Consider the following 72089-nt stretch of genomic DNA (forward strand, 5'->3'; position numbering starts at 1 on the left):
TCTGCATTTTTTAAAATATAGATATATAAATGCTCAATATTTTAAAAGTTCTCTAAGCAGTGTTCAATAAACAAAATTATTAAACAAACAGAAAACACAGCATAAAATCAGTAAAATGGTAGTATAAAAGCATATAGCCCCCCTGGGCTCCTACTGGGAGAAATGGCAGTATATGAAGCTAATAAAATAAATAAATAAATAAATATAGACAACTAAATAAAATGGGGTCTGATATTCTAGGCCAGGGAAACCCTGGGGAAATATATATACTGTATCTTTATAAGATATTAAAAGTTCATGGGATGAGTAAGAGCTGCTGAAACAGATAAGATAAAATGGGGAGGAGCAGTGTACAAGCATCATGGTTTCTGTAAGATCAATTCATGATTCACTTTTCCAAATGAATGTTTCAACTAGGGAGACTTGGAGATTGGTAAAATGTATATAAGGCAGGTGCTAAATATTTACAGTATATACAAGCATTCTACTCTACACACAGAGACAAACATGCAAACTCCCCCTATTTATTTATTTATGAAAGTATTTCTATCATAAGATATTTGTGCACTGTACAACATTAAAACATAAATAATCATTAAAAACAATATAAATAATCATTAGACTGGCTGCTAAAAAGCCTTACACATTACTCAAGAGATGCCTGAAAGTTAAAAGCAAAATGCACCTGCTGAATCTCTACTGGAAAGATGTTCCACAGCATGGGAATGCCCAACTTCTAATTGAGGGAGATTGGGCCTCTGTAACATGGGGGGGGGGCTGAACTAACAGTACTTCTCCAGATAATATCAGTGTTTGAACTGGGATATAAGGTCTCAGGTTGTCCCTAAGGTATCCTGGACCTAAGTTGTTCAGGGGTTTGTATATCAATACAAGAACCTTGAACCTGGTTAGCAGAATATGGACACTCAGTGCATGTTATCACAGAGGTGTCATACGTTGTCAGCTGTCCAGCCTCTGCATTATATATCAGCTGGAGCATCCAGACCATGCCCAAGGGCAACCCCAAATAGTGTGTGTTTCATTCTCAAGGTTACCAAACCATGGACTACAGTGGTCAAGTGATCCTGATCCAGATATGGCTACAGCTGTTAAAAGGCACTTCTAACTACAGAGATCACGTATGCCCCTAGTAACAAAGATGTATTGAGGAGCACTCCACAAACTACTTACTGCTCCTTTAGACTGAGTGCAACCTTGCCCAGAACAGGTAACTGGCCTGTCTTTTGGAGATGGGAACCACAGAACCTCCATCCTCCCAGCAGACAAATTCAGCTCATTGGCTCTGATCCAGATCTGCCTCTCCTCATACAGATGTTTTTGAGAAACAGAGCTGCATTTAATTTGTATACTGATGGTACCATGCTCCAAAATGACCTAATGACCAATCCCAACAGCTTAATACAGGTGTTAAATAGCATTTGGGACAAAATGGTGCCCTCTAGTACCCCACAGTATAGGTGCCAGGGGATTAAAGAACACTCCTTCTTGTTACCCTCTGGACTAGACTGTGTAGGTAGGAATGGAAACACTGTAGTACTAGGGTTGCCAGGTTCAGGGCCTGAGACTGTTCCTGTATCTTTAGGAGAAGAGAAAGTCAGCCAAGTGCAGGTGTTCTTGTAACACTGTAATTGGAAAAACCACAAGGTGAACTTCTCCCTTCCCCCTGCACAACCTTTAAAGATGCAGAAGACCTCTTAGTTGCCAAGAGAAGGGAGAATTTCACCTTGTGGTTTTTCCGATTACAGTATTTCAGGAAAACCTCCACTTGGCTGCATTTTCTCTTTTCTTAAAGATACAGAACCATTCTCAGGTCCTGAGCATGGCAACCCTATGTAGTACAGGGTCTCCAATATCTATCCTACTCAGTTGATCTAGGAGGATACCATGCTTAATGATATCAAACGCTGCTTAGAAATTAAGTAAGATCAATATGGCCACACTCCTCCTATCCCTCTCCCAATAAAGGTTATTCATTAGGGTGACCAAGGCTGAGTCAGTTGAGAAATGGGGCCTAAACCCAGTTTGAAGTGGATCCAGACAATCAGTGTCATCCAGGAACAATTGAAATTCCTCCACCTCCACACTCTCCACTACCTTCCTCAAAAAAACCTGGATTAGAAACTATGGCAAAGGTGTGGGTTTTTTAAAAAGAAATCTTAAGGTCTCTTTATTAGCTGTTCCTTGCTGTTTAGCTCAGGCCTCAGCAAAATAATATAACATCTGGGGGAAAAGATGCAAACCAGCAACCCAGCACCAGAAACTAGGATAGAGAAGATCTCTACAGCAACCATGTATTTCCCTTTAGTGCTCAGGTAGGATGGAATAAAGGATAACCAAACACTGCAAAAGACCAACATGCTGAAAGTGATGAACTTGGCTTCATTGAAACTGTCGGGTAATTTCCTGGCAAGGAAAGCCACAGCAAAACTAATAATTGCCAGAAAGCCCATATAGCTCAGGACAGAGCAAAACATCATTACAGACCCCTCATTACATTCTAGTATAATTTCTTTTGCCACTGAGTAACTGTCTACATCTGGGAATGGGGGAGAGGTTGCCAGCCACAGACTACAAATGCCTGCTTGAATGAGGGAGCAGGAAATGACAATGGAGTTGGCCAGCCTCTTCCTCACCCATTTCCTTATCCTGGATCCTGGTTTGGTGGCCATGAAAGCCAGAACCACTGTAATGGTTTTTGCCAGCACACAAGAAACAGCCACTGAAAAGATGATGGCAAAAGTTGTTTGTCGGAGGAGACATGTCATCTTCTGAGGTTGGCCAATGAACAGGAAAGCACAAAGAAAATAAAGTAGGAGGGAGATGAGGAGAGTGTAGGTGAGGTTCCGGTTGTTGGCTATGACTATGGGAGTGTTGTGGTTCTTCCTAAATGTTCCCAGGACCAGAGCTGTGATCAAAGAAAAGGAAAGAGCAAAACAGACTAAACTGATGCTCAAGGGGTCTTCATAAGACAAGAAACTTCTATCCTTTGGAATACATACATCCTGGTTCTTGCTTGGATAGTTTTCATCTGAGCATTTATTACAGTCATTCATATCTGAAAAAAAGAAAGATGTGGTCCTGATTTCACAATCATGCAATAACTGTCAATAATCATAGCATAACTGTTCACTGAGAACCCACTTTCAATTCAAAGCAGAGGTCAGTGCTGCTACTATGAAATGTGTCAGGGGGTGGTTTAACTGGTTAAGAACTAACTCATGCCACATGGCTAAGGATATGGTAGGCTGAGATCAGAAAGGCATGCTAAAGGCATCAAAAGCTTGTGAAGAAGCAGTGGTGGTTAGTGAGTGGTTCCCTAGGAAAAACTGGCAGTGTCCTGAATGCATAAATAAGGATGCTGGTAGTGATTCCTCCCTCACCTCTCAGAACAAGGAAGCAGCAGTTTAGGCTGCAGCCAGGGCCATTCACATTTGCTGAATGTAGGTGCTAGCTCTGGATGCCAGAAGTAGTGATAATTCCCTCTCTAGGTACAATTAGAATCACACACCATCAGGCTACTCAGAATGCATAGATATTCTTGCTTTCTTAATTTATTTAGAATACCCAAGGGCCTATGATCACAAAGACGCACAGACACACACATGACCAGGGCCGGTCCCAAAGGGTGGCTAGGTTGGGCCCTGGTCGAGGGCCCCTGGAGCTACAGAGGCCCCTGAGAGGCCTCTCAATAGGGTGGGGGAGGAGTAGCACTCCTTTTCCACGATCTGCGGCAGAGTACCTGCCACAGATTGCAGTGAGGGAGCTTCTTCCACTCGCCTGTTCACTGGCTCCACCTACCCGTCTCTCCTATCTTTGGAGGCTGCAAGCGCAAGACTGCCATTAACCTAGGTTTCCCTAAGGGGCTGAAGCCTCCGGTGCCATCTTGTTTGATGGCAATGATGAGCACACGTAGCAGCCCGTGCATCCGCAAAAGACAGGAAAGACGGAGCAGAGAATGGGCAGGCGGAAGAAACTCCGTCCCTGAGAAAGACAGGTAGGCACATGTGCACATGCGTGTGTGTGAGTGACTGTGCATGCATGTACACCAGGGCCTGGGGCAAGCTGGTGCCCAAGGGCCCTGTCATGTCTGGTGCCAGCCCTGCACATGGCAGAATATTCTTAGTTCTGAACCTTCCTCCCAGCCCCTCCATTCAAAACCATTTGATCACATTTCAGGTATTAGAGAAAAACACTTATGATGCATGCATAACTAGATACGTCTGTCTGTCTCAATTACAGCCATTCTGTTTTATAAGTTTATACACCATGGGTTGGATCCAGCCCAAGTTAGTTATATTAGGTCACTTTGAAAGCAAGTGGACAAGTTAGTCACAACTTCATTTCAGTTCCTTTAATTTCAATGGATACTAAGTGCAAGTACTAAGTCTGGATCCAACCTTCTATGTATAACTCTTACCCTCCTGGTCTGAAAACTTCCCTTCTGGACATGGGATGCAATCGTAGCAGCAAGATGGCTCCCCCTCCTTCACTTTCTTGCTTGATCCTGGATGGCAACTCTCAGTGCAGACAGAAAGAGGCTGAGTCTAAACCACAAGTGAAAGAGCTAGATGATAATCATGAGAATAATGAGTTTGGAATCCTCATTGGAATCCACAGAAATAAGTCACGTGGACCAGTAGTAATTGATAGCTAAATCTGTTCTTAGTCTCAATTTGCCTTGTCTTCTGCTCCAGCAGCTTCACTCCATTGCTCTGAGCCCCTTCCTCCACTCTCTTCTGGACTCCTACTGGGAGGAAGGGTGGGTTATAAATAAATAAATAAATCTCTGCTCCTTCTGCCACCTCTACTGGTCCCCTTTGAAATTTAGTTTTCTCTTCCATCTGCTCTCAGTTGCTCCTTCTGGTCTTCTTATGTCTACTGTTGCTTCCTGTATCCACCTCTCTTCCCTCCCCCATTCTGGCTCAGCTATTAGGGCAGAAACTCATCAGTCCTCTTCATTTTATCAATTCACACATATATTTCAATCAAAAATCAGTATTTCATAAGCCTTTATATTTATTCAATGAACTTAATTTTAGATATCAGGTCAGATATTCAGTGCTCATTCAAAACTGAATCTCTTTCCAAATAGCTAACACTTGGTCCCTACCTTGTTAAACCAGCTGTGCCATGTTATAGTATCTTCATCAATGGTGAACACTTCACCTGGAGGAGCCTGGGGATCTATCCTTCCAACTCTTACTCGATGGAAGGACTGATTGGAGGAAATAATCCAGTTGATAACATCCAAGCCAAATACAACCTCCCCATTCTGGTTGAAGGAAACTTTGTCCCCTGCACTGTTGTTAAATGAGACACCTCTCAGAAAGTGATGGAGCTAGATTGAAAAAAGAAAACAAGAATTTATAAAAGGGTGCATATGGAGCTTTCAAAATATAATCTAGTGCTGGGACAGGGAGGCCCCAGCCTGCAGGCCAGATGTAGCCCATCAGAGCTCCCCATTCGTGCCACAGTGCCTGCTATTCACAAGTCCACCTCAGCACCACATTTAGGCTTGGGGTGGGGAGACTTACAGAGCTAACTAGTGTTTTTTCCCGCCTAAATGTGAATGGGTTACAGTTGGGAAGAGTTAAATCTTCTCACACTCCCTCCCCAACTGCAACCTCACCAAAAAGGCCCAATGTTTTATTTGGGTTTGTAAAGAACTGTGCATTCTAGTCAATAGCATGCTTTTTGCAAGTCTTATTGTATTGGGAAAGGGGAGGAGAGGTTACCCTGAATGACTGTGCCATCAACAATGAATAGGGCCAGTGGCTGTGGCTGTGACATCATTTTCTGCAGAATGAATAATATGTAATGGAGTGTCATGTATTCTTCCATTCAATCCAGTCAGCAAAAGATTATAAATGCATATATGTTCCAAATGGCATTTGGGTACAAGATCTGCCAGGTCTCACATCCAAACCTATGGTAACTTTTCAAAGAACTCAAAATTCTTAAAGAGTGGGTGCCTGGCTGGTTCTGTGGGGCTCTAGATATAGGTTGCATTAATATTGAAGACAAATGGCTTTACAGAATTCAGAATTATTGAGGTTTCAAGGATACTTTAAAAGAAATGGGGGTGCCACAGCATCTGATTGTCCTGATGCGCAACCTATACTCTGGACAAGAGGCTACTGTAAGGACAGAATATGGAGAAACCGATTGGTTCCCCATCGGAAAGGTTGTGAGACAGGGGTGTATTTTATCACCCTATTTATTTAACCTGTATGCAGAACATATCATACGGAAAGCGGGATTGGACCAAGATGAAGGAGGTGTGAAAACTGGAGGGAAAAACATCAATAATTTAAGATATGCCAACGATACCATACTACTAGCAGAAACCAGTAATGATTTGAAACGAATGCTGATGAAAGTTAAAGAGGAAAGCACAAAAGCAGGACTAGAGCTGAATGTCAAAAAGACTAAAGTAATGACAACAGAAGATTTATGTAACTTTAAAGCTGACAATGAGGACATTGAACTTGTCAAGGATTATTAATACCTTGGCACAGTCATTAACCAAAATGGAGACAATAGTCAAGAAAGCAGAAGAAGGCTAGGACTGGGTAGGGCAGCTGTGAGAGAACTAGAAAAGCTCCTCAAATGCAAAGATATATCACTGAACACCGAAGTCAGGATCATTCAGGCCATGGTATTCCCCATCTCTATGTATGGATATGAAAGTTGGATAGTGAAAAAGGAGGATAAGAGAAAAATCAACTCATTTGAAATTTGCTGGAGGAGAGCTTTGTGCATACCATGGACTGCAAAAAAGACAAATAATTGGGTGTTAGAACAAATTAAACCAGAACTGTCACTAGAAGCTAAAATGACGAAACTGAGGTTATCATACTTTGGACAAATCGTGAGAAGACACGATTCACTAGAAAAGACCATAATGCTGGGAAAAACAGAAGGGAATAGAAGAAGAAGAAGACCAAAAAAGAGATGGATTGATTCCATAAAGGAAGCCACAGACCTGAACTTACAAGATCTGAACAGGGTGGTTCATGACAGATGCTCTTGGAGGTCACTGATTCATAGGGTCGCCATAAGTCATAATCGACTTGAAGGCACATAACAACAACAACAACAACAACAAGGATATTATGTTTAAAGTGTCAGTTCTGAGTAAGTTTGGTTTGTCTGCTGTTGAGTATTCCATGGAGTGTTAAAAGTTTAATACAAACTATGACAAGTCTGATACACTCTATGACAACCTAAGTCTTTAGGGTGTTTTTTTCTAATTTCATGCATGTTGAATTTTTTTATGGGATGATTGAATACTGTCCTAGGTTTTTAAGAATAATTAATTTAAAGTTGCTTATTATCTCCTTCTGGGAGGAAAGGGTGGGATGGATGGATGGATGGATGGATGGATGGATGGATGGATGGATGGATAAATAAATAAATAAATAAATAAATAAATAAATAAATAAATGTGGTTATAGCTCCTGAAGAAAGAATATTGTATGCCCAAATGAGCATTACTAAAATAGAAGTCTTGTTTCAGTAATCACCAGAGTCTGCCCTCCTTCTTCTTTTGTTCCTACCAGCTCTGACTACATTTATTTTCATTTTTTGCCCCACCTCCTAGTGGAATGAAGCTCCCACAAGTCTGGTCACAATGGAATGCAGACTTAAATTCCCCATCCCTGATCTAATGGTACCAGTAGAATGATGTGGTGACCATTTTTTAAAAAAAGTTTGAGGGACAATGTACTCATCCTTGATGATGCTGTGATTGCATAAGGGGATACTACAGGAATGAGCAAAATCAATCAATCAATCAAAATTACAAGCGTATATGTTGTTTATACAGAACAAAGAGTCATGTGGCACAAAGCCCTTACCTGCCAAAATTGTTGTTTCTGAAGCTTCAGTCTCCCTCCATCCACCATTCCTATTTGTTTCACTCTAGATAAAAACATGGCATGTAAAGCATGGGCCACAGCATAGACAGCATTGTATATGCTGTAGCTTTGACCATGCACTGTCATTTCAAAGAAAGATCCATGAAGTCTCTCTACTTTCTCTGTCCCAGTACAAATATCCCCTTCCACATGATCCACAAATTTATTTGGGAATACACATCCAAATGCTTGTTGCCAGAAATCCCAGATAAAATCGTCACCTTCTATATTGGAAGGGTTTCTGCTGTCAACATATTGATGAAACCCTGGTATATCCTTGGAGTGAATTCTGAAGGATATGCCACCATGGAATATTCCTGCATCCCAGTTCCTTTGATAGACCAATGAAACAAATTCCAGTTGGGCTGTTATCCATACTTTACCTTTTGCATTCGTTGTCATGTGCTCTAGTTCTGATAGATATGGAAGCCATCTCAACAATACCATGGAATATGATTCTCCATAGACCACCACCACATTGGCTTTGCTGCTCATCACTTTATCATGCATTTTTGCTCCCTGTTTCATCATGGCATAAATTTCAGTAACAAAACTAAAACAGGGCATTCTTTCTAGAAAGGCAAAACAGATGCCACTCTTGTAAAACAGTGGGAGCACAATTTGCAGAAATCTTTCTCCATTGTCATTATCCATTACAATGACCCCAATCCATGTCCACCTGAAATGCAGAAGCAAAGAGAGAATCCCTGCAAACTGGTGGCCTTCCTGGGGTGCCATCTGGTAGAAAAGAAGTCCTGGGGTTTTCTCATTCATCACTGGAGCAGGGCCATAAATGAGCTAAAGACAGATGGATGGAGAAGGTGATAAAAAGAGCATTTATATAGCAGTGTCAACTGTTTCCTGTATTTGATGTATGTAATCCAAATGAGAAAGGTGGGTCCATGTTCCCAATTTAGGGGCAAAATATTCTGTAGGGCCTGTAGAAAGATGAGAGAGTCCTGAGACAGTGGGTGAAGCAGACTGTTGTCCTGATATTTATTAATAAGGGTTCTGTTTGTGCACTGTTCTTTCACCCAGTAGTTTCAAACACCTGAATCTTCCTTTTCTGTTATCTTTAACACTTGGTGGTGGAGGAAAAGACCACAGGCAGCCGTTACCCATCAGAAAGTTACAGCTAGTAAGGGCTTTGGGAAACATATTAACCTTACATATAAACTATGCTTGCAATTCCTAGAACATTGTTTTATTATTGCAATAATATATTTTGGAGCTTCAGATAATAGGGGCTGTTGGTGGGAGAATGGTATACTCTTTCAAATATATGTACCATAGGATCTTGGAGAAAGGACGGATTATTATAAACAGGACTGAGATAGGGGAATAGCAGTCAGTTTGGTGTCATCCAGATGTTGAACTACAACTCTCATCCCTTGGCCATTTTGTTTGGGGCTGATAGGAGTTTGAGTCCAACAACATCTGAAGGGCATCAGATTGGATACCGCTGGGATAGAGATCTAGACATCTGCTTTCTGAGGGAGTATGGTTGGTATACTGTATATTGTGGGAATAGTTCACTGTCTTCTTTAAAAACTGGAGAGCAAATGTTGTTAGCCAGAACAAGCTGAAACTGGTCAGCAGATCTTAGTTACTGGGCAGAAAGAAACAAGTCTACCATTGGTAATCTTCTGTCTTGCAGTTATAAAAAGTAACAAAATGTCTTGTTTGGAATCAGAGTTCCAGCACTCTTAAATAAAACAAAACAGCACTTATATCATGACATTGTGTATTTTTCTATCTTCTTTAACCTCCAAAAGGCTCAATGCGAGTTCATTTTTAAATGGTACATGATCCCACCCTGTCAGACTGAATAAAATAACTTGCCCTTAGATGTTGGAAATGCGATACAGAATATACAGATTTTAACTAGCCATGCTCAACTGTCTGGGCTTGTCTCAGCTACTATGCATAAAATCATGAATGTGGTGTTTCCAGCTACCCCACTACCTCTGGCCTTTGGAGGGCTTGCAAGAAGTGGCTGCAGGAGTGAGACTGCAAGTAACATCATGGGTGGGGTGTTTCTAGGAGCAAAGCTGAAACTGTCTTAATTTCCTTTTATTTTTGCCATGTTGCCAAGAGGTGTAATGTGGCCTGCTAAAGAATGTAATGTTATACTTATAGTATTCAAAAGGGTTTTGTGTTTGCTGTGACATTTTTTATTGTTTTATTACTGCTGTTCTATTATTTTATTTTGAGATTGTTTTTGTAATTGTTTGCTTTTGTTGTAAGCCACTTTGAGCACAAACTTTTTTTGTAAGTCGCTTTGAGTTCCATTTTGGGGGGAACAGTGAATAATACATATCATTATTAATATTAATATTAATATAACAACAACAACAACAATAATAATAAACTGTAACTTGATTTGGTAGCATCTCCTGGATGTCAGAAATAAAATAAAATAAAATAAAATGAGGGAGCAATCCTATTATGGGTCTTATGATTTTTTCTTCATATCTATGTAAGACATCTGATTTTACATTTATTAATGGCTGCTAAGGTTCTCTTGAATATTCACACCAACAATGTGATTTATTTCAGAAACAAATAGATGAATAATGTTTTCACTTTTAATAAAGAGTATTATAATTTTGTTTATTTGAATTTAAATCTATTTTTGTTAGAGATTATGTTGGATTTAAGGATCAGTAAAATATGTTGGTAAAATAATTATATAGAAATCATAGTCTTTATGCAAATAAATTATCTATCATCCTATTACATTATATATATATAGCTAGATAAGCTAGATAAGACACCAAAAATGCAATTAACAATTGCGTGAATGTTTTTAAAAAAACTTAATTGCAGATGTGGGTCCTAATCCAGATCAAAACTGAATGAATGAAAGTGGAAAGGGACTGAAAAGGTTAAAGCCCTTCTTTCCCTTCACACAAGGATTACAATCTGGATCAGCACTTCCACTCCCCCATCTTCAATTTATTTTTTAAAAAGCCATCACACTATTATTTATTTAGTTATTTATTTACTGCCACATAGCCGAAGCTCTCTGGGTGGTGATACTCATTGTGAGCAATGTACAAAGGAAAAAGAATTGACAACTTTAAGCATTGGAAACAATGAATGGGATGTCCATGTGAACATTTATTGTGATACTGCAGAGGTGTTATCTGCTTTTCAGATCTGTGGGCTTCAAATCCGTACACCTAAAAGTAGTACTAAATCTCAATTATATTTTATGAATGTTATGTTCCAATTACACTTTTTCTCATTAATTGGGTTTTCTTAGTCAAAATATGACATTCAAAATAAATAAATAAATGAGAAACAATCGACAATATGATTGTCCCAAACACACCGATTTCTCCTTCCAACCCACAAAATAAAATCTGGAAGAAGCAAGGAAATATGGAAGCGGTATTAAGTTTCCATAATCCATACAGAAACAGGCACAGGTGTTTTACCTGTGGAACCTTATAGGTATCCAATATAGTTGCCACATAAAGGGAGATTTGAGAATCAAGACCACCAATGACAGCTGTTAAATTATTCTGGATATCACATATGTAGTTGGGGACAAATTTCTCCAGTGTGGATAAAAGTAGCATAGTGGCATGATACGTCTTCCTTGCATCAACATAGCTGTCATAGATATAGAAGCCCAGGGTGTGATTGGGTAACAGTTGAGGGTTTTCATTGATCTTCTTCACTGCAAATGCCAAGGCCAGGATGTTCTGGTAACTTTTAGGCACCACACTAGAACAAGAGTTGCATGTGTTAGAATATACCACACATACAGCACAATCCAAAAGATATCATAATTACAGCAGTAACCACACAGAGTTCATTTACTCCCTGGTAAATGGGTATGGAATTGTACGTCTGTCATTCCATACACGTTTGCCAGGGAATTAACTCCAATGGAATTGGAATTAACTCCAATGAACACAATGAAATTTGCATTCCCTTGTGCTTAATTGCATTAACTTTTCCCCACAATCTGTATTAGTAACAGCACATCCCTATACATGTCTACTCAGAGATGTCCCATTTCATTCAATTGGATGTACCCCTCCCAAGAAATTGTGTTTAGGATCACAGCCTCAGCCGCTGTTTTGGACCTGCAGTTCTAGGAATGATCATTCCAGTGGAATAATAAATGGAACTTTAAAAACAAAACAAAAAAACAAAAAATTAAGTGCTTACACAAGCTCCTCAGGCAATGCAGATGGAGGTTCTTCAGTGAATGTTGCTGAATTGGAGAGGATGCCACCATGAGAAACAATGCCACCAATGATGAAATCTCCTGACTGATGAAATGTGTGAAGTGGATGGTGTGGATGCTGGACCCTGCATTTCACATTATGGGCCTGGAATGTCATGTGAGGAAACAGTGCCAACAGAAACAATCCTAGCACCAGCATCAATACAAGGACAAATCTTCCCCAAACACACAAATTTCCCTAGTTTATTCTACACTACTATCATTAGAGTCTCTATGAGTAAAACTATTGGCATTAATGGTAGCTTACTCTACTCATAGCATATGTTTTAGGGTATATCAGGCAAGCTCTCAGAAATCATATTTGACATTCGCGGTCACTCTCCCTCGCTCTAAATGATGCTGGGTTTATTTACGACATCCTTCACAGACTTTGCAATTAGTTTTGCTTGTGGCCACTGAAATTCCATAAGGGGCTGGGGAGCAGCATTAATTATATCATTTTCATAATTACAGCTGAAATTAATCACCTGTTCAAATCTTCTTTATGTGTGTGTGAGTGAGTGAGTGTGACGATTTTATGTATAAAGTTCACATGAAATGCAACTTAAACTGTTTCTTAAAATAAAGTTGTTTTTAATGTTGTATTTTAAATTATTGTGACCTGTCCTAGGACCTTAGGTTGAAGGACAGGTTAAAATAATAATAATAACAACAACAACAACAACAACAACAACAACAACAACAATAATAATAATAATAATAATATAGGGCTCTTCTTGAGAAAATGCCATTGGCAGTGGCAATCTGTAGAATAAAAATAGGCTTGGATTCCATAAAGCCTCAGTGAGGGACCCTATAGGAAAAAAGTTCCCTCAGTCCAACTTTTTATAAATGGAAGTTTAGATATTTTTGCTTCTTCAGTTTCTATATTTGAAGTTGCATGGAACTCCTTGCACACAATAACTCATATCTTCTCAGTGTGATCCTTTTCCGCTGCCACCCATTCCCTTAGAATACTGTAAAAAAAACCCCAAACATCTCTGAGTCCTGGTAAGTTTGGTATGATAGGCCTAGCCATGAAACTGACACAAATACAGGATGGACTATGCAAGGAGCAGATAATTTAAGTCTAGTAGCACATTTGGTTGCTTTAAATAATAATAGAAATGACACAGCTGTAATTATTAATCTTAAGGACAGCCTGCTGGATCAGGCCAATGGTCCATCTAGTCCAGCATCCTGATCTCAGAGGGGTCAGCCAGATGGCTATGGGAAGCCTGCAAGCAGGTCCTGAATGCAAGAGCACTCCCCTTTGCAACTGGCATTCAAACCATACTGCTTCTGACAGTGAAGTAGAACATAGTAGCCACTGATAGCCTTATCTTCCATGAGTGGGCACTGTAAAGTTGTCTCATTTATACACTACATTGTAATTTCTTTGGGACCCAGAAGTATAGCATAATAAGTAGGGCTGTGCACAGCTCCCCCTATCCTAACCAAGCTCCCTGATCTGATCCAGGCCAACCCAGGAACAGCCAGCCCAGCCCAGATCCAGCCCTGAATCAGTTCTGGGTTAGGATAACGTTTAATTAGAGTTTTTAAGCCCCATTTAACATACTGTTGGGAGGGGGTGGGGAAATAAGAAGATGCTATGTCTCCTTCCCTCCCCATCTGACTGAGAGCAGGAGGGTTCACTCCAGTTGCATAGGAGAACCCTCCCTGAAGTCAGCAGGATGGAATGTTCTGCTCATCTGCAGGGAATACATTTGTGAAGAGTACCCTTCCTGCAGCCTGAAAGACTGAATCCTCATCTCACCAGTGGGGAGGTGCTTGTGAAGGAGCACCTGCAGCCCACAGGACTGAATCCTCCACTCATCAGCTGGGGTCTAAGCATCTTAACAGTGTTTAAAGATTGGCTTAGTAAAGTACATTTCAAGAGTATCTGTTATGAATGATGGCTACTAGGTCTGGAAGAAAATAGAACTTCCTCCCTATTAATGATTTCCCCATCAATTAAAGGTTTATGAATAAGTCATGGTTTACAGTCCCAGTGAGCAAGAGAAGCTGACCTCAATTGTTGAAAGATGTCTTCTCTCTTTAGATATCACTAAAGCCAGTCCCCATCTGGATACTCAGAATGTGTAGTTATTGTCTTTATTTACAATACCCAGGGGCAAAGGCTCATACAGAGACATAGGCACACACACACACACACACACACACACACACAAGCCCTTCTTGATTAGACCAAACTATCTTGTAGTTAAGCATCCTCTTTCCATTGTGACCAGTGGGAAGCCAGGAAGCAACACATTAGTTCAGCAGGACTGTCCCGCTCACGTTCCTCCACTCATGTTCCCCAACTGGTATTCAGAGCCATATTGCCTCTGATTACTGGAGAAAACCACTGATAATATTAATATTATTATTAGTTTAATTTAATGTATTAATTGCTGCCCATGAGGCATCCTGAAGCAATTTACAAGATGAGGTGGTGTAGGCAATGCTTATCCAAATTGCAGATGACACAGTTTTGTGTCATCTGCAATTTTGATAAGGATTCCCTACACCACCTCATCCAAGTCATGAATAAAATCGTTGAAGAGCACTGGGCCCAGGATTGAGCCGCGCGGTACCCCACTGATTACCTCCCCCCAATTTGAGAAGGAATAATTGATAAGCACTCTTTGAGTACAATTTTTAGCCAATTGTGGTTAGTATTTCAAGTAGTTGAACAGTGATACTTTTTCCATTCAGCCCACATCTAGCTTGCTTGCTAACCAGAATATCATAGTGTATGAGGTAATACCTCACTGCGTAAGTGCCAGGGGGTTAAAGAGCATTCCCTTATGTTACTATCTGGACTTGACCGTATAGGTAGGAATGGAACCACTGTAGTGTATAGCCACCAATATGCATCCTATTCAATTGATCCTGGAGGATACTATGGTCAAGCCTATCAAAAGCTGCTTAGAGACTGAGTAAGAGAAGCTGGATTTCACTCCCCCTCTCCTCTCCCAAAAAGGGTTGTCCATTAGTATGACCAAGACTGATTCAATCTCAAAACAGGACCTAAACCCAGACTGAAGTGGATGCAAATAGTGTCATCAAGAAATATTTGAAGTTGCTCCACTGCCAGCCTCTCCATCACCTACCCCCAAAACTCCTTATTAGAAACAATAGTGCAGTTTTTTTAAAAAAATAAACACACATAAAAATTCTTCAGTTTTCACCTTTTTATTAACTCTTCCTTGTTTTTCAAATCAAGTATGAACACAATAATATAACATTTGGGGGAAAATATACAGCACAGCAGTTCAGTGCTGGAGGCTAACATAAAGAAATTCTCCACCGTAGGGTTGCCAGGTTCATGGCCCGAGACTGATCCTGTATCTTTAGGAGAAGAGAAAGTCAGCCAAGTGCAGGTGTTCTTGCAACACGGTAATGAGAAAAACCACTAGGTGGAATTCTCCCTTCCCCCTGCACAACTTTTAAAGATACAGAAGACCTCTTGGTTGTCAGGCCCAGCCTCCAAGAGGTCTTCTGTATCTTTAAAAGTTGTGCAAGGGGAAGGAAGAATTTCACCCTGTGGTTTTTCTCATTACACTGTTGCAAGAACACCTGCACTTGGCTGACTGTCTCTTCTCCTAGAGATACAGGATCAGTCTCAGGCCATGAACCTGGCAACCCTACTCCACTGCAACCATGTATTTTCCTTTGGTGTTCAGGTACTATGGAATAAAGGATAGCCAAATAAGGGAGAGATATGTTTATGGCATTAGCAAGAGCTGCTGAAACAGAAGATAAGGAAAAAGGGGGAGGGAGGTTGTTAGGAATGTTGGGATTAAGTAATTTCTGGACTAGGGATTTTATGCTTTGGCAAAGGTCTGGCAAATCATCCACATGTCTGATTGTTATAGGACTGCTTTAGGTGCTTATACCTTTAAGTGCTTGCAAAGGAAAAGCCAACGCCCCTCAAAATAATCCTGGTTATATTTATAATATTCTTCACAAGCTTTGCTGTTTGTTTTGCCTGTGGCCAGGGAATTTTGAGAAGCAGCAGATTTAATTATATTCGTTCCAATAATCAAACAGGAATGTAGTTATTGAGTCAAAGATGGGCATTGCATGTGGAATTGCTAAAAAAAACTTGTCACATATTCAGAACTGTCATATTTTCATTTGGTTAGATACCGTAATAAGGGGCCAGTGGTGTTGTGGTATATTCTGAAGTTAGGAACCCATGATAACAGCCTCCGTAGTCATGCTCCAAGGAGGCTGTGAATACAGGGTGGTTTTCTTAGCATCTTTGCACTGGGATGGGGAGAGCTGAGTTCACGTCCCTGATCAACTGCAAATATCTTAGAGAATTCATTGGTCAGGACTCACAACAGACATTGCCCTTTATTTAACACAAGAAACAATTTCTCAAAAGATTCAGTACAAGCAGAGTAATTTCCCCGAAAAAACCATCCCAGCAAAGTCTGTGGAAGAAAAATGCACAGCACCTGTCAATTGCTAAATTACATTTGAATTCTTCAAAAAAAGCTTTTTCTGATCTTTTTTGATCCCATATTTGGAATGGATGGTCATCCAACTGACCACTGATTCACTACAGTTTCAAGTCTGTATGCTTAACAGTTTTCTAGCCATAATGTGTAGAACCTACTATCCTTCTACTGATACCTCATTATAATGTCAAAATGTGATTCAGCCAACTCAACCTTCATGTTAAATAACTGTGGCCCTACATTAAAAATGAAATTTATTTACCCTCACTTAGAATGTTAATAATTATTTTTCTGATAGATGAAATGATCCTGATGCATAACAAGCATTAGTGATGGTTTGATACATGTTTTATTGTTCAGAATTATGCTCAAAGTAATTTGGATGTAATGTAGTTCACAAGAACTGATGAGAGCATCAGCAGATGCTGCAAGACAAAAAAAAATAAAACTACAGTGTATTGTTTCTGGAAGAGCTTCTGACATGGAAAATGAAATAATATGAGGTGGGTACAACATGTATGCAGGATAATGTAGGCATTTTTTTCCAAATTAATTTTTCAACTAGGGAGAATTTGGAGATCTTTTGATAATATCAACATATTCCAGCAAAGGAGAAGGTGATTAGAAACACTGTATTGGACACACAAACACACACTGCCTTATCTCTTGATTACAACATATAGAAAAGCATAGTTATTTAATTATTCAGGTTTTTTCTTTATTAGCTGTTCCCTATTATTCAGTTCAGGTCTCAACACAATAATATAACATTTTGGGGAAAAGATGCAAACCAATAACCCAGCACTGGAAGCTAAGATAGAGAAGATCTCCACAGCTACCATGTATTTTCCTTTTGTGCTCAGGTAGGTTGGAACAAAGGACAACCAAACACTGCAAAAGACCAACATGCTGAAAGTGATGAACTTGGCTTCATTGAAACTGTCAGGTAACTTCCTTGCGAGGAAAGCCACAGTGAAACTCACAATTGCCAGGAAGCCCATGTAGCCACGGACAGAGTAAAACATAATGACAGAACCCTCGTTACATCTCAGAATCATTTCTCCAATGACTGAGTGCATGTCCACATCTGGGAATGGGGGAGAGATTGCCAGCCACAGAGTACAGATGCCTGCTTGCATAAGGGAGCAGGAAAGGACAATGGAGTTGGCCAGCTTTTTCCCCACCCATTTCCTCATCCTGGATCCTGGTTTTGTGGCCATGAAAGCCAGAACCACCATGACAGTTTTTGCCAACACACAAGAAACAGCCACAGTGAAGATAATGCCAAAAGCAGATTGTTGGAGGAGACAGATCACCTTCTGAGGTTGTCCAATGAAAAATAAAGCACAAAGGAAACAGAGCAGGAGGGAGATGAGGAGGCTGTACGTGAGATTTCGGTTGTTGGCTTTGACAATGGGAGTGCTGTGGTTCTTCAGAAATGTTCTCAGTACCAGAACTGTGATGAAAGCAAAGGAAAGAGCAAAGAAGGCTAAACTGATACCCAAAGGTTCTTCATAAGACAAGAAGTTTCTGTCCTTGGGAATACATACATCCTGGTTCTTGCTTGGATATTTTTCATCTGAGCATTTATTACAATCATTCATATCTAGAAAAGAAAGATACAATCATGACATACATGCCATTGATCACAGCAACATCCTTTGACTTTTCCTCTCACTCAGAAAGAAAAAAAGCTGTCTCTATTAATACTGCAAGATATAGTCTCTGCTGTCTGATAGCAGGAAATGTGGGAGAGGTTAGTTTAATTGGTTTAGAAATATGCAGTGTTAGAGCAGCATCTTGGGCTATAATGATAAGGATGTGGTAAGCCAAGTGAGATCAGAAAGGCATGCTAAATGCGCCCCATGATTTTGAAAAAAACATTAGTGCCATGTGAGGTCATTACCGAGGAAAAAATTGACTGTGTTCTCAGTTTTGTAGTAAAGGAGGAGGGGAATCCAGCCCTTATCCTCCAGAGCCAGGAAGAAGCAGGGGAAGATGGGATGGTTATGCAACCAGGGCCATATATACTATATACATTATTGCTATATGCAGAGTCACTCCAAGATTGGTGAAGACTGCTGATGTCATCAGTGGTGAATAGCTGCTGGGCAACCATGGCTTTGCCCTCACTGGCTGCTGAATCCTCCACCTCCACGACTTCTTCCCAGCACTATATTATAGTTTTTTCCTTCTCTCTTCTATTATGGGTTTGCGTATCTGACTGCCTCATTGGCCATCTCTCATTCGTAGTGACTGCCTTGTTCTGCATTGGCTGAAGCATCTCAACAGTGCTGAAGGACAGAGCCAGGAAAATACATTGCAAGAGTCACCTGTCAATTTGAGAAAGGCATTGATGATGACTACTAGGTCTTGGAAAAAAAGAGGCATCCTCCTTACTAGTAATTTTTCCTTCAGAAAACAACAATCAGCAAGTCATATCTGACAGTCCAAGTGAACAAGAGAAGTTCATCCCCACTGCTGATATTGATAAAACTTCTCACTGTCTGGCTACAGCTGAAAATGTGTAGTGATGGATTTAAAAGGGAATTAGACAAATTCATTAAGAATAAGCAGAGCTTGGAAGATTACTTTTAAAAAGTAATAAATTACAGTTACAATTACTTGGCCCAAAAAGTAGTAATTACCGTTACAATTACAATTGCTCTGAAAGTAACTGATTACTTTGCTTTTTCTCAAAAGTAATCACTACAATTACATTTCAGTTACTTTTTTAAAAAAAACTCCTACAAGGTGCTTGCCTTGGCTGCTGCACATCTAAGAAGCCTAAAACAATATTAAAAATAAACACACACACACAGGGGGTAGTAGAATAAAAAATTTTATCCATAAGATTAACATAATGGCGAGACTTCCCAGGAGGATCCCTCCGCCTGTGCTGCCTCTGAGACGGGCTCCCGTCTTGGATGAAACTTATCCAGTTTTAAATTCAGTCAGAAGGGTTTTTTCTGACCGGGGATGATTTCTTCCAGATAAGGAAGAAGTGTGAGATCTGCCACATAGTTTTGTTTCGATTGTTGGAGCCTGGAATTCGTCAGAATTGTCTGTCTTCCAGCAGTTCAGACAGAGCGAGGATTTTATGCTAGCTCAGCTGGATAAGTGACCCTTTTTTTTTAACGGACTAGCAGGCAAACCTCCTGTCTACATTTATCATTTTCTTATCTATATAGCTAAAGAGATTTGTCAAAGTAACAGCAATTAAGATAACCTAGATGAGGTAAGACTATCCTTCTTTATTTACGGAACTAAGGAGGAAGAAAATATAAATAGCTTATCTTTTTTTTTATTGCAAAAAGCTGACATGGAAAATTGCGTTTTAAAGATTACAACGGATGAGAGCTTTCTGATTGGGAGAGATAAGAAATCTTTTTGATTTACAAGACTTTTGTGTAATATATATAAGGGACTATTTTTTCTGATCTACTTTTTTTGTTGTTGTTGACGAATCTGCTCATTCTCTCTGCTACTAGTTATTTGAACGCTGTGAACTAAAAGCTGTTTTTGCACTTCTGGACATTTAAGAGATAAGGACTGTCTAGCGTGTGACGTTAGTTGGTTGGAAAGATTAACTCCTTTGTAACTGGATAAAGAAATAAACTGCTCTTTGCTTGGGACATTGAAAATTGAAGGAGTTTTGTTCTTTTGGTTTTAAGAATGGCAATTAAGAAGATCATGGATGTACAAGAAGGGACTTTATTTCTAGACATGTTTCAGAAAATAATGGATGGGATTAACTCAATAAAACAAGAACTGAGAAATAATAGACAAGCGTGGAGAACTGAATTTCATGAAATGAGACAGGAGCTGAAAGAAACTCAGGATTCTATGAGAAAGGAGAATAAAGATAGATCTGGAAAACAAAAAAAGGATGAAAGAGAAATTAAAGGCAAGGTTCAATCTATGGAGATTGGCTTAAATATGGACATGAAAAAAGATTTGGATTTCCTGGTTGTGACGGATCCTGGAGATAAATATTACAGTTTGGAATACAGCGCTGTCTCTGAAGGAATTGAAGAGATTGGAGATAAAGATATTATCGGTTCAAAAAAATTCCTGGACTGGAAGGATTTGATGGAACTTGAAATGGAGAAAGTTAATAGAATTAATCCCTGTTTTGTGTCAATGGAAAAACCTTCAAGAAATGTACTAGTGTATCATGTGGAAAAGAGGAGCAGAGATGCGGCTTTGAAACAATACTTCAGTGTTACATTTGGATTTGATGGTAAGAAAGTATCTGTGATGGAGGAAATTCCTATCAGACTTTTATTATATGACTATGACAGCAAGATTTTTGGGTGCGTAAAGATGGAAGATGGACCCAATATGGATAATGACAGAAGAGCGATTTGAAACTACTGGACTCAGTAGATTTGATGAGTTGGATTAATTGACATGTTTATTTAGAAAAAAATTGATTGACATATATCTCAAGGATTGGAAACTTCTCTTTGACTTTTTGTGGAAGATTAAAATGGTATGTTGTTAATGAGATTTGAAACCAACTAAGATAACTGCTGGAGGAAGGTGATTTTATAATCTATTAAGAGATAGGTCTGTTATATATTATAGATTTATAGTTGAATTATAGTGTTTTGAAATTACTGGATTAAGTAGATTTGATGAGCTGGATTAATTGGCATGTTTATTTAGAAAAAAAAAAGATTGATATATATCTCAAGGATTGGAAATTTCTCTTTGACTTTTTGTGGAATATTAAAATGATATGATGTTAATGAGATTTGAAACCAACTAAGATAACCGCTGGAGGAAGGTGATTTTATAATCTATTAAGAGATAGGTTTGTTATATATTATAGATTTATAGCTGAACTATGACAAATCGGAAGTCAATATTTTTATATATATGTATTTTTTTTGTATTGTATTAGTTATTGATTTGTGTTGTTTTCTTTTTGTATTATTTTGGTTTTGAAAATGAGAATAAAAATTAATTGAAAAAAGAAAAGATTAACATAATGGCATAACAGAATCTCACATCCCCCCAAGCAATGAAGTTACCCCAACTCTTGAAATCAAGAAGAGAGAGAGAGAGTGAGAGACAGAGAGTGAGAGTGAGAGACAGAGAGTGAGAGTGAGAGACAGAGAGAGTGAGAGACAGAGAGAGAGACAGAGAGAGAGACAGAGAGAGAGACAGAGAGAGAGAGATCTTACCATCCTGGTTTGAAATCTTCCCTTCTGGACATGGGATACAATCATAGCAGCAAGATGGCTCCCCTTCCTTCACTTTTTTGCTTGATCCTGGATGGCAGCTCTCAGTACAGAGAGAATGAGGCTGAGTCTAATCCATAAGTGAACAAGCAGCACGAAGTATGAATTTGCAATCCTAATTGGAATTCTCAGAAATAAGCAACATGGAGCAGTAGGAATCGATAGCCGCATCCATTCCTAGTCTCATTTTGCCCTTTCTCTTCCTGCAGCTTCTTCACCCCGTTCTTCTCAGCCCCTTCTCAGCTTTACCATCTCTTCTCCTTTCTCCACTTCTACTCATCCTCTTTGAACCTTAGCACTCCTTCAGCTGTCTGCTCCTGTTTACTCTCAGCTTCTACCTCTGGTCTCTTTTTGTCTCCTGTTGCCTCCTATATCCACCTCTATCCACCTCGCTTCCCTCACCCTTTCTGGTACAGCAACTAGTTCAGAAACCTGTGGTCCTCTTTGTTTTAGCAATTCACACAATAACTTTGAATCTAAAATCAGTTTTTCATTATATTAATTTAATAAACTTAATTTTAGACATCATTATATTTATTCAGTAAAATATTTTTAGACATTGCCATCATTTGGACCATACCTGGTTAAACCAGCTGTGCCATGTTATAGTATCTTCATCAATGGTGAACACTTGGTCTGGAGCAGCCTGGGGATCTATCCTTCCTACTCTTACTCGATGGAAGGACTGATTGGAGGAAATAATCCAGTTGATAACATCCAAGCCAGATACAACTTCCCCTTTCTGGTTGAAGGAAACTTTGTCCCCTGCACTGTTGTTAAATGAGACACCTCTCAGAAAGTGGTGGAGCTAGATTGAAAAGAGAAAAAGCAAGAATTTGGAAGAGGGTGCATCTGGATATTTCAGACTAAGGACTAATGCAGGGATGAGGGATCTCTGCTCTGTGGGCCAGATGTCGTTCATCAGGGCTCCCATGTGGCTTGCAGTGCCCCTTATTCTCCATTCCTCCTGAGTACTGCTTTAGGCTTACGGGGAAAATCCTATTAGGATAAATGGAAGGGGGTCAGCCAAAATTCAGTGGGGGGTGGCATTTTCAGTGTGGGTAGTTCTTAGCCAAGAAGACAAGATTTAAACTCTCAGTCATCCTTCTCTCCCCAACTGCAACCTCACCAAAATAAGATCCATGTGAAAGTTAGACTTTAAAATAACTTTGTATTGGAGCCAATACAATTTTCTTCGCAAGTCTAATTTTACTGGGGGGGATGAGAGATTGCAGTGAATTATTTCATATGTGTGGCTGGGTGTGTGTCTCTGTGTGAGAGTGAATGAGAAAGAGAATGAATGGGTGTTTGGGAGAGAATGAATAAATATCAGTGCACACACATGTGTATGATGAGTGTATACGTGTGCTGTGAGCAAGTGTGGAGTGTTCTGGCCCATTACCAGGACTGACCACACCCACTGTCATTTTTGCCCTGCCCACTGTATTGCCAATCACAGGAAGAATCTAGGTGTAATGAGAAGGTTTAGAAATAGCATGTGAATGGCCTCTGTCCCCTGATTATTGCCCCAAGCCCGATTTATGGGGGTGCTAATTGCTTCTGCACACTGTAACTGCAATGTATTGGAATCTGGAGAGTTCAAAATGCAAGCTCTCTATTCAGAAATGCTTAATCCTGTCTGTGAAACAGCCTTTGGGAAAAGTTATTCAGTTAAACTAAAACAATGCAGCTTGTCCCACACTTCTGCTCTGTCAGGTGGGATTGTTTATGGCTTTCTCAAGCTTTGAAGGGATGGTGCGCTAATGATGAGCTAAGTGGCTTATGGATGTTCTCAATTGGCTAATGTAAACAAGTAAAACAAGCAATCGACCTTGAGAAGGCAGATGCATTCACAGTCCACGCTGTCACGAGGACAGGGTCAGGAGAGATCGCCTGATAGTTAAGCCAGCAATCAGAATGATGTGAAGTTAATGATCTAATAGGTGTAAGGTGCCCCTCCTGGGTGGGGGGTTGGGATAAAAGTATGGGACCCATAGATCAGGGAGATTAAGCCTCCAGGGGACTGACACAGCCTTGAAGCATTATCAAAAAGCAACATCAAGAAGAAGACTGAAGATTCAACCCCTGCCAGGCAAGAATCTTTAGTGTACTGTTGGGAGATTTCCAGCCAGTGAACAGCATAAGACAGGGGAGCGAGGCAGAGACTGCTAGCTATTTAGTTTCATTTTAGCTGTATGCAAATGCTGCTCTAAGAAACCTTTAATTTCTTCACCACCAGCAGTATTGATTGTCTTTTGAAATTCTGAACTTAATTTGTCTTGTGCTTGGCAAGGGGCTAGGCATTTGATGTTACACCCACTGCTGGAATGACTCTCCCAGAAGGATTGCCATGAGGGGACCCAGCTTTCAGGCTGAAACTGATGCCCCATCCATGGCACAAGTAGAATATTTCTGTGAACAGTTTTAAAGTGCAAGACTGAAGGAAGATGTGTTCATCCTTTATGATCCAGAGATTGCATGAGGGCATAATTATATCAATCAGCATAATTGAAAACATATAACCGGTACATACAAAACAAAGAGTTGTAGCACATTAAACACTAACAAATTTAGTCCCTGCGGTTTATGCTCTAATAGAGTAACAAAGTTATCCATCTGGAAACTATTCATAAAATAAGTTCATAGAAAGCAAAGAAGAGGGCAAAATTGCTGATTGAAACGGGTTATTCTGGCCTTTCTAGAGGCCTAGGAAGGAAGGAAGGAAATGTTAGCATAGGAGGAATTTGGAAGGGTTTAGCACCCAGCATGTGGTGCTCTGTCACTTGAGGATGTTTAACCCTTTACCTGCCAAAACTGTTGTTTCTGAAGCTTCAGACTCCTTCCATCCACCATTCCTGCATGCTTGCATCTAGATAAAAACATGGCATGTAAAGCATGGGCCACAGCATAGACAGCATTGCAGATGATATAGCTTTGACCAGCCATCGTCCTTTCAAAGAAAGATCCATGAAGGCTCTCTACCTTCTCTGTCCCAGTGCAAATGTCCCCCTTCAGATCACCCAGAACTCGATTTGGGAATACACAGAAAAAGGCCTGCTGCCAGAAATCCCAGATGAAATCATCTCCAGCTGTGCTAGAAGGGTTTCTACCCTTAACAAATTGATGAAATCCTGGCAGATTGTTGGAGTGAATTCTGAATGATATAGCACCATGGAATATCCTTGCATCCCAATTTCTTTGATAGTTCAAGGAAATGAACTCCACCTGGCCTGTTATTACCCATACTTTACTTTTTATATTATTTGTCATGTGCTCTACTTCTGACAGATATGGAAGCCATCTGAAAAATACCATAAAATAAAATTCTCCATAGACCACCACTACATTGGCTTTGCTGCCCATGATGATATCATGTATTTTTGCCCCCTTTTGCATCATGGCTAAACCTTCAGTAACAAAACTATATTTGGGGATTCTTTCTAGAAATGCAAGACAGATGCCATTGTTCAAAAACAGTGGGATCACATTTTGTACAAAGATTTCTCCATTGTCATTATCCATCACGGTGATCCCAATCCATATCCACCTGAAATGCAAAAGCAGAGAGAGAATCCCTGCAAACTGGAGGTCCTCTTGGGGAGCCATCTGATAGAAGGGAAGGCCTGGAGTTTTGCCATTCATCACTGGAGCAGGACCATATATCAGCTAAAGAGAGATAGAAGAGAAAGACAATTAAAAGAGCATTTGTAGAGCAGTGTCAAGGATTTACATTCACATATACAATCCAATGCAGAAACATACTGTGGGATTTGAAGGAGGATGAGAGGGAATTCAGACAGTGGGTGAAGGAGCCTGTTGTCTTGATGTTTATGGATCAATAAGGATTATGTTTGTGGACTGTTCCTTTTCTCAATAATTATTTATGCTTTTAAAACACCTGACTGCATTTTCTGACACCTTTGGATTAAGACTTACAGGCCAAAAGACAACTGTTTCTGATTCTGTTTCCTAACTCCTAACTGAGCAGAGCAAAGGAAGCTGCCCCAGCTGATCTAGGGGGTATACAAGTGAGCCAGCTCTCAGAGAGCGAGACAACGGAGCAAGTGAACAGGGAGAGATAACAGGAATTTGGCAGTGGAGATCAGTGGGGGAGGTCAAGGAGGAGGTTCCTAACAAAACGTTTTCTTGTAGCACACAGTATAAACCAGTGGGACTCTCCTGTTAACCTTCAAGGAGGATAGGACAAAGCATAGGCTATTCCAATACAATTAGAAAGACAAACACAAAGATAGTAGAGACTAGGAAAGAAAGGACACTCCAGTGGTGGTGACCTGCGAGATGTGTGCAATGTTTGTTTTCTTGCCTGAGAACAACATGGTGTACATGTGCAACATGTGCAAGCTGGTTGTACTGTTAGAAGAAAAAGAGAGAGGCCTGGAGTGGCGAGTGGCCACATTCAAGGGTATAAGAAAAGAAGAAGAGTTCTTAGAAAGAATGCTACAACAACAACAGCAAGAGAAGTCCAGAAGGTAGAAGAACAGAAAACTGAAGCAACAGAGGAGAGTGTTGGCGAGGAAGACTGAAGTGGAAGAAACTCTGTGGAAAAGGTTGGCAGGAACAGAAGAAATAGAAGACAGTTTGCATTGATGGAACTATGGAACAGCTTTCAGGTGCTTGAGGATGAGACTGGAGGACACTCTGCAGAGGAAGAGTTACGGAAGACCCCATGGGACAGTGAGCGAGAATCTGAAGCTCAGTCAAGCAGAACAAACCACACCTACAAAAAGAAGAGAATAATAGTAGTAGTGGGAGACTCCCTACTTCAAGGGATTGAAACCGAGAAGACCCATGGACTCTCCAAGTATTATTTATTTATTTATGTGTTACATTTATACCCCGCCTTTCTTTCATCATGGAACCCAAGGCGGCATACATGTGGTTCCCAGGCAGTTTCCAATCCAGGCACTGACCAGACCCAGACCTGCTTAGCTTCAGCAAGGTGGTGGCCTCATGTGCCTTCAGCCCATAGCCTGGTCTCCCAATCATCTAATCAAGGAGAAGACGAGGATGAAACTTTTTAAAAGCAAATTGCCAATGTTTCAAGGAGGCATGATGTAACAATGTCTGTTGTGAGACAAATGGCAAGCAATCCTAGTAAGAAAAGGAGTCAGAGGTCAATCCATGGCTGGCAGGTATGTACCTAAGGCTCAAATGACACCTCATTAGGAAACAATGTTGCTGTAGGATACTCACTATGAGCAATATAAAAAGTAAAAAGAATTAACAAATAGAAACATTAAAAATAATGAATGGGATGTCCATGTGAATATGGCCTGCAATTCTAGAGAGATGCTATATATTTTCAGACACATGGCCTACCTATGTAAATGTACTACTGAATCTCAGTTATACTTTATAGATGTAATATTCCAGTTAATTTTTTTTTCATTTACAAATGAACTGTAAAGTTGTTGTTTTATTACATTTGGAATGGCATGCAAAAGAAAGATAGCTAGCAATCCAAAAGAAAGAGAGAAAGAAAATCTGATTATTCCCAGGGCATCCATTTCTGCTCCTGAACAACAAAATAAAATCTGGAAGAAGGTATGAAAGCAGTACTAAATTTCCATAATCAACACTTAGAGGCCCAGCTTCCTACCTGTGGAATCTTATAAATATCTAAAATAGTTCCCACATAAAGGGAGATTTGGGAATCCAATCCACCGATGACTGCTGTCAGATTATTTTTAATACCACAAACGTAGTTGGGGGAAAAATTCTCCAGTGTGGATAAAAGTAGCATTGTGGCATGATATGTCTTCCTTGCATCAACATAGCTGTCATAGATGTGGAAGCCCAAAGTGTGATTGGGTAAGAGCTGAGGGTTTTCATTGATCTCCATGACTGCAAATGCCAAGGCCAGGATGTGCTGGTAACCCTTAGGCACCACCCTAGAATGAGAGTTGCTTTACAACATTCCAAGCATACAGTACTCAAACAATTCCAGCACTGATGCAGACAATCCAAAATATATTCACTGATATGCAAAACCCCCTTGCGGTTTAAGAACCTACCTATAGCCAACAGAGATTAAAAAGCAGGGAAATTGGGTAGCGATAGTGAATACACCAGGGGAGCAGGAGACCTGACCTCCTCTCCAAAATATTGTGCTGCCCTATAAATTTGTAAAAATGCAAACACAATTTAGGTTGTTCTTTCACAGCTCAATCTACTTCCTGCATGGCTTGGAAGAATTTGGTAACATGTACCTCTGAGCATATCGTGAGTGGTGCCGCAATCAGCCCAAATAACAGAAACAAGACGTGCTGTGCTGATCTTGTTTTAGCAGGGAGGAAGCAACTATATTAAAACAATTGATATTCATATGGTCACTTTATATATGTTTGATTTACTTTGCAATTTTATTGAAGTTTCCTAGAGTAAATTATTTTCTTTTGCTTCTGTTTCTGTGAATATGTGAAGTACAGCGACACTCTGCATAATTTACACTGGAAAAAAACTCCAAAACAGTTGTGGAATAATGACATTGACTACTTTGCAGAATAGGCTCCAGGAACATGAAGAGTGTCTCAGTTTGCAGAAGATAAAACAGTGGGAGGTGAAATATATTCTAGCAAATTTCTAGGTGTGCTTTATGTTTTTAATTGACTATGTTTACCCTTCCTTAAGTGGAGTGGTTTAAGCATAGCAGGCTGAAAAAATGCATGTTTGTTTTTTTCAACAGCTAGATTCATTAACTGTGGAAAAAAAGCATAATTGTAGGGAAATAAATCCCACTGAACTCAATAATCATGTAAAGGATCAATTCATTCTCAGCAGATTTGCACAGGATCACATTTCTTATCTCCCAAAATAAAAAGCAGAGAGATTCACTAATAGGCAAAAAAAATGCTTGTGGTTTAAGAATGTACATATAACCAGCAGATATTTCTATCAAACTTTAAAAAGGAAGTAAATTGGGCAGCTACAGTGAATGCATCAGGGGAGCAGGAGACCTGACCTCCTCCCCCTCCCCCTCCCCTTCCACCTGCTCCCCTCCCCCACTTCACCCCTTCCTCCTTCTCTCCCCCTCCCCTTTCTCCTCCCCTCCTCCCTTCCCCCTCCCCCATGATCAGTTTCACCTATCCTAAGCATAATTGCAGGGGAGTAAATCCCATTGAACTCAATAAGCATGTAAAGGATCAATCCATTCTCAGCAAATTTGCACAGGATCCCATTTCTTACCTCCTGGATTAAAAAGTAGAGAAATTCACTAACAAGCAAATGTGTTTACATTTTTACAAATTTGTACGGCAGTACAATATCTCAGAGAGGAGTTCAGGTCTCCTGCTCCCCTGGTGCATTCACTATAGCTGCCCAATTTCCCTGCTTTGTAAAGTTTGATAGAAATATCTGTTGGCTGTAGGTACGTTCTTAAACTGCTTTTTTTGCCTATTAGTGAATCTGAGTAACTAATCACAGAGCAATGTTCTGTAACAGAGAAAGTGGTGGGAGGAAGAACTGAAAGTAGAAGGGAAAAGAAAATCTAATTAAAACTAGTTGTCAAAACTCCCAAATTCAGATCAGATGCAATCAAGCAGGTAATCTTACTAAACCTATCCCCACTCTTAAGGGAGTCAAACAGGGCTGCATCTTGGCTCCAACTCTTTTCAACCTTTACATAAATTCCCCAATCAAAAGCCTGATGCAAAGCCCTACGCATCACCCCACCTTAGCAAATAGACCCCTTTCGATATTACTGTATGCTGATGATGCGGTCCTTCTATCGCTGTCAAGCACTGGCCTCCGCCACTTACTGAGAGCTCTTTCTATTTATTCCACCAAGGATCTGCTGGTGATAAATCACAGCAAATCCAAGGTTGTAGTCTTCACTTGGAAGAGACTGCAACATCGATGGCATGTAAATGGCACTCCCATCGAACAAGTTTCATCATACAGGTATTTGGGAATTACCCTTCACTCTTCTGGACTTTGGCACCGGCAGGCAGCGAATGCTAGTGTGATTGCTAAGAGGACTACCAAGGCTCTTCTTCTTCTATATGAATGGTGGCCAATATGTGCCATCTGTGCTACAACTGTTCTCCGCTAAAGTGATTTCACAATTGCTATATGGTGCCCAGACAAGTACCTATGGTATCTATACTCCCTTAGAAACTGTACGATCTAAGTTTCTTAGGAGCATCTTTGGCACCCCTTCCTGTGTTTCCAATGTGAAACTACGCCTCGAGGCTGGCCTTCCAACTATCGAGGCTCGCATATGGATACTCAAATTTAAGTATTGGCTCAAATTGATCTTTGCCCCAGTTGGATTGGTCCCACTTGTGTTGCTGGATTTTTACCTATCAAAATGGAAGAAATCTCTATTTCTTAAACTTGCTCTTCTAGGCTTCTCTCCCCCAAATATTTTAGCCTCCGGACCATCTAAGGCTCTGGCGGATATTACGCAAAGAATCTTTGATGTGGAATTCCAACACCTTTTATCTCTTATTGACTATAATTTTGTTTTTAATCCACTTTTAAAGCCTTTCTCCCCGGCGCAGTATTTAATCTCTCTCCATACTCCTAGGCTCAGAAAGGCATTCGCACTGGCCAAATATAATGTTCTTCCATCTGCTCTCTTAGAGGGAAGGTACCGTAAAACTTCCGTTGCTGAACATTATTGCCCATGTGATACAGGGGCTATTGAGACCGCAAACCATGTTTTACTAGAATGTATATTTTATAATGATCTCTGCAGATGATTTATTACCCCTTTTCTTCAGAATTTGCCCGGTAGGCACCTAACTTCCTATGTGCATTAGTTTTTTGCAGACACAGATTCTCGTATTACATATAAGGTCGCATTTTTTTTTGCTGCAGCGATAGACTTACGCAAAGTATAAGCCAGAGACTGCCGCACCTTGCAGCATCTGCCTAAATATCTTGTATATGCATACTTTTAGTGGCTACTGTATAGTTAACCCTGTTTTGTAATATCTATGTCTGTCTATGTCTGTATGATATATCTTTCTGGTCATTGACCGTAATAAACTTACTTACTTACTAATTAAAACTAGTAAAAATACCATTTAAATACCATTTCCTGTGAGGAAAAGAAACTTCTTTTCTTCAGAATTTCCTTACTTGAATTAGCCTTTTCTAAAGTCTAAGTGAATAACAACATGATCCTATGCAAGTCTACTCATAGATTAATCTCTTTCATTCAGTGGGACTTACTCCTCCCAAGGAAGTGTGTACAGGATCATTGGATCAGCCTTTGTTCTGAGGCTACAGATCTAGGATTTATCATTCCAGTGACAGAATAAATGGAAAATAAAACCCACAAAAAATTAAGTCCTTACACAACCTCTTCAGGCGATGCAGGTGGGGGGGTTTCGGTGAATGTTGTTGAACTGGAGATGAAGCCACCATGAGAAAGAATGCCACCAATGATAAAATCTCCTGACTGTTGATACTTGTGAAGTGGACGGTATGGATACTGAATCCTGCATTTCACTATGTTCGCATTCCATGCCTTGTGAGGAAACAGTGCCAGCAGCATGAATATGAAAACCACCATCCTCAGTACAAGGGCAAATCTATGCACAGATTCTCCTATTCTCTTCTACAACACTGTCATTGGAGTTGCTATGATTAAAACAGTCTAATGGTAGTTTACTCTGCTCACACCCCTGAGCCTGTAGACAAATAATGCAAACAATCAAGAACCACAGGGAATGGTTTCTGTCTATTTCAGTCCCTTTCCCTAGCACTAAACAATGCTGGGTATATTTATAAGATCCTTCAAATTCTTAGCTATTAGAAATGCTTCCAGCCACTGAAACTCCACAGGAGGCTGGAACAGCTGTGGAATGATTAAGTGTTTTTGACCTCTTCAAATCTTGTAGGAATTGCTGAAGAAAATTTGTTTGTCACATCTGAGAGGAACTTTTACCTTCTCCATTGTTAGATGAAAAGGGTCAAATATGATTGGAATGATCTGACCTCCATCAAGAAAAGAAATAGTAGACTGTGTATTACTACTGGAAATAGAGAAGAAATTAACATGTTTGATGATACAGCTGCCTTCTTGACAAAATACCATTGATAGTAGTAATCTGTAGAATGAAAAATATATAGATACTGTATATAGATAGATGTGGCCAAAGGTTAAGATAACATCTAGTTTAGTTGAATGCACTGAGTTTGACTAAATGTTAAAGAACATCAGTTGTTATATATATTAAAATAATAGAGATACAATCACATACTATTTTAAATCTTTCAAACATTTCATAGTAAATAAAGTTAAGAGCACGGGACCACAACAGAAATCTGTGGTCCTTTATTTTCTTCATAAATTTGTAAATTGTGCTCATTTCGATCAAATACCAGGATTTTAACAGGGGCTCTTACTGTCAAATGAAATTAATTCTACACATCATTATGAATAACGTTTACACAAAATGCGAAGACTTTCATAACTGCCTGCAGTTGGATCCTCCCTAGTTAAACCAGCTGCACCATCCTCATTGATAGTGAATACTTGGTCTGGAGGACCCTGGGGTCTGATGGACTGGGGGTCCTTGAGGAATTGAACACACAGGCATGCAGCAAATATAGGCCTTTATTGGTAACGAGTGTATGTATGGCCAGTCTCCCTTGATGTTTGGTGGTGCTCTGCAACACGGCACTGCTTGCCTGGTTTTTTTATACATTCCAGGACAAAGACATTAGCATATCCCAATCAGGGAGTTACACATAAGCATTAAGTAGAGACAACAATGTCTACATTATTTTCTAGCCAGTTAGGTAATGTTAAACAATTCTCATACCAGCACATTTCTACTATGAGCTAATACATTCCAGTACAAATCCTTCTCAGGCCTTGGAGAGCACAGAGATGTCCTGTACCAGTGTTCTGTTCCGTTTATCTTATCTTCTTGAGCCAAGCTGTACCATGCATACCAGTTACCATGACTACATGTAACAGGCAGAGATGTCAGTACCAAGGAGAGGATTACTTTTCTGGCCTGCTGCTCCTTTATAAAATTATTATCCTTATAATTTCTAAAAGAATATATTTTACTTACTATTTGTATCTAAAAATTCCGCATTACACATCCCCTCAACATTCATTCTGTGAATTGACTAGTACTGGTTGAAAGAAACAATCAAGTTGATAATATCAAATCTAGTTATAAATTCCCCATTTTGGTTGAAGGAAATGTCTCTGGCACAATTGTCAAATGAGACATTTTCCAAAAAATGATGGAGCTCAATTGAAAAGGAAAAGGCAATATTTTAAGAAAAGTTGCAATATATCTTTTCAACTAAGATCTTTTTTTTTTTTTCAATAATTTTTATTCAAATTTTCATAAAACATACAAGACAAAATCATAAAACATTCAAAGACAAAAAACAAAATCAAAAATAGTTAAACAAAAAGAAAAAAAGAAAAAAAAAACAAAAATAAAAAATAAAGAGTAAAATATTGACTTCCCATTTGTCAAAGATCAAATCAGTTATAAGTCTATAATATATAGCAATCCTGTCTCTTAAGTCATATTATAAAATCACTTTCCTCCAGTAGTTATCTTACTTAATCATCAAATCTCATAAACATTACTTTATTCTTTCCACAAAAAGTCAAAGAGAGATTTCAATTCTTTAAGAAATATATCTATCAATTTTTTTTTCCAGATAAGCATATCGATTAATCCATCTCATTACTAATTATGATAATCTTATTGTCATAACCATAGTCAAAATAAACATTTCAATTAATCCATCACATCAGAATCTGTTAGGTTCAGTAATTTCAGTAGCCATTGTTCTATTATCTCTATTAGTTCCATTTTCCATCTTCCATCTTCAGTAGTCTTGTTAAGTCCAGTAATTTCAATATCCAATCTTCCATTATCAGTATTCCATAATAATCTTGCTGTCAAAGCCATAGTCATATAGTAAGAGTCTGATGGGAATTACCTCTATCCCAAATATTTTCTTGCCATCCATTCTGAATAGGTTGCTGAAATACTGCTGTAAAATCATATCTCTGTTCTTTTTTTCAAAATACACTGGGTCATCTCTTAAAAGTTTTTCCATTGTCACATGGCTGCAGTTAATTCCATAGATTTTCTCTATATTGGGCTCCATCACATCATTCCAGTCCAGAAGATAATCCATGCCATTGATAACTTTATCTCTAGAATCTTCATTAATTTCTTCAGAGATAACATTGAGTTCCAAACAATAGATTTTATTTCTAAAGTCCATAGACTCCAAATCTTGTTCCTGTTCCACGTTTGTTCCAATCTCCGGGATCTCCTCTCTCACAGGGACCCCTATTCCAGTCTCCAGGGTCTCCTCTCTCACAGGGACCCCTGTTCCAATCTCCGGGGTCTCCTCTCTCACAGGGACCCCTTCCAGGGTCACCTCTCTCACAGGGACCCTTATATCTTTAATCTCCTGCTTCATTTTACTCAATTCAATTTTCGTTATCTCAATCTCATCCATTATTTTCTGAAACATAGTTATTTCCAGATTCTCAGCCACTTTCTTAATTGCCATTTTAAAAGAAAAATATAGGAAAACCACTTCTTATTTCAGCAACAATTGGGTTAATACTCCAAACTTGGTGACATCACAGTATAAACAGAGCAGACAGCCTTATCTCTCCAATAGTTAAGTAAACAAAATGCAGTTCCCAGGATCGAAACAATTAATGGCAATCGTCAAGAAACAGATTCGTCAAAATAAAATAGACCAAAAAGAGAGTAGTCTCAAAACAGTATAATATTTTTCAAAATAAAAATCTGGAATAGAAATCCCTCTTCTGTGTGTATCTTTAGAATGCAAATCCAGGACAGCTTTTTGCAACAAAAACAGAGATAAGCTATTAATTAGTGCGTAGCAGAGAGAAGTTACGGCTCCCCAGTGAGATGTCAAAAACCGATCAATCTGGCAAATCTCTTTTAAACAGCAACAATTTAAGTCAAGTAAAAGAAAAATATAGAAAGAAGGGTGCTTGCCTGTTAATGCGTTCTCTCTTAGAAGATAAGATGAACGTTCGCTTTAACAGATAGAGCTTGCTGTTGAAAATCCGTCCCACCTTCGTCGGCTGGACCTCGTCCCATAAATTAATGAGATCTGGTCGTCCCAACAAAAATAGGCTTTGAGGTTAATCTCTTCGTTTCTCCCTACCCGGGAGAAGTTTAATCAGTCAAAAAAAAAGAAAAAACTGACTGATATATCTGAATAAGCTTCTTTTGAGGCAGGAGCCCGTCTCAAAAGCAGGCACAGGCTAAGTCACCCTTCCCGGAAGTCATCTTTTCAACTAAGATCTAATGGTGGCAGAAGCAGCAGGATTATACCATGGAAGATTTAGAGGGTGAGAGAAGATAGATGGAAGAAGTTCTCCCTAGGAATGGCATCTATCTGCTGCTGCTAATTCACTGCTGATCCATCCTGTGCTCACCCATCCCCACAACATGGAGGAGGAGGATGCAAGAGAGGAGGTCCCCCCCAGGCAGAATGATAGAGCGGAGGCTGTGGCAACAGCTTATCCTGCACATACAGTGGCACGCACATTAAAAGGATTAGGAGATGGAGTGGCATCCCATGCCATGCATCACTGGATATCCTCTGTGCCCAGGTATCATAGGCCTAGTAGGATTTATGTGGGGATTAGGTGAAATTAGCAGAGTTGCTTTGGATGCTGGGGGCATATGTTTGTGTTTTATATTGGGCACAGGCCTCCCAAGTGCCACTGAATGGAGTTAGGATATAGTTTTTTCTTACCAAATCCCACCCAAGGGGCAGCAATTGTATAATGTATCTCAACAATAAGTGCTACAAAGCACACTGCAGTTAAAGTAATATCACACAGGGGAAATACACTGCTACAAATAGCTGAATAGCAATGTGCTGATTTCAAAAATAACTAAAAATACATATAGGTGTACTGAATATGAGGATTATAAATAGCAGCGTACTAAATACAGATTTTTTGTTGTTAAACACAAAATATTAAATATAAAATATTACAAAATGTTGACAGGTATCTGGCATTTTCCTATTTCAAAAATATTCTACAGAACTAAAACAACTTAACTGAATTCCCAAAACTGCAAAAACATTAAAACAATCCCCATAATAGATTAAACACCATATGTATTGACATACATGCTATACATAAATTAGAAATAGGACATAACACTACATCCAAATCCAATTAGATTGCTAAAAAGAGAACATTGTTTTAGCTGTAAGCATTCACCACCTCTGTTAACTCACAAACCTGGATATAATAGCTAAGAGTAGAGGCATTCTTGGAAAGTTTATAGTATCTCTCCAAACAAAAGGATCATTAAATTCATCCAAATCCATTTAAAGACCCCTATGGCATGGCTGCATATCACCATCATGCTATGGTGTTCTTCAGGCTATGACACTGCTCCACCTGGTGAACCCCTGGTGATCTCTTACTGATGCCTACTGCTGAACCTCCCTTGCTGTGCACCTGTCTAAAATATCTGCATGGTCCCTGTAGTCCTCATCTGAGACACCCTTGTTCCCTCCTACTGCACCTCCCAACCATCTTCTGCTCCAATGACCATGTTTGCCATGATCTAAGCCCCCCCACTCCTTGTTGTCCCTTCTCGTTGTTCTCAGGCTCCCATTCAGTTTCCTGCTTCCCTTCATTAATACTTCCATATATCTTTTCTCCCCCCTCCTTTTTGCCCCTCACACAGCCACTCACAAACTTTTATTGTCATTTTCCACCAACCCCCTCTCTCCCTGACACTCAACAATCCAACCAACTCAACATTTCATACTTGTAAATTTTCATATGAATTGCTCAAGGCATCTCTTTGTCAGCAGATACTACAAGAGAAAAACATCTTGGTTCAGTAGGAACCATTGCTGAAAGGGAAGATAAAATAAAATGAAGAGGATGGTGTCCACATGTGTGATACTTTCCATGTAAGCAATTCTTGATTCATTTCACCAAATGAATTTCCCAGTTAGTGAGACCTGTGGATAAGATTTATTTATTTTATTTATTTATAATGAGATTTGTTAGTTGCCCATCTGGCTAGTGAGCCAGCCACTCTGGGCGACGTACACGATAAAACAGTATATAAAACAGTTAAAAATTTAAAAACACAGTAAAACTAGCCTGTTCCAAAAGCCAAAAGATTAAGATAAGTGAGTTGCTGAGAAACTCTTTGCTGTACTACACTATACAAATACACCTCAACCACTTGATTACAATCTATAGCAAAGGGGACATATTTAATTCATATTATTAGCCTTATTAGCAGTTTGCTGTTACTCAGCTCAAGCCTCAACAAAACTGTACATTTCAGGAAAAATAAGCAACCCAGTAACCCAGCACTATAGTCTATGATGAAAGAGATCTCCACAGCTGCCAGGTATTTTCCCTTGCTGCTCATGTAGGTTGCAAAAAAAAAAACAAACCCACAGACAACCAAAGACTGAAAAAGACAACCATGCTGAAAGTAATAAACGTGGCTTCATGGAAATGTATTTATTTAGTTATTACATTTATATCCCACCTTTCCTCCAAGGAGCTCATGGCGTCATACATGGGTCTACCCTCCCCATTTGATCCTCACAACAACCCTATGAGGTAGGTTAGGCTAAGGGGGCTTGCACAGCCTCACCCGATTCAGATGTTACAGAGAAATAGAGCTGGGTATCGTCAGCATACAGCTGACACCTCACCCCAAATCTCCTGATGACTTTTCCCAAGGGCTTCATATAGATGAAGCCCTTAACTGCTTCATCTATATGAAGCAGGGGAATCAGCATTCATCCAGCAAGCCCCATGCTACAACCACAGTAAGCTTTTGGCCACTCTGGGCATTCTTCATCTCTTCCCCTATGACATTTCTCCCATGTCTCCCTGGACTCATCTGGCCTGATTTTCACCTGAGAAATACCACCTGGGCTTGTTCTGTCAGCCTCTGCCCTGCCTAGCCATCTCCAAATGAGTTTTCGATTCAGTGGTTTTTATGCCAGCCTATCTCCAGTGAGTGTAAATCATGGTCCTTTCACATAGCTTGGATTGCTCTGTTAGACAACGAGAGAGCAGTGATGTAATGATAAATAAAGTGCAGGAACTAATACTGTATATCTTTCTTTCTTTCTTTCTTTCTTTCTTTCTTTCTTTCTTTCTTTCTTTCTTTCTTTCTTTCTTTCTTTCTTTCTTTCTTTTATATCCCACTTTTCCTCCAAGGGGCTCAAGGTGGCATACAAACATCCCAATTTAATCATCACAACAACCCTGTGAGGTAGGTTAGGCTGACAGACAGTGAGTGGCCCAAGGTCACCCAGTGAACTTCATGGCTGAGCAGGGATTTGAACCCTGGTATCCCAGGTCCCAGTTTGTCACTCTAACCACTACACCACACTGACTATTTCTATTTATATATATTTACACACACACACACATACACACGCACACATGTATTGGGAATCAGTTCCAAAAGTTGATGCTGGCAGACTCCTGTTCAACATTATGGTCATTGGCTCATGGTATCCTACAAATACTGATCTTAAACCCAATATTATCTCAAATCTACATAGAACCACTGGGAGAGATCATCCTTGGATTTGTGAAGTTTTGTTATCAACTTTTTTCATCCCATACAAAGGAAGCTATTGATGTTCTGAATTGTGCCTGGAGGTGATAATTGCTGGAAGAGGGCTAACAGATTGAGGCTTACTCCAGAGAACACAGAGGTGCTCCTGATGTGGAAGGTAGCAGTCTCGGGCATAGGAACAGACTGACTTAGGAGTAGGCACAGCTGGCACACCAGCCTCAGCTGACCAAACACACTGCTAGTCATAACCTCCACCTAATAAGCCAGGTGTAAAGCCAAATTATAAAGCACAGTTTAATCTCTGCATAATACTGAAAAAAGGAGGAACTAATCTTTGTTTTTTTTTTCTGAATCAGGATTTAGATTTGGCAACTCCTGACTCTTGAGAGGGAATGCTACTTCATCTATATATCGAGATATCCCTAGGAAAGTTTCAACTTCCCAGAATTCAGAAGGATGGAGTCAAGGACTAGGGCAGGGACCTTTTTGCCTCCAAGGGCCAGATGCTTATCTGGACCAGGGCCACCCACGTGTCAATCACATGATGTCATTATTTTGTCATATGACTGACAGGCGGGATTTGCAAGTCTCCCCCTGCTTCCCCATTAAGCCCCCAATGACAGTGTGATGTTCCTGTAAGTTAGCATCTGTAAATATGGTAAGTGCGGGTCTATTGGGTGATGTATGGTAAATGACTGAGAGAGAAAGGGGGAGTACATGGGTGAGAAGCTGAAGTGTGCTGGATGATGATTGGCTGAGTGGCTGGCTGGCTGAAGGTATAAATATTGTAGATGAGCACTCTGATGGACCTTTAATGTGATATGGGAATTCCCAAGACTTACTTCTGAGGCCTATGGGACCCAAAAATGAGATCAATGGAGTGGAATAACGCAGTGATGATGTAATTTACATAATTCATGCAATTAATTACATAAATTAGCCATAGAACAGGCAGCAGCCGAGGAGCGAGCCCGGAGCAAAGAGATATGCTATCAAGGTCGCGTTTCATATCCAGCCATACCAGGGGGGTGATGACAACACAGTGCACAACAACGTGGAATACATCCTGGGCAAGTGGGTGCTCCATGGCCAAGAAGTCCAAATGCCAAGTCAACTTCACCCACTTTGGAATGTGGCAACAAACTCTTGCTGGAGGATCAAAAGGATAGGACAGACCCTTGTGAGGCTTGCATAGAACAAAAAGGACATTTTTTCTTAATAATGTTATTTGTTATTTAGTTAATTTTTGTAAATTGTATTGCTTTTATTGATGTATTTTTTTACCTATGTTTATTTTTCTTTGTAAGCCGCCTTGAGGGCCTTTGGCCAAAAGGCGGGGTATAAATAATAATAATAATAATAATAATAAATGGAGGTTTGTGAGTGATGAAGGGGGGTCAGTTGGAAGGTGGGAGAGAGAGTCGGTTAGAGAGAGATTGTGGAGTTGGTTGGCAGAGTTCTGAGGGAAGTTTGGATTGGATTTGGCTGATATTTAAAGAGGATATATTTGAACAGAAACATAAAGAGTGACCATATATGAAACCATATGCTTGTGAAACATTCCTAAAGTAATTTTGTTATTTCCTGTTATTAGTAAATAAATACTTATTTGGTTTACCAAAGGCCTGATCCTTGGCTGGGGAATATACAGACCAGAAGGGAGGGCAAGGTAATTACCAAGGCTGAACAGAATCTGTATCTAATGGTGGCAGAGGTGAAGGGAGGAATTGTAACAAGTCAAGTATCCAGAGCAACCCAGAGTTGTATGCTTTTTATATAAAGATACAAGGGGGTTGGGAACAGCATAAGCACTCAGTCGCAAAAGTAATCAGCTAGAGAGAGACTCAAGCAAAGTCTCTGGGAGTATTGGTTACAGGCCGTGACTGGTGGTGTTGCCTAGCAGTGGGATCTAGTGAGATCTGTGCTAGAGCGGAGTGAGAAACCATATAAAGGACGGTCCGGACTGGTGGTGTCCCTGGTGGTGCCTAGTGAAAGGCAGTAGCCACAAGCAGGTGGGAACCTGACAGGGAGAACCAGGGAAGGACGTCAAAGAAAGAAGTTTAAAAGGAGGTGGGGGAGACTTGCAAAGGCCTTATTATGGTCCCCTACCCCTGTGACTGCTAGCTCTCTCCAGTGTTTCAAGAGAAGGGGGCAGCTGTCACAAACAGCTTTTTTACAAAGGGATTTGAGAGAGCTCCCTTTCTTCTACCTGAGGCTCAAACAGGAGCATGGGGGCTGTCTGAAAGCCCTTTGCAAGAACTCTCTTTGAAGCAGTCTTATACTTCTCCTTTACATGAGCAGACAGTCTGCAGCAGGGTGGGTAGAGGAGAAAGGTACCTGCTCCTTTCTTCTCTCCCCCTGCTCCCACTTGCTACACTCTTGAAGGGTAAGCATGGACCTGTTTCAAGGAGCACTTTTTGGAAAGTGCTTTAACCCCAGTCTTCAGCTGATGCAAAGGGATTAAAAACTGCTGCCTTGGCTGCAGGATCTGTGCCCTTGAACTCATCAGGTGAAGTCATCTGTGATGTCATCTGATGAGCAGCTGAGCACTGTTTTGGAAAAATGGCCGCACATGTCAAATTGGACTCCTTGATTGGCCAATATTGGCCTCTGGGCCAGCGGTGTCCCACTCCTGGGCTAGGGAATTGTGTTACACATGCCTTTGATTCAATATCTCATCATCATTTAAGGTCTAAACTTAATAGCTTGGGAATGGATAGATGCTTACTTATTTTAATTCAAGGTTTGTACCAAAATACCTCACTCCAAATTAGATGTAGCTCTAAGGGCCACCTTACTAATAATATTCCAACATCAAGAGGGGTCAAACAAGGTTGTGTACTAGCTCCAACACTTTTTAACTTATATATAAATGATATGGTTTCAAAGTTAGCTACAGTTTCTTCCCATCCTCCAATTTTAGCAAAAAAACCAAGAAACATACTACTGTATGCTGACGACGTGGCATTATTATCAAGATCCCCTGTAGATCTAAAACAACTGCTACTAAATCTGGTAAAATATTGTTCATCTGAATTCCTTGTAATTAACTATCAGAAAACAAAAATTATAGCATTTACCAAGAAGAGAGTTAAACATCGATGGCTAATCGATGGCCAACAAATTGAGCAAGTCCAATCCTATAAGTACCTCGGCCAAGTCTTTCAATCTTCTGGTTTACATCATCTTCATACCAAAGCAATGACTCTTAATGCCCGTCGTACTATGAAAGCGCTCTTAGCATTTTATCACACCAAAGGTGGTCAATCTATTTCCCCTGCTCTTAAAATTTTTAATATGAAAATAATCCCTCAAATGACATATGGTGCTCAAGCAAATGTAAATACGAAGTTTATTGATTATGAAACAGTCCAAACTAAATTTTTAAGATCAATCATGGCTGTCCCTAGATGTATACCTAATCATATCCTTCGTTTAGAGGCAGGCGTTCAAACAATAGAGTCCAAGATTTGGTTTCAGAGAATCAAGACATGGCTGAAACTTATTTATAATCCAATAGGTTTATCGCCTGATATCTTAACAGATAATTTTCGTTCGCTTTGGGTAAAATTAATAATTGACAAACTCTCAAAACTAGGTTTTTCACTTCATATTATCAAACGATTGGGTTTTGAAAATACCTTAATAAAAGTACGTCAATGCCTAAAAGACATTGACTTCCAACACCAATTAATGCTTGTTAAAAAGCAAATGCATAACCCTAGATGTTTTACCCCAATGCCATATTTGATGAATCTAAATATCCCTAAATTTCGTAAGGCTTTTACCCTGATTAGACTAAATGTCCTCCCCTCAGCTGTTCTCGAGGGTCGCTATGCGGGGGTTCCTTATGAAGATCGACACTGTCCCTGTGGTGAAGGAGCAGTTGAAAATAACACTCATGTTCTATTTTATTGCTCTCTCTATAATACGCTCAGACAACAATTTATTTTACCTCTTTTATCAAATATAGCACATAAACCGTGGATACCATTGCAAGAATACTTTCTGGAAGATTGCTCTCCAAGTATATCACTAGCAGTAGCAAAATTTTCTGCAGCGGCTATAGCTGTCAGATCTAATATTTTAAAAAACTCTACGTAACATATACAAAGTTGATATAGTTTTAATTGAATCTTTTATATATATGTCTAGATACATCTTTTAATATGGAGCCGGAAGAGTAATAACTCAATATGTTAATACATTTTTTCTAGCCAATTTGTACCTGATTATTATACACCTTTACTTATGTAATGATGATCTATTGTTATATTTGTTTGTATTGTTTTTATGTTTGTTCTTATTCTGGCCAATGGGCTGTAATAAATTAAATCAAAAACACATTGTTATAAGTCTAGTAAAATGTATTGTGTGATGTACACTCTCTAAAGTTGTACAAGATTATATCTCAGTCAGAGCTTGGAAGTAACTCATTATTTTTAATGTTACTTGTAATTAGTTACAATTTTAAATAACGAGTGGGTAATTCCATTACATTTGGCAAGTAACGGAATGACTAGTAATTTCCCTACTTTTCAGCTGCAACTTTAACGTTTCCACGTTAGGTTGGACGTTACTTGGGGGCGGGAACAAGGGGAAGTCAGCTCCTGGCTGTGATTGGTTAACACAAGACATGTGCCTCACACTGATTGGACCTCTGCGCAGACTCTCTCTTCCCTCGTGATCTGTGTTAGGAGGCACGAGGGAAGAGGTGAATAGGCAGGGCCTGCTAGCATCTGAGAGGAAAAAATGGACGCCGGAGGAAAAAGCCAGGGCACGGACAATGGAGGAGAAGGCAGCAGCAGAATGGCGAAGAGCTGTGGAGGTGAGTGACGATGATTTGTGTGTGTGTGTGTGCCCCCCCGCAGACCCTTTTGCCCCCCCTGTGGCATTTTTGCCTCCCTGCCCCCCGTGGCCCCTTCTGCCCCTCCCACTGCCTCTCCTTGCCTTGCTGCCACCCCCCCATCAATCACAAGGCACTTCTGAAACTTCAGTCTACTCAGAGCTTGGAAAAGTTACTTTTTTGAACTACAACTCCCATCAGCCCTAGGCAACATGGCCACTGGATTAGGCTGATGGGAGCTGTAGTTCAAAATAGTAACTTTTCCAAGCTCTGGCCTACTTCTCTTCCTTCCCCCCCTTTTTGAACTCTCCCCCTTGTTCCTATGCATACCTGTGTGCTGTATTTATCCAGAGAGAGCACTCCTGCCTTTTAAAATGCCGGCTAGCTTTTTATTGTATATTTATTTGAACTCCATCTTTCTTTTTATTTGTATTTTTGTCCTGTTTAATCACAAGACTGAATTGTATGTGGGACAAAAACTGTCTCAGTAATAATAATAATAATAAAAAATCATTAGGCGTATAATAAATGGCTTAAGGCTGATTTTTTTGTTCTTGGCAGAGATGAGGTGAGAAGTAGGGTCCTTGCAGCTCCTCCTCTCAGTCCCCCAGCTCTCAAACTCATGTTCTGTGAGAAAGAGAGAGATTCCCAGTCCCAGAGAGAGATAAACTGTTGACAATCTCTGCTAATATCTATACAAATGTACATAACATGCATCACCTGAACTCACATGATCTAGAGTTACCTTAGATCTTGCAAGATTTGCAAATGAGAAGCAATAGGGTTTTATATTAGTTCTGATCGTCTATTGGGCTATCATAGGTTATATGTTTTTTTCATTTTCTATGGCAAAAACTCCAACTTCAGTGGAATTTATGTGATGTGTTCTAATCATTTGAATTTGGCTAATGAATGCTTTATTCTTTCATCAGAACTTTAGCAGTAGTACTAAAATATTAATAAAAAAGAAAAGGGAAAGAAAAAATACTTTACATACATCATTCAGCTGTATTGCTAATTATAGATATAGATATAAAAGATAAATGGCATTTTGTCAAAAGTATTCTTGTCTACATTTTATACCTCATCCTTGGTTTTCCAAGCTTGGCATGGAATGCTTCTCATACAGAATTAATTTGAAATGCTGCATATTTATTATCATAATCATCATATTCAAAATAAAAAATATATGTACCACCTTCAAGTTGATTCCAACTTATGGTGACCCTATGAATAGGGTTTTCATGAGGCTGAGAGGCAGTGACTGGCCCAAGGTCACCCAGTGAGCTTCATGGCTATGTGGAGATTTGAACCCTAGTCTCATTTTGTTCTCACAACAACCCTGTGAGATAGTAGGTTAGACTGGCCCAGGCAGGGTTATTCAGTGAGCAAAAATGATGCAAATAGGATCTCTTTTAATTGTGCTATCGACCTGCTTACTTCCACTCTGACTGGGGGATCTTGCAGCATGGGGAAGAGATGGGGGCACATCACAGCTGAAGTTCACCCATATAGGAGCATTATCTCTTGTTTATTACAGAGACGCCTGTTGCAGGTTTTGCTGCTGACAGCAGCAGTCAGTTAGTGCGGCCACTTGAGTCACAGCTTGTTGATCCTGAGGAGGCAAAACTAGAAAGTGAGGTTCAGAAAGGAGGCCCTGTGCATGAGGAGGAGGAGGAGGGCATGAAGCAGTGCCAGTTGCCCACAGCCATATCTGCAGAACAGCAAGTACCATGGTTTGGCTTTGAGAAAGCTTGTACATTTGTGAGCCAGAGTGGGAAAAATGTTGTTGTACGATGCAATTACTGCCTTCCAAGGATCAAAAATCTGAGATCAGCTGTTTCCTCCTCATCCAATGTGAAGAAACATTTTGAGGTAAGCCTTTGTCATGCTGGTCCTCAAAGAGTGTCCATTGTCTATTTATGTTTAAATTGTGAAGTTCCTCTTCCATTTTTTCTTCGATTCATGCTTTGTTCTTCTTCCTCAGAGGGCACACTCTGAGAAGCTGAGAGCAATTGAAGAAGCAATAAAGGCAAGGAGACGTGGCCTTCCTGAACCAATGCATGACACCCCTCCTCCCAAAATGCTAAAGCAGCAGCAGACAACCCTTGAGAGGTGGGGATCTGGCAGGGAGCCTGTCACCCAGAGCAATCTTGACAGGAGAATCATTGATTTCATTGTAGAGGAGACATTACCACTTCAGACTGTGGACAAACCATCATTCATTAATCTGGTTCGCATTGGACTCCCCAAAGATCTCACCATCATATGTGCCAAGACTCTGAGAGACAGAATTGAGAAGAGAGCATGCCACATGAGAGAAACTCTTGCAAACCGAATAGGTGCTGTGGCATATATAGCAACCACTGCAGATTGTTGGACCAATGGCAAGAAGAGTTACTTTGGGGTAACAGCCCACTGGATCAACCCAACTACCCTGAAACGTGAGGTCGGGCCTTGGCTTGTAAGCATCTGAAGGGGCGCCATACATACGATGTACTTTCAAAAGCACTGCATGATGTACATGTGCAGTACAGGATCCACAACAAAGTTATGTGCACTACTACAGACAATGGCTCCAACTTTGTGAAAGCGTTCAGAGTTTTCATGGCCAAAGAACCAGTGGAAGCTGCAGGCACCAGTGACAACGATGGTGATAACCAGGAGGAGGAGGAGGCTGAGGTGGAGTTTGTGCCTATCTGTGAGATCCTGGACACAGGACCTGAGGCAGAGGAAGAAGCTGCAGACTCAGGAGAGGATTTTGTTTTACCACCACACCAGAGATGTGCTAGCCACACCCTCAACCTTGTGGCAACACAAGACATAGAGGCCATGCTTTCTGACTCCTCCAAAAGTAGTCTTCTTGGTCCTTTCAAGAAACAGTTTCGTTCCTTGATGGGAAAGTGCAGCAAGTTGTGGTCCAAGCAGAACCAGTCAGCACAGATTGCTGAGTATATCTGTGCGCAATGTGATGTGTATCTGAAGGTACCGAATAAGACCAGGTGGAATTCCACCTTTGATGCGTTGAAGCAACTACATGAGCTCCTGTCAACTGTGCCACTAAAAATGCATGCCATAATGGACCGCTGCTCCTTGTCCAGGATCACAGCTGCTGAGATTGAAGCGGTACAGGAGTACACAGAGATTATGGAGCCACTAGCCCAGTCCCTAGATATCCTGCAACGGGAGAACGGCATGTTCATGGGGTATTTGCTACCAACGCTCTGCAATCTGGACCGCAAGTTAGAAGGACTGGAAAACAAACCTGAGAGGTACACATACTGTTTTCAGCTGCTGAGAGGTGTGCGCGAAGCCCTAAGAAAGCGGTTTGCAGCTATCTGGGAGGACAAGAGGCTTCTTCTGGCAGCCTGCCTACACCCTCGCTTCAAACTAGATCGGCTGGAATCGTGTCAGGCCACCACCCATACCAACAAGTAAGAACATTAGGGAAGCCCTTTGGGTGGATTACTCCAAGGGAAATGTTGTCTCAAGGGAGGCATCAGAGGGCTTAAGGTGGTAGGCAGGGGCTGGGCCTTTTCTTCCTGGGGCTCCTCATCACAACCTTGGGTTGCTGCAGGTAATCCTTAAGGGTCTGCTGTGCTGCCCCATGAGTGTGGTGACTTGGTCACCTTCCTACCTTCCATGTCATCAACCACAGGCTCAGGCTGGACCCTGAACCAGGGGACATGACAAGCATCAGGAAATGAAGAGCAGATGATGGTTTCCTAACATATATGTGTTAACATATCCTCTCTCTTTCTTAGATACACAATGGAAGCCTTGTTGAAAGCTGAAATAAAGATGGGTGTACTTAATGAGGACAGTGATCAGTCTTCAGATAAAGACCAGGAAGGAGATGACTTAGAAGATGACTTCTTTAACTTTCTGCCCCAGGGCAAGAAGTCAGCAGTGGACATTGCTGAGGAGGAACTGGTGAGGTACCTGAGGTCTCCCAGCAGGGAAGTGTCATCACTCCATGGCTTTCCACGTGTGCTGCGGTGTTTTTTGCAGCACAACACAGGCATGCCTTCAAGCGCCGCAGTAGAACGCCTGTTCAGTACTGGTGGCAACGTAATGACTGTAAAAAGACTTTCCTTGTCTGACATGCTCTTTGAGCATCTTGTTCTTTTGAGACATAACAGAAACATATTATAAAAGCATTTCAAGTGTAAAATTTGATTTCAAGAGTTGGGGTATCTTTATTGCTTGGGGGGATGTGAGATACTGTTATGCCATTATGTTAATCTTTTCTTTTTTTCAATTAATTTTTATTCTCATTTTCAAAACCAAAATAATACAAAAAGAAAACAACACAAATCAATAACTAATATAATACAAAAAAAATACATATATATAAAAATATTGATTTCCGATTTGTCATAGTTCAGCTATAAATCTATAATATATAACAAACCTATCTCTTAATAGATTATAAAATCACCTTCCTCCAGCGGTTATCTTAGTTGGTTTCAAATCTCATTAACATCATATCATTTTAATATTCCACAAAAAGTCAAAGAGAAGTTTCCAATCCTTGAGATATATATCAATCAATTTTTTTTCTAAATAAACATGCCAATTAATCCAGCTCATCAAATCTACTAAATCCAGTAATTTCAAAACACTATAATTCAACTATAAATCTATAATATATAACAGACCTATCTCTTAATAGATTATAAAATCACCTTCCTCCAGCAGTTATCTTAGTTGGTTTCAAATCTCATTAACAACATACCATTTAATCTTCCACAAAAAGTCAAAGAGAAGTTTCCAATCCTTGAGATATATGTCAATCAATTTTTTTTCTAAATAAACATGTCAATTAATCCAACTCATCAAATCTTTCTTTCAGCTCCTGTCTCATTTCATGAAATTCAGTTCTCCACGCTTGTCTATTATTTCTCAGTTCTTGTTTTATTGAGTTAATCCCATCCATTATTTTCTGAAGCATGTCTAGAAATAAAGTCCCTTCTTGTACATCCATGATCTTTTTAATTGCCATTCTTAAAACCAAAAGAACAAAACTCCTTCAATTTTCAATGTCCCAAGCAAAGAGCAGTTTATTTCTTTATCCAGTTACAAAGGAGTTAATCTTTCCAACCAACTAACGTCACATGCTAGACAGTCCTTATCTCTTAAATGTCCAGAAGTGCAAAAACAGCTTTTAGTTCACAGCGTTCAAATAACTAGTAGCAGAGAGAATGAGCAGATTCGTCAACAACAACAACAAAAAAGTAGATCAGAAAAAATAGTCCCTTATATATATTACACAAAAGTCTTGTAAATCAAAAAGATTTCTTATCTCTCCCAATCAGAAAGCTCTCATCCATTGTAATCTTTAAAACGCAATTTTCCATGTCAGCTTTTTGCAATAAAAAAAAAGATAAGCTATTTATATTTTCTTCCTCCTTAGTTCCGTAAATAAAGAAGGATAGTCTTACCTCATCTAGGTTATCTTAATTGCTGTTACTTTGACAAATCTCTTTAGCTATATAGATAAGAAAATGATAAATGTAGACAGGAGGTTTGCCTGCTAGTCCGTTAAAAAAAAACGGGTCACTTATCCAGCTGAGCTAGCATAAAATCCTCGCTCTGTCTGAACTGCTGGAAGACAGACAATTCTGACGAATTCCAGGCTCCAACAATCGAAACAAAACTATGTGGCAGATCTCACGCTTCTTCCTTATCCGGAAGAAATCTGGAAGAAATCCGGATGTCATGAACCTGTAATGGTCATGAGTTATTAAAAATCTAATAACAATACTTTGGCTCCAGTAAGGGACTCTGGGAGGTGGTTACAGTTAGAAAAGACAAGCCTTTGCCAATTTGCAAATTTGAGTTTCACTTCCCAGCTGAAGACGGTTAGAAGAAGCCTTAACAAGCTGCACCTGTTTATCTGTGCTGATTAGCAAGTGCCTGGTACGCAAGGTCATCCTTGGCCTGTACAGTTGGAAAACACAGTTGGGAGGGGGGCCTGAAGGCGCGAAAATGTGAGAAACATCGAGAAGAAAGTTACATCAGCCAATTCCTGATTGGTCAATTAATCTTGGACCGTTAGGATCTTTTTCCTTTAAGTATAGGGCTAGAGACCCATAGCCTTTGTTCTCTGTTCTCTGCCTATGCTGACTGGCACCAGAGTTCCAAACCTTTCTGCCTTATGGTTCCAGGGGTTGCTTATGGGAAGGCAGCCTATGTCTGGTTCCATTGTTTTATGTTGAACATCCATCTCTCTTAGGAGAGGTGCCACGCAACCAACTACCTCGTGAGTAAGTAGTTAGGTGAGTTAGTTTGTTATTTTCTTGTTGTGTGTATGAATTCTCTTGTAAGAACCTAAACCCCTGTTGGGTGAATGGTCTTAAAGGATTACTTGCTGCTATATGATATGTGCACTTATATTTCTTAATAAAGCTACTTCTATTTAACCTGGTGTGTTCATTTGAGAGAAGGGGTGGTTCTGAATTCAGTACTTTGACCTATCTCAGTCACTCACTACCAAAGAGGGTTAAGAAGTTAAAAGCTTGGATTTTTAAGTGTTAAACCAGAGGTGCCTGGCAAGGAGTGTAACTGTGACTCTTGCCTTTTAGGACCTTGGTTTTATATATCTTCTGGGCTCAGAGATCCCCTGGCTCTGAGTGGACCAGTATACAGGGGTGGTGGCAGCCTACCTTCTACCTTGCAGGGTTGTTGTGAGCGTACACAGCCTTGGCAAGGGTGAAGTAATAGCTTTTTGGTTCCAGTCTCATTTCCCTAAGGGTGGGGGTCTGAGCCTGATGCATGAACCCAGTACCTTGAGGGTCTGGGGGGCATGACAATCCCCAGTCAGAAAAAACCCTTCTGACTGAATTTAAAACTGGATAAGTTTCATCCAAGATGGGAGCCCGTCTCAGAGGCAGCACAGGTGGAGGGATCCTCCTGGGAAGTCTCGCCATTATGTTAATCTTATGGATAATTTTTTTTATTCTACTACCCCGTGTGTGTGTGTTTATTTTTAATATTGTTTTAGGCTTCTTAGATGTGCAGCAGCCAAGGCCAGCACCTTGCAGGAGTTTTTTAAAAAAAGTAACTGAAATGTAAGTGTAGTGATTACTTTTGAGAAAAAGGAAAGTAATCAGTTACTTTCAGAGCAATTGTAATTGTAACGGTAATTACTACTTTTTTGGGCCAAGTAATTGTAACTGTAATTTATTACTTTTTAAAAGTAATCTTCCAAGCTCTGATCTCAGTATATCTGCCATCTTTCCTTGTCCTACTGCTGTCTTTAATTTCCCAATTATGTATTGTAACCCTATGAATGAATGGTTTGAATGGATGATGACTCTGCTCAAAAATTACTCAAGAAAACAAAGCAGGGGGGAAGCTGAGCTGAACTGCTGATGACTATCACAAATCAACAGGACATTAGAACTCTGCCTCTACAGCACCATCATAAAGCTTTAGAGTTAAGAACCATCAATAAGGGCCTTGGGCTGCATTCAGACATGGAGTTTGTTGTGTTATCTTTTCTTATTATAATGCTAATGCTTCTGTCCCAATTTCTAATGTTCCTTTCATGCTGCAGAACATGTTGTGTTGGGAACTGTGGGTTTTTAAAAATCAATATACTGCCATGTCACACTAAAGTTACACACCGGGTGTGGTGTAACACAACAGAGGACATGATTGGACTGTATCACCACTACCCGTTTATGTGCATGTGTGCTTCTGTATGCTGGAATACCACCCCAAAAGTTGTTACAGGCAGGGTGGTGGCATGATCCCAAGAAAACCACTGAAAAAATAAAATGCCAAACATTATTTTCCAGGTTAATGGGATTGTAATTTTTTCTGGAAGCAATTAACACGGAAATGAGTGCCACACTTCCACTTGATTCCACTAGATTTCCAGAAGTGGCTTCTACATTATGTGAAAGATCACATAAAACACAAGGAAAGGAAATGTTGGGGAAAGAGAATAAAGTACAGTCTGAATGCAACCATGGTCCTCAGACATCACAGGTTGATCCATGATTAAGAGAAACCTCAGAAGCATGATGAAGGAAAATAGCATTCCAAGGGATGGCTGGTACCTAATCTTCCCCTGAAAAAAACAATGCTGGTAATGCTGACGTTCCCTGCAATTATGATAGTAAGCAGCCTATCATGCACTGAAGAACCTTGGGAAGTACAAATGAACAGAGGAAGAGGCTCAGATCATCAATTTCTTAACAACTTGAGGCAGAGAACATGTAGGAACCCCAGAGGGATACAGCCCTTTTTGTGCAAGACCTCTGTATCCCAGGAGCAGTGTGAAAGTTCCACCACACCTTGACTCCATCTATCGCTGTGCCTGCTAGACTGACCACTTAGTAGTCACAACACCCATCCTGGTAAATAGTCCTGCAGTGTGTTTGTGATATGTGTGTTTGAAAGAGATATGTTACTTTGATTTCTGAATTGTAATGAATAAATGTGGCATTTTGCCTTTCCCCCCATAAAAGACTCTCACTAGATTATTTTGGGTTGTTGATTGATTGACTATATGCCCAGCAGTTACGATGAATGAAGAAAAAACAGTTTCAGGATTGTATTCTGTTCTATTGGCACCAGAAGTCACAGAAATGTAGTGCAAAACTGATTTCACTGGAATGGATGTGTGCACATGTGGCACGGAGGTGGAATAACACTGTCCACAAGCTGTGGTATGGCATTTTTTATCATTTAGAATTAGGACCACAATGCATTTGCTTATAGATAACTGAGAGGAGCTGATGTCAGCAAACACCACCAGAAAGGAATCAAATGTTTTTGGGAATCAGGAACAGCTGCTGAAAAAGAAGATAAGGTAAAATAGGAGGAGATGAGGAGAGATCCATCGTTCAATCCTTCTGATCACCAGTTTAAAATAACTCTCAGGCGTTAGGCTGTGCCTCCAGATCCCGGAGACGAGGCACTCCGTAGCAGCTGGGCCGCTCCCTGCCTGCGCCCATCCGGAGGCCAGTGGTGTCAGCAGGAAATATGGCTGAAGTCAGGGAGAATGACAGCACGGGCCTTGATGGTGCTGCAGCATTCGGCGCCCTGCAATCCCGCACTGCCACTGGCCTCCGGCTTGGGCCCACTGCTGCTGCTGCAGTTGGTGTTGGTGCCTGTGGCCTCCTCCTGCTCCCTGTGGGGCCTGGCGCCGGCGCCGCCACGCCTGCAGGAGCACAACCTGGAGTTCATGATGTGGCAGGCATTGGTGACGATAGGCCGCAACTCCTCACATGGCTCAGTGGATGTGAACATGGGCCACTCCAGCTTCATCTCGAGCCACCACCTGGAGCTCACCTTCCGCACCCCGCACTTCTACCTGCGCTGCTTCAGCAAAAATGGTGTCTTCGTTGCCGGCACCTTCCAGCGCAGGGGCGGCCCAGCCTTCCAACTGCCCCCGCAGATTAAACAAACATTGAGGAAGAAACCATCGGAAAGAACTCAAGAGGAATTACATACTATCTACTACTACCTTCATGGAATGGACATACTGTCTCATTTCAGGGAGCATCAGTTCAGAATTATGACCTCCAGTGCACGTTACAAAAGGTACGACGGAAATCAAGTTCTGTTTTGCTCAGAAACTATTGCAAGATGCTGGTATATTCTGCTTTCTGGATCTGTGCTTATGAAGCACTCCATGTTTTTGCCACCCTGCAGAAACTGAAATTCTGTGCTCTGTTCTAAGGAGATAAGGCCAGCTGGGCCTGCCCTCAACTTCAGCTCCAGGAGTACTTAAAAAAACGCCACTATGGGTTTATTTTAATTTTTTAATTCATTTAATTTAATTTTTTTTGTACAACATGTTGCATTATTGATGTATTGCTTTATTGATGTATTGCTTTATTGATGAATTGCCTTGTTGATGTATTTCTATATTTGTGTTTTCTTTTTCTGTAAGCCGCCTTGAGGGCCATTTGTCCGAAAGGCAGGGTATAAATAAACATTAGATAACATAACATAAAATAGAGAGGAAGTATTTCTATAAAGGTAAAATTCAAGTAGAGAGAATTTGATATTGATAAGATTTATCTAAGACAATTATTGAAAAGGCTTTTACAAATATTCTACTGTAAACAACAAACATCCCCATCCTGATTGCAAACTATAGCAAAGACAGACATTTAATATTTCAGATTTTCCTTCTTATTAGCTGATCCTTCTGGTTCAGCCCAGGCCTCAATACAATAATATAACATTTAGAGGAAAAGATGCAACCCAGCAGCCCAGCACTAGAAGCTAAGATAGAGAAGATCTCCACAGCAACCATGTATTTCCCCTTGGTGCTCAGATAGGATGGAATGAAGGATAGCCAAACACTGAAAAAGGCCAACATGCTGAAAGTGATAAACTTGGCTTCATTGAAACTGTCAGGTAACTTCCTAGCAAAGAAAGCCACCATGAAACTGATAATAGCCAGAAAGCCCATATACCCTAAGACACAATAAAACATAAACACAGACCCCTCATTACATTCCAGTATCATTTCTTCAATCACTGAGTGCATGTCAGCATCTGGGAATGGGGGAGAGGTTGCTAGCCACAAAGTACAAATTCCTGCTTGAATAATGGAGCAGGAAAGGATAATGGAGTTAGCCAGCCTTTTCCCCATCCATTTTCTCATACCAGATCCTGGTTTGGTGGCCAAGAAAGCCACAACCACTGTAATGGTTTTAGCTAATACACAAGAAACAGCCACTGAGAAGACGATCCCAAAAGCAGTTTGTCGGAGGAGACAGGTCGCCTTCTCAGGCTGTCCGATGAATAACAATGCAGAAAGGAAGCAGAGTAGGAGGGCGAGGAGGAGAGTGTAGGTGAGATTCCTGTTATTGGCTTTGACAATGGGAGTGTTATGGTGCTTCATAAATATTCCCAGCACCAGAGCTGTGATCAAAGAAAAGGAAAGAGAAAAACAGACTAAACTGATGCCTAAAGGTTCTTCAAAAGACAAGAAGCTCCTTTCTTTAGGAATACATGCATCCCTGTTCTTGCTTGGATAGTCTTCATCTGAGCATTTATTACAGTCATTCATATCTGGAAAAAGAAATATGTGCTCATCTCACATACATTTCATAAATATCAACAACATGCTGTACCTGTATGTAAAATGTCTCAATTCCAGTCACAGGATACAGGTCAGTGCTGACACTGCGACATGTGGCAGGGGATGATTTAACCAATTTAGAATTAACCTGGATCTATATAGCAGTTTCTTGTGCTACAAGGATAAGGATGTGGTAAGACATCTGAGATCAGAAAGGACCCATTCCACTCTAGATATTGTTAGAACCAAACACCATGCCGCTACTCAGAATGCATTGTTATTCTTGCTTTCTTAATTTATTTAGAATAAGCAAGGGCCAATGATCACAAAGAAGCACAGACACACAGAGGATAGAATATTCCTGCTTCTGAAGCTTTCTCTCAGCCCCTCGATAGAAAATGTCTCAATCCCATTTCAAACATTAAAGCTCAATAATCCTGAAGTCTGCACAATTGTACATGCATATTCCTCTGGATTGCAGCTATTCTATTTAATAACTTTATACAACATAGGTTAGATCCAGTCCAGACTAAGTTAGCAACACTTAAGTCCCTTTGAAAGGAAGTTAGTCATGCCTTCATTTCAGCCCCATTAATTTCAAAGGGAACTAAATGCAACTATTGAGTCTGGATCTTTTATACGTATCACTCTCTTACCCTCTTGGTTTGAAAACTTCCCTTCGGGACATGGGAAGCAATCATAGCAGCAAGATGGCTCCCCCTCCTTCACTTTTTTGCTTGATCCTGGATGGCAACTCTCAGTGCAGACAGAAAGAGGCTGAGTCTATTTGGTAAACAAAAGAGCAGAATGATGAGTGTGCAATCTTTCAGGTTCTGGATCCTTCCGTGTTCCTAATGTGATACATTATTGCAGTAATATGTGAATTTGCTCATTATACACAGTATTGATATTTTTATTTATAAAAATAAGTATACAGGGAACATATACGTATTTTGGGAGCTTTCTGGTGATATATAATTCTACAGGCAAATGTCTGCACACTTATTCTGCACTGTGCTTTCTACATTATTTCTACTTCTTCTTGAGTTAGTTTTATCAGTAGTGCTACATTATTGGGAGGTTGTGGAAATATCCATTTTGTTCCATTTGAAGTAAGAAGCCTGGAGCTTCCGGTCAAAGATGGTGACACAGGAGGCATTTTTCTCTGATCCCCACAATTTGTTTTAAACACTTTTTACTCTGTTTTATCATCTCAGCAAACTCCTCTGAAACAGGGGAGTAAAGAGAGTTAGTTACTGTTTTACTATCAGCTCAGCCATCTCAGTTGTGAAGTTGTCCAGCACAGCTGATGGGCCCAAGATCTAATTATCACAGTGAAATGCAGCTGGGGGAAGAGAGGCTAAGAGGTTAAGAATTTGCTCAGAAGTGGAGGAATTGGATCAGACGTTGATGAACCCCACATTATGACTCCTCTCAGCTTGGTAGCTAAAATGTTTTAATCTTCGCCTGTGTGTTTGTGCTGAAGTAGGCCAGCAGCTCAGCCAGGGAGCCTATGAACTGAAGAAACCGAGCCCTGGCATAAATTGAAAAAAATATAGAGAAACAGGGTGATAGTCTCCCAATATCACATGAATTAAACCTTTGCATAGCAATGTAAGGAACCTGACTTCCCAAAGAACATCGAGAACTTGAAACCCAGATAAGGGTTTGAGTTTAAAAACTAAGAAGGGTTTTACGGCAGTACAAAAAGAGACGAGATACACCTCTTAAGCTGCATAACACCCCAGAATTGGAAGAAGAAAACAAAAACTATCATTTTCTGCTCTACTGGTTGAGTTAAAAAATAAATCATAGAGTGTTTAAGTAAGCTGGGGGGAACAGCTGTAGCTAGGCATGATAAAGATGAGAACAAAAAGGCCCTGGTGAATGTAGCTTCCATAGAAAATCAAGAATTTCCCTCAATGGAAGTATGTCCTCCTGCTTTGCAGGACTTTGAGGTGATAGTAGATCACCATATTGAGGCAGTCATCAACGAAAACAAGGACTCTTTGCATTGGTTGACTCCATGGCTCTCGGAGAGTAGATAAGATGGTGACATTTAGAACAATATGAACAGGGAGACACTCTGAAAAAAATCCATCAGACAAAAGGCACTGAATATTATAGATACATTCCTCCACATTTTATTTCATTTAAGCTGCAGTCCTATGCACACTTTTGGAGATTCTTAACCCCTTGATCCTTGCTGCTAGAGGAGGTTAGGATATGGTGCAGGTGTTCCTTTGCCGAGCTCTGATACCTCAGGAGCTTTGAAGCAAAATGTGTGATGGCTCCAACGCTACCACTACCACTACCAGTGGCAGTCTTCCCGTACAGCTCCAAAATGGGACAGGGGTATAGCAGGGCTGAACATGGTTCTGCTGAATCCTAAGCTATTCCATTTTTCAGATAGATTGTCATTCCACCACCCCCTTAGGTGTGCCAGACTGCAAATGGTGAAGCAAAAAATGATGATAAAACCACCTCCACCTTCATGACAGAACAGAGCTCTAGGACAGATTCAGGGCCCATCCACCACTCCATAATATCCAGGGTGCTCCCTGCTGGACACTAGGATTGCTCTGTCTGTCACCATGAATTCAGTGGCATATACACCTGTCTGGATTTAAGTATGCATTTTGAGAGAACATCCTGTGTGCATCATAATACATATTAAAACATGTATTGCACTTTGAGATACTTTTTAAAAAAATGCAGATTATGGGAAAATATATTTATGGGTAAAAACACTTATCACTGATAAATGCCAAAAGAAGTTACTTGTATGGGCAAATAAAAAAAGACAGTAAAAAACAGATGTATGCCACATCTCCTGCTCCAGCCTCTTCACCTCATCCCTCTCAGCTACTTCCTCCACTTCCTTCTCCTCTGCTGGTTCAGGCCAATGGACCATCTAATCCAGCATCCTGTTCCCACAGTGGCCAACCAGATGCCTATGGGAAGCCAGCAAGCAGGAGCCGAGTGCAACAGAGCTCTCCTCACTTGTGATTCCCAACACAAGTATTCAGAGGCATACCTCATCCAACATTGAAGGTAGAAATATAGCCATCATGGCTAGTAGCCATTAATAGCCTAATCCTTCATGAATGTATATAACCCCCTTCTACAGCTATCTAGGTTGGTGCCCATCACTACATGTTGTTGGAGCAAATTCTGTAGGTTATGCCAGGAATTTCCAGTGTGATGCCCACAGATGTTATGGAACTCACAAAGGCCATAATTGGCTCCCCTGGACTCCAAGCTTTCATTTTTAGAAATAGGTTTGTAGCCCTCCTAGAAAGAAAGCCAGGAAGCAAAATGTGCTGGTACTCTTCTAAGCAACTTGCAAAGGTTTGTGTTCCCTTTGGGTCTCCTTATTTGGACAACACTTCCATTTTCTGAAGGAGTCCTTCTTGCCTGTAACAGCTTCTTTGACTCCTCTTGTTAAGGATGCTGGAAGCCTCTTGGTCTTGGTGGTACTTTTCTTGATCTGTGGTACACATTCTAGTTGAGCTTCTAAAATTGTGGTTTTAAACAACTCCCAAGCATTTGGAAGAGAACAACCCTCTTGATTTTTCCTTTGACCTTTCTTTCTACCAATTCCCTCATTTTTTGGAACTTTGCTTTCTCCTCTTGTACTTGTCCTCTTAGAACTTCAGTTGCTGCTCTACTTGCTTCTGTCAGTGTCTCCCTCCAGTCTCCTTTTGTCCAGTGTTGCCTCCTCTATCTATCTCTCTTCTTGGCACTGCAACCAGAGCAGAAACCTATGGATCCACCTTTTTTGCATCAGTTCACATATTATCCTTCATGAAAACAGAAATCAGTATTTCATCATTGTTTATGATTGTTAAATTATATCAGGCTTAGACCTTAGGACAGTATTCATTCTCTTTCAAATTACTGTCATGCAGACCCTACCTGGTTAAACCAGCTGGGCCATGTTATGGCATCTTCATCAATAGTTAATGCTTGGCCTGGAGGTGCCTGGGGATTCATCTTTCCAATTCTTACTCTATGGAAGGACTGGTTGGAGGAAATAATCCAGTTGATGACATCCAAGCTGGTTACCATCTCTCCATTCTGGTTGAAGGAGACCTTGTCCCCTGCACTATTGTTAAATGAGACACTTCTGAGAAAGTGATGGAGCTAGATTTGGGGAGGGGGGAGAGAGAGAGAGAGAGAGAGAGAGAAATAATCCAGTTGATGACATCCAAGCTGGTTACCACCTCTCCATTCTGGTTGAAGGAGACCTTGTCCCCTGCACTATTGTTAAATGAGACACTTCTGAGAAAGTGATGGAGCTAGATTTGGGGAGGGGAGAGAGAGAGAGAGAGAGAGAGAGAGATGGCCCCTACCACCGAAGAGTTTAGAAAAGGCTGCATATGGATAGTTCAGATTAATGCAAGGATGGTTAGCCCTTTGGGGGGGGTAGGTCTGTTGGCACAGAGGAAATTTTTTGATGCCTGAATCAAATGTGGGTGGAGTCAGAGACAAAAAATAGAGATAGCCAACCAATATTCTCTTATACACACCTTTTTTTTCACATTCTGTCTGCAAGCCTCCTCCTTTTTTTAGGAGAAGGGGGAGTGACATGTGAGAACTTCCTCTGAAGAGGAATTTGGAAGTGAGGGGCATTTAGGGAAATTGGCTCACAACTCTCTGGTCATAATTACTGCTTATTAGTGTGACTGAATTGGTGTCTTACTTGGCTGTGTGACATCTGGCATGCAAATACTTCCTCCTCAGATACAACCATCACCCAAACTTTCTGTTCAGACAAGTATACAACTATGTTTCATTTTCCTCTGAGATGCACCACCATTGCATAGCCAACATTAGCAAGCACCACAATATGTGATGAGCCGATGAGACCACCATAACTTTGGTTCCTTCTGTCTGCAAAGCTCAGATTAAGCTCCCTGTTTCCTCCCCTTCATGCACATGCATAAAGCTCTAAAAGTTGAGAGGAAAGAACAAGTGTTTAGCATTGAGGGAACCCTGATGTCAAGAGGTAGTAACTCCAATGGACAGTGTTCTGTCACCTGAGGATGTTTAGCCCATTACCTGCCAGAACTGTTGCTTCTGGTTCTTCAGTCTCCTCCTGTGAACCATTCCTCTGTGTCTAAGCTTGGATGAGGACATGGCATGTAAAGCATGGGCCACAGCATAGGCAGCTTTGTAGATGTTGTAGCTGTGACCAGTCATATTCATTTCAAAAAAAGCCCCTGGAAGATCCTCCAGCTTCTCTTCCTCAGTGCACATACTCTCCTCCACCTTGTTTGCAATGGGATTTGGGAAGACACAGCCAAAGGCCTGTTGCCAGAAGTCCCTGATGAAACCATCACCTTCTATGCTTGAAGGGTTTCTGCCCTCAATATAATGACGAAATCCTGGTAGGTCACTAAAGGGAATTTTGAAGGATATGGCACCATGGAACATTTCTGGATCCCAATTCCGTTGAAAGGCAAATGAAATGTACTCAGTATGAGTTGTTATTATCCATACTTTACCTCTTATCTTTGCTGTGCCCTGTAGAAATGGAAGCCATCTAAAAAATACCATGGAATAAGATTCTCCATAGACCACCACTACGTTAGCTTTGCTGCCCACCATTTTATCAAGTATTTTAGCCCCCTTTTGTACCATGTCATAACTTTCAGAGGCAAACTTATATTTGGGGATTCTTTCTAGAAAGGCAAAACAGACACCACTTTTGGAAAACATTGGAAAAACAGTTTGCACAAATCTTTCTCCATTGTCATTATCCATCACAATGACCCCAATCCATGTCCACCTGAAATGCAGAAGTAAAGAAAGAATCCCTTCAAACTGGACTGTTTCTGGTGGGGCCACTTGGTAGAAAGAAAGGCCTGTTGTTTTATCATTCATCACTGGAGAAGGTCCATATATGAGCTAAAGAGAGGTTCAAGAAAGGCAGTATCATTCATCTATAACTTTCTAGTATTAAAAATCATTTAAATACTTTATGTCAAGAATCCTTAGAACAACCCTGCAATGCATGTGGCTTTTATTAGTACTGGAAAATAGAGAAGAGGGTGGGACTGCACTCTCTTGTATTTATTTACGGCAGCCTCTTGTAGAAAGGAGGGATTATTACAAATGGGCTTGAGATAGAGATCTAGGTCATCAGCATTCAGAGGGCTTGTTATGATATATATCATATCATGCATTTTTCAGTCTGCTTTAACTTCCAAGAGGCTCAAGGCAAGATCATATTTAGATAGTATATGATCCCAGCCATGTTTAATAAATACCTTGATCACATTGCTTTAGATTTTGGAAATGTGGTGCAGACCATGCAGATTGTATCTGTCTTTGGTGGAACTGTAGTTTAGTATAGAGGTTGCGACCCAGGGGTGAAATAAGACGCAGACACAATATGATGGGTTAAATAACGGGCCACTTTATTAAACCAAATTCATATTATGATAATGAACCTGCAAAGGGGAACATAAGTGCGGGATTCAACTGATGAGTCAGGCATAGCCTGCTTGCAGCTATTGGGCGACCCAAACCCCTGCCGGGAAAGGGGGTGCCAATCTGTCAACCCCTTGCCCCGACCATGCTCCAATTGTGCGTAGGTAGGCCAACCTGCATCACCGCCCCCCAGTGCCCTGAAACTCTGAGTGGATGAGACTTGTTGGCCCCAGAGGCGACCCTCGGGCCGTATAACCCGGAGCTGCAGGCCTCCGGAACTGCCTATCACCTCCAAAGGTGCCTAAAGGTGTCACCTAGCTGCCCTTCACCTTTAACCTTTCCCACACTTCCTCAATAAAGCGACCTTTAAAGTATTAAATTCAAACAGCCAAATCAACCTAATAACCACAAGAACACCCAGGCTAACCCTGAATGCCCTCCCTACTAACCACAGTATGGAGTAGGCAAAATAAACCCGCCGGCTAAAACGCAGGCAGGCCAAAAATTCCTACTCAGCCCCAGAGGCGACCAAATGAATCACACTGCAGAAGAGTGAGGGTAGGGCGGGTGCCACAAATTATGAAGAGGGAGAGGGGGCAGCCGGCGCGAGCTTAAATAAAGGAAACCCCAGCAAGTTATATGGCTGCTGCATGTTGGACAAGTTACATTTTAGACATTCAGAATTCACCCCCATTCACCCCACCAATGAAATTATATTTTTCACCAAGTACAGCAGTCAAAATACAGATACAGAGCCAAGATTACAAAAATGAAAATCCAGTCTCAAAACCTGAAATAACATTTTAAATTTCCAGTTAAGATCTTTTTTTATTTGCAGCCAAGGATTCAAAAGGAAAAGGAGAAAAAATCAACCAGAGATGGGCTAGCGCTGTTGGGGAAGTTTGGCCATGATCAAAGTAACAGATTCTACAAATCTACACCATACAGAAAGAAATGTATCTTTCTTTTTAACTCCACAAATTACTTTGTTTGTTTGTTTGTTTAACTAATTTTCCAAAAAGGGCAAATGGCCACACTCTTTGATCCCATTCCTCTATGTTAACCCCTTGCAATATTTCAGAAAGTTTTCATTGTTTGTATATAAGAAGGCAGGGTTCATCAGCTACGTATTGCTTTGAATTGTTTTCTAAACAATTCAATTGTTTTCTAATTGATATCCAAATAAATCATTTTTAACATCTCACCCTAAGAGGTTATGCTGGGGTTAAGGTTCAGTAAAGGAGGAGGTACTGATAATATTTCAATCTGGGTCCAATCCTGAATTCATTTTAGCTAATAAATATGTACAATCAGTACAGATAGGATAATTGATGCAAATACTTTCTCACTAAACATCTCTTTTTACATTAACCAGTGCTGGAACCATTTTCATTACAAGGAAAATGAGAGTTGAACTATTTGGGGGGGGGTGTACTCCCTTTTCCTACATATTTTTTAAATATTTCCTCCTGGGGGAATATCTTGGGAGCCATGTAACACTGGGGCTGGAGCCAAAGGTCAAAAGGGCCGGAGCCAAAGACATGCTTAGCAAGTCCCTAATGGTTCTCTTTGTGTCATTCACGTCTGTCTGTCTCTGTCTCTCTCTCTCTCTCTGTTTCTGCCACCTTTCCTCTTCATGTCACCCACATGAAATTAGGGATGCAGATTGCTGATGTCTGCTCTCCACAATCCATGATGGGATTGCTGTACAGCTCAGAAAAGCTCAGCTTTCTACTTGCACACTTGTTTATGTAAAAAGTGCATGGTTGGCACCAGGAAGCACTTCCTCTCAGCAAAAAGCAGTTGTTTGACTGGCTTTTAAAAAGTAATCATGGGGGGGGATCTGGATCAAGAAGTTGGCATATGGGGGTGGGTTGGTTTTACCCCTTTGCTCCCATTATGTTCCCAATCCACACACCAAAAACTTGCATTGGAAGAACTGTTATGCTCAATGCAGTTGCAGGACCCACAATCTAGATTTGAACCACTCTGTGTGAGTGTGTGCTCGCGTGCATGAATGCATGCGAAGACCAAGATTAGCCTCCTCCTTCTTGCCCCTGCAATTTACTTTTAAAAGTTAATCATGCAATTGCTATTTGTGTGATTGTCAACATATTTGATTTGAACCTTACATGGATCCAAGTTACCCAATTTTTGCTATGTTTGTTGCATCAGTTCTCTCCTTCCAAGAAGTACTGATGTTCTTTCTGGGACTGCAGTGAACCTGGCTGTGTAGAAGTTCCTCACAAGGTACACCAATAATTATGTAAAGGTACTCACGATGAAAAATATGCAAAAAGAATTAGCTATTTAGAACATTGAAAACTCTGAGTGGGATGTGCAAGTTAAAACGGCCTGTGACATTGCAAAGGTAATATCTATTTTGAAATCCATGGCTCTCATTTAAAGCCAGTTCTGAATCTCAGTTATACCTTATGAACATCATATTTCAGTTAATTGTTATCTCATTTATGAATGAAGTATAAGGAAGGAGTTTCTTATTATACACCCAATTCACCCATTCTGCTTCTAAATCACAAAATGAATCTGGAAAAAACAAGGAAGTGTTTAATATTATTAAAGTATTTAATAATATACAAACAATATCTAATTTTCATATTCAGCATGCAAACAGGCACAAGTGTCCTACCTGTGGAATCTTAAAGATATGCAAGATAGTTGCTACATGAAGGGAGATTTCAGAGTCAAGTCCCGCAATGACAGCGGTCAGATTATTCTGGGTGTCACATATATAGTTGGGGACAAATTTCTCCAGTGTGGATAAAAGTAACATTGTGGCATGATATGTCTTCTCTGCATTGTCATAGCTATCGTAGATGTGGAATCCAAATGTGTGATTGGGTAAGATCCTTGGGTTTTCATTGATCTCCTTGACTGCAAATGCCAAGGCCAGGATGAGCTGGTAACCCTTAGGCGCCACCCTAGAACAAGAGTTGCAATCTCTGTTAGAATGACATTCCACACTTGTAGCACAATCCAAAACATTCCTACTCATTAGTAAGCTCTGTTGAGTTTAGTGTGTTTTACTTCCCATGGTAAGTAAGTATAAGGGTGTAAGGCTGCAATCTTATCTGAGAATAAAACCTAAAGAAAACAATGGTACAATCACCAGGAACAAATGGCATACCAATAGAGTTGCTACAAGCTACTGAGACTGAATCTGTCCAAATTTTGACAAAAATCTGTCAACAAATATGGAAAAGAAAACAATGGCCCACAGACTGGAAGCGTTCAATATATATATATATATATCCCAATTCGAAATATATATATATATATATCCCAATTCGATAGGCAGGTTGAGTGTTCTCTACACTGGTTTGCATATAGCAATTCACAGTAAGTAAAATTTCCACTTTTGCCAGAGCAGAGTGGAGGCCACTCTCTTGATACAGATGTAACAGAGTAGGCCCACCAAAGTGCAGCCTTCCTTTGTGGCACTCCTAATTGGGGACAACCCTTTGCAATAACCTCTTGCTGAATGTAACATTGGAAGAGGAGAACACAGCCACGTGATAGTGCTTTGTGAAGGTGTGCGTAGGAGCCCAGGTAGCCACCCAACAGGTATCTATGATAGTATGAATCCGAGGCAGCCACTACCCTCAGCGAGTGTACCAATACCCCCACTGGTGGCTGCTTATCTAAAGCCTTGTAGGCTACCCCAATGCCCTCTCAGTCATCTAGCAATCAAAGAGGTGGAATATTTCTTGCCAGCTGATGACCTTGCAAAGGATACTAACAGAAACTCTAATTTCTAGATTTCCTGCATTCTATCTAAGTAGAACCACAGGGTGTGACAGATGTCCACAGTGTGCAATATCCTTTCCTGTGAACAGGAAGGGTTGAGAGAGAACAAAGGCAATATCACCTCCCAGGAACAGTGATGGAGGGATCAGGATGCAGAGGATTAGAGGACAGGGCACCCAGCTCCAATAAATGCCTGGCTGAGAAGATAGCTGCCAAAAACACTATCTTGAAGGTCAGCAACTCAAGGAAGTAAATCATCATAGTTTTAAACAGGGGACCCATAGGAGTAGTGAGGACTAGACTTCCGGGAAGGGTGACTTCGCTTGTGCCTGCTTTTGAGACGGGCTCCCGCCTCAGAAGAAGCTTATTCAGATATAAATCAGTCAGAACATTTTTTTTTTGACTGATGAAATTTCTCCCGGGCAGGGAGAAACGTAGAGATCAACCTCAAAAGCCTGTTTTTGTTGGGAGGACTGGATTTCATTAATTTATGAGAAAAGGTGCAGCCAGCAATGCCGGACGGACTTCCGAACAAGCTCTATCTGATTAATGCGATACGTTTATCTTTTCTTCAAAGAGAAAATGGACTAACAGGCAAGCACCCTTCTTTCTATTCTTTTTTTTACTTGGTTTAAATTGTTGCAGCAAAAAGAGATTTGTCAAATGAATCAGCTTTAAAGAACTTCTGGGTGAGCTATAACTCTTCTCTGGGGACCCTGTGAGAGAGGAGAATGAGATCAGAGATGAGAAAAGAAAAAATAAAGGGAAGATACAAGCCCTGGAGATTGGAACAAATGTGGAATTGGAAAAAGATCTGGAGTTTATGGATTTTAGAAATAAAATCTACTGTTTGGAATTTAACGTTATCTCTGAAGAAATTAATGAAGATATTAGAGATAAAGTTATCAATGGCTTGGATAATCTTCTGGACTGGAATGATGTGATGGAGCTTGATATAGAGAAAATCTATGGAATTAACTGCAGCCATGTGACAATGGAAAAACTCTTAAGAGATGAGCCAGTGCATTTTGTAAAAAAGAAGAACACAGATATGACTTTACAACAGTATTTCAGCAACTTATTCAGAATGGATGGCAAGAAAATATTTGGGATAGAGGAAATTCCCATCAGACTCTTATTATATGACTATGGCTATGACAGCAAGATTATTATGGAATACTGATAATGGAAGATTGGACACTGAAATTACTGGACTTAACAGGACTATTGAAGATGGAAGATGGAATTAATATGGATAATGGAATAATGGCTATTGAAATTATTGGACCTAACAGATTTTGATGAGATGGATTAATCGATATGTTTATTTGGACTGTGGTTATGACAATAAGATTATTATTATTATTAACGAGATGGATTAATCGACATGTTTATTTGGAGAAAAATTGATAGATATATTTCTTAAAGAATTGAAACCTCTCTTTGACTTTTTGTGGAAAGAATAAAGTAATGTTTATGAGATTTGATGATTGATTAAGATAACTACTGGAGGAAAGTGATTTTGTAATATAATTTAAGAGACAGGATTGTTATATATTGTAGACCTATAACTGATTTGATCTGCGACAAATGGGAAGTCAACATTTTATTTTTTTGTTTAATCATTTTTGTTTTGTTTTTTGTCTTTGAATGTTTTATGATTTTGTTTTGTATGTTTTATGAAAATTTGAATAAAAATTATTGTAAAAAAAAAAGGAGTAGTGAGGACTACTGGCGGCAATATGACTCACCTTTTTATTTTATTTATTTATTTATTATTTGATTTATATCTCACCCTTCCTCCCAGCAAGAGCCCAGGGCAGCAAACAAAAGCGCTAAAAACACATCAAAACATCATAAAAACAGACATTAAAATACATTAAAACAACTTTAAAAACATTTTTTAAAAAAAGCTTAAAAAACTTCTTTTACAAAAAAGGTTGAAATATTGTTAAAAAAAAATATTAAAAAGCAATTCCAACACAGGTGCCGAAAAGATAACAGAGATGGCACCTGTCTAATATTTAAGGAGAGGGAATTCCACAGGGTAGGTGCCACCACACTAAAGGTCCGTTTCCTATGTTGTGCAGAACAGACCTCCTGATAAGATGGTATCTGCAGGAGGCCCTCACCTGCAGAGCGCAGGGATTGACTGGGTATATAAGGGGTAAGACGGTCTTTCAGATATCCTGGTCCCAAGCTGTATAGGGCTTTGTACACCAAAACTAGAACCTTGAACTTGGCCCGGTAGCAAATGGGCAGCCAGTGCAATTCTTTCAGCAACGGGGTGAAATGTTGCCCCGGTGAGCAGTCTCGCTGTCGCATTTTGCACCAGCTGCAGCTTCTGGATCAACGTCAAGGACAGCCCCACATAGAGCGCATTACAGTAATCCAGCCTGGAAGTTACCAGTGCGTGGACAACAGTGGTCAGACTATCCCGGTTGAGAAACGGCCGCAGCTGTCTTACCAACCGAAGCTGGTAAAAGGCACTTCTAGCCACAGAGGTCATCTGGGTCTCTAGTGACAAAGATCGATCCAGGAGCACCCCCTTAATGAGACATTTCTACAAAGGATGCAAAGAAAGCACTGGACCAAATCTGGCCAGAAAGCTGCTCGGTGCCACTGTCTGGCATTTGATAGTGCTACAGCTCAAGCCACCTTCCACCTCAAGAAGCCAAACAAATCTCCAACATCCCAGGATGTGGAACCCTTCATGTGACACACCAAGAGAGAAATACATGCCACATCATCAAATATACCTTATTGGTGGACATCTGAGAGGAGGACAGCTGTCAGCTAGAAGAGGACTGGCCAATCATAAACCACTAGGCAGTTTGGAAGCAAGTCCTCCCTCACTGGAACCCTCCATGGCTGCCACACCTACAGGTTGAGGAGGTCTGTAAACTACAAACACCAAGGCCAGTAAGGTGTGATCAGAATCACCTGCACCTTGAAGTGATGTACCTTCTGCAGTGTGCACTGGATCAATGAGAAGACTGGGAACACAAAAGAATCCCCTTGGGCCAGGACACCTCCACTGCATCCATCCCCCACACACTGTCACATAGGAACCTGGAGATGAATGCCTACACCTGCACATTTTCTGCAGTGATGAACAGATCCCATCACTGGGTGGTCCAGCTAGTCTGCCATCTGGGCTAAGACCTGGAGGTGCACCTGCCACTCTGAATCCCTGATGGAAGTCCTGCTGAACTATTCCACCATTCCATCTTGGCCAGATGTTTGTCCCAAAGGGATAGGAGGAGGAACTCTGCCTAACACAGAATAATGTCAAGCAGATGTTGTGGAGCCATCCACCATTGCTGCTCCATTACCACCACCACCATTACCCGACAGCTTATCCTGGAGGACAATGTCCAATATCACCTATTCCAAGATTTGACCCTGGAAAGGCAGAAGAACCTGCTGAATGAACGAGAATGGTACTGAGCCCATGGGACCAGATCATGAAAGGAAACCATCATCCCCTGCAGCTGAGCCGGGGTCCTGAAGTCCAGTGTCTGTGATGCAACTGCCAGCTGTAGTACCTTCTGAACCTTCTCTGGAGTCAGAAAGATCCAAACCCGATCAAAGTCCAGAAGCACCCCCATATTTGTGAGTGATTGATGGGAGCCAGGAAGCACTTATTGAGAATGACCACAAAACCTAGGTCCTGTAGACACTGAAGGTCACCAGAGTATCCTGAAGACACCTCTCCTGGGATGGAGCCCAGAGTAGAATGTCAACCACACAGGGATGAGGATAGATCCCTCTGGTGCACAAGTGGCCAACCAAGGCATCCAACACTTTGGTGAACATCCTTGGAGCCAAGGAAAGGCAAATGGAAGGACTAGATACAGGAAGTAGGTTTTGGTGTACAAGAGTCAAAGGAATTTGCTGTGACTTTGGCAAATTGTGCTGTGACTAACACAAATTGTGTTTGCATTTTTACAAATTTGGAGGGCAGCACAATATCTCAGAGAAGAAGTCAGGTCTCCTGTTCCACTGGTGCATTCACTATAGCTGCCCAATTTGCTTGCTTTTAACAGTTTGATAGAAATATCTGTTGGCAATAGGTATATTCTCAAACAGGAAGGGTTTCTTTGGCTATTAGTGAATTTCTCTGCTTTTTAATCTGGGAGGTGAGAAATGGGAGCCTGTGCAAGTTTGCTGAAAATGGATTGATCATTTGCATGCTTATTGAGTTCAGTGGGATTTCCTCTTGTGCAATCATGCTTAGGATAGGTGAAACGGACCACAGGGGAAGAGGAGAAGGTGAGGGAGGGAGGGCTGGAGTGGGAAGGAGAGGAGAAAGAGGGAAGAGGAGAGGGGAGAGGAGGAACAGAGGGGAGGGGGGGAGGAAGGGGAGGGGAGGGAAAGGGAAGCAGGGAAGAGAGAAGGGAAGGGGGAGGGGAGAGGGAAGAGGGAGGAGATGGGCAGGAGGAAGATTAGTTTGACAGAAATACCTGTTGGCTATAGGTAAGTTCTTAAACCACATGGCTTTTTTGCCTATTAGTCAATATCAATAATTCTTTGCTTATTTTTGGGGAAATTAGCATAAACAACAGTTGCCTTTATCTTGCTTGTGTAGGGGAATTAGGAAGAACCACATAATGGATTATGATTAGAATATTTATCAACACACGATGGCAGACGGTTAGTAAAATGACTTTGCAGTCAAATGCCATTATTACAGTGTTGCAGAATGTAAAAGGTCCTAGTTTAATACAAGGCAAGGCAGGCCATCCCAACCCACATTGTCTGGTCACAGACTTGGCTTCCTGATGCTGCATGTCACTGCTGGTTCCCAAGAGGGAGGGATGTGCAAGGCAGGAGAGAATGTGGTGCAGTGTGGATGCAGTGATGAATGCTCCCACCACTGTGCCTTGCACCTCCTCTCCCTCTTGGTAACTTGGTACGATGTGGATTTCCACCAACACAGTTATGCCTATGCTGTCATGGCAAGTGCTACTGATTAGTACACAGACAGCGGGGAGAGGGGTAAGAGAGAATAAAGTTACAGATATCCTGATACAGACGTCTAAGGCAGGCATTTAGAAACCCAGCAGAGCTGCAGGGAGACTGACAAAGCCAGGAAGGTGGAAAGCTCATACGCAAGTATCAGATTACAGGTCTTGCAGCAATTGCAAGTGAGTGAATCTGTGACGTATGAAAGGCAGAAAGAAGTGATACACAATAGATGCTTCTCTTGAAGGAGGAAAAGGAATAAAGAGAGGGAGATGATGAGTCTGATGCTGCTGGTTGTTTATTTGTGGAGATAGTGGCGTTTCCATAAAGTCAAGCACAGCTACATTAATCCAATTCTGCCTACTGTGAGACCAACAACTCTCTTTCATGGAGAGAGCCAGAAGATGAAGGATCAGGCTGCAATGGGGTTAGGCCAAAGGATGACAAGTCTTCACAGGGAGCCCATGAGCCAAAATCCAATTCCACCCTGTGTTCCTAGGAACCCTCCTAATACAGCTGACAACCAGAAAAGGCTTTCTTTTGAGGACCATGAGCTGGGACTTCCTGTAAATGTTCTGACTAGTGCCAAAAAAGAAAAGAAAAAAGAAAGGAAAATTTTGATTTTGAAAAGTATGATTAAGAGGTAAGGGAACAAACAGGGCAAGGAAGGGTCAAGCTGATGTTGGAGGCTCCCACAGAGACCTACACAGTTGAACATGTTCAACCCACAATATGAAACATATTGGGGTATAAGAGGTGCCAGCATAAAAGAAAGGAATGAGCTCTCCTGTCATCTCTGGCCATTGGCCATCCTACCTGGGACTGATGGGAGCTGGACAGCAATAATATATGGAGCGCCAAGGGTTCCCCATCCTCAGCCTAAGTTAGTGGAGGATAACCTTTTTGCTGCAGAGGCAAGATCTTTATCAGTCCCCACCACCACTGGCCAATTCTGGCAGGTGGGTGGGACAACTTACCTGTCAGTCACGTGAAAATATTAGGAGAGTTGTTCTGACCACCTGTCAAAGTTTTCATTGAAACCGCTGCTAAAATAGAGCTTTCCCCCTCTGTTTAAGCAGCAGTTTCAAGACATACTGCTTGGTGTTTTTGCAGCCGGGTGCACTCACATTGCCCTTCAGCTAATGGGCAGTGGGAGTGAGCCTTGCTCCACAACATGAAGCAGTTTGCATTGAAAACACTGCGAAAATGGAGGGTAGAAGCTCAGCTTTACCAGCAGTTTCAATTTAATCTATTTTGTGCTATTAGAACAAGGCTCACTCCCACCACCCATCAGATGTGCACCTTGCTTCACTAAAGGAGTAACTGGAAATTCACTTTAAGCTCCCAATTATTCCTTTGTAGCCACATGAGTACCTACTCCATACTTGATGTTACATGTGATGTCAGTATGGGGGAGATGGACATAATTTGTGAGGAACAGCCTTGAGGGACAAATTGGGACCCCCTGCTGAGCCAAATCTGGCCCATGAGCCACAGGTTCACCACTCTTGGCCTAATAGAAGCCTAATCCTATGCAAGTCTACTCAGATGTAAGTCCCATTTGATTCAGTAGGACTTATTCTAGGTAAGTGTCTAAGACTGGAGCCTCAGTCACCGTTCTGAGGCTATAGCTGTAGAACCAATCATTCCAGTGACATAATTAACAGAAAAAGAAACATTCATAAGTTAAATCCTTACACAAGCTCTTCAGGCAATGGAGGTGGGGGTTCTTCAGCAAAGGTTGGTGAACTGGAGAAGAAGCCACCGTGAGCAGCAATGACACCAATGACGAAATCTCCCGACTTATGATATGTATGAAGTGGTTGGTGTGGATACTGGATCCTGCATTTCACAATGTGAGCTTTGCATGACTTATGAGGATGTAGTACCAGCAGCAGCATCACTAAAACCACCATCCTGAGTACTTGGACAAATATTTCCTTCTCACACAAATTTCTCTTTTTTCTTTTGCAATATTGTTGCTACTGTCTGTCAGATTGAAGCTTAACTTGAGTGATAGTTGAGTTTCCCGAGAAGCCAAATTCTGGGAGTACCCAGGATCAGACTAGTATATCCCAGCCCCTCTCCAGATAATCCTGGTTATATTTATAACATCTTTCACAGGCTTTGCTAGTTTTTTATGGGGTTTTTTTTGCAAGGGGACACTGAAACTCCACAGGGGTTTTGAGAAGCAGCAGATTTAATTACAGACTTTTTGATAAACAAGGAGGAAGGAAATTATTCAGCCACAGCTGGGAATTCCCTGTGGAACTGTTGAAGCAAATTTGTTTGTAACATATTCTGAAAATAAAGTTTTCTCTTCAACTAAATCCATCCCCCAAATCCCCAGACTGAAGGAGGTTAGGATGTGATGCATATTCCCGCCCCAAGATGTGCCGGGTACACACTGGTGTAAATATCTATCAGAACAAATCTCTATGTCTATTGGCACATGGCCAGATAAGGGAAATAATGCACTTGCTGGAAATAACTGCAGAAAGATGGGTGAGATGGAGA

General features: G+C 40.7%; 3 protein-coding genes across 3 annotated transcripts; all 3 read right to left on the reverse strand.

The window, feature by feature from the left end:
- Positions 1–2177: 2177 nt before the first annotated feature.
- LOC133367545 (vomeronasal type-2 receptor 26-like) lies at positions 2178–12301 on the reverse strand. Its single transcript, XM_061591637.1, has 5 exons — positions 12126–12301; positions 11384–11675; positions 5132–5359; positions 4439–4565; positions 2178–3076 (listed from the first exon to the last, which is right to left on the reverse strand). Exons 1-5 carry the CDS (start codon positions 12299–12301, stop codon positions 2178–2180), a joined length of 1722 nt encoding a protein of 573 aa, XP_061447621.1.
- A 5055-nt stretch (positions 12302–17356) lies between these two features.
- Positions 17357–29777, reverse strand: LOC133367546 (vomeronasal type-2 receptor 26-like). The gene is made up of 6 exons (XM_061591638.1): positions 29683–29777; positions 27525–27816; positions 24710–25570; positions 22485–22712; positions 21848–21974; positions 17357–18261 (listed from the first exon to the last, which is right to left on the reverse strand). The coding sequence occupies exons 1-6, from the start codon at positions 29775–29777 to the stop codon at positions 17357–17359; spliced, it is 2508 nt and encodes an 835-aa protein (XP_061447622.1).
- Positions 29778–53486: 23709 nt separating this feature from the next.
- On the reverse strand, positions 53487–71488 carry LOC133367547 (vomeronasal type-2 receptor 26-like). The gene is made up of 6 exons (XM_061591639.1): positions 71271–71488; positions 63487–63778; positions 59463–60311; positions 58317–58544; positions 55055–55181; positions 53487–54388 (listed from the first exon to the last, which is right to left on the reverse strand). Exons 1-6 carry the CDS (start codon positions 71486–71488, stop codon positions 53487–53489), a joined length of 2616 nt encoding a protein of 871 aa, XP_061447623.1.
- Positions 71489–72089: the final 601 nt, after the last annotated feature.

This window comes from Rhineura floridana, chromosome 11, assembly GCF_030035675.1.
Source record: "Rhineura floridana isolate rRhiFlo1 chromosome 11, rRhiFlo1.hap2, whole genome shotgun sequence".
NCBI lineage: Eukaryota > Metazoa > Chordata > Lepidosauria > Squamata > Rhineuridae > Rhineura > Rhineura floridana.

What these genes read in the sequence shown, in the direction of transcription:
- LOC133367545 (XM_061591637.1), bottom strand. Translation starts at nt 12,301, where the DNA reads ATGACATTCCAGGCCCATAATGTGAAATGCAGGGTCCAGCATCCACAC. An exon ending in GCATTGCCTGAGGAGCTTGT is followed by an intron (nt 11,676 to 12,125) that starts GTAAGCACTTAA and finishes CTCTTGTTCTAG; the next exon opens with TGTGGTGCCTAAAAGTTACC. An exon ending in ATACCTATAAGGTTCCACAG is followed by an intron (nt 5,360 to 11,383) that starts GTAAAACACCTG and finishes TTTTCAATCTAG; the next exon opens with CTCCATCACTTTCTGAGAGG.
- LOC133367546 (XM_061591638.1), bottom strand. Translation starts at nt 29,777, where the DNA reads ATGTTGCAGTCTCTTCCAAGTGAAGACTACAACCTTGGATTTGCTGTG. An exon ending in ATATTTATAAGATTCCACAG is followed by an intron (nt 25,571 to 27,524) that starts GTAGGAAGCTGG and finishes ATCTCTCTTTAG; the next exon opens with CTGATATATGGTCCTGCTCC. An exon ending in AGAAACAACAGTTTTGGCAG is followed by an intron (nt 22,713 to 24,709) that starts GTAAAGGGTTAA and finishes TTTTCAATCTAG; the next exon opens with CTCCACCACTTTCTGAGAGG.
- LOC133367547 (XM_061591639.1), bottom strand. Translation starts at nt 71,488, where the DNA reads ATGGTGGTTTTAGTGATGCTGCTGCTGGTACTACATCCTCATAAGTCA. An exon ending in ATATCTTTAAGATTCCACAG is followed by an intron (nt 60,312 to 63,486) that starts GTAGGACACTTG and finishes ACCTCTCTTTAG; the next exon opens with CTCATATATGGACCTTCTCC. An exon ending in AGAAGCAACAGTTCTGGCAG is followed by an intron (nt 58,545 to 59,462) that starts GTAATGGGCTAA and finishes CCCCAAATCTAG; the next exon opens with CTCCATCACTTTCTCAGAAG.